Here is a 60,948-nt window from a genome sequence, read left to right as displayed (position 1 = left end):
AGTCAGTAGTTGTCATGGCGTGTACTAGGCTCACTTAGCTAGTCAGTAGTTTTCATGGCGTGTACTCGGCTCACTTAGCTAGTCAGTAGTTCACTTAGTTAGTCAGTAGTTGTCATGGCGTGTACTCGGCTCTCTTAGCTAGTCAGTAGTTCACTTAGTTAGTCAGTAGTTGTCATGGCATGTACTCGGTTCACTTAGCTAGTCAGTAGTTGTCATGGCATGTACTCGGCTCTCTTAGCTAGTCAGTAGTTCACTTAGTTAGTCAGTAGTTGTCATGGCGTGTACACGGTTCACTTAGTTAGTCAGTAGTTGTCATGGCGTGTACTCGGCTCACTTAACTAGTCAGTAGTTGTCATGGCGTGTACTCGGCTCACTTAGCCATTCAGCAAGTGTCATGGCATTTACTCGGCTCACTTAGCTTGTCAATTGTTTTCATTGTTTTCGTGTACTTGGCTAGTGACATGTACTGTATATTTGTTTTGGTACAAATTTGGCTATTAATTTTTGTGAGTAGTTGCCATGGCTTGTACTTGACTCAGGTAACTGATCAGTAAATGCCTTGTCAAGTTATTGGGTTTTGATCCAAACAACATAAATTCGAGATAAGGAATGCTTAAATTTTAATTTATAAATAATTACAAATAATGAAAGCTCACAATAACAATGATCATTTAGGTCTGTTTGATTTATAGAATGTGCCATTTGTTCGCGGAACAGTATGTAAATTAGTTAAGGAAGCATTATTGTCACTCAGAGAAGTACTATCTGAGTTTCTATTAGACCTTAAACTAGGCGTCCTTGACCCTTTGACCTTTAATCTAATGCTACTAGGACTAGAGCTATTATCACATTTGTCACGTGTTGTATGGGGCTCTGCAAAGTCCAGACAGTCACTTGGGGTGCACGGACTAGAACTCACGTCACCGAGCTCATTTCTGCTGGTTGTTGTTGTTGTTTCTTCATCAAAGTTCGGATTGAACGTGTATTTATAGCCCTTTATTTGGTCACGTGGTATACACTCGCCTTGAAAGTTTTCCACAATTGAGCATTTACTATTTTGACGCTCTCTTTGCACGGTGTATCTGCGATCCTTGTCCGTCACAATGCCACTGTCTGAACAATAACATTCCTCTTTCAGCGAGCCGCCGTATGGATTTTTATCATCTTTATAAAAGTCTCTATAGCCAGGCCCGCCTTTAAATGGAACTATTTCTTTGCTAATGAGACGTGACAACATTAAAGCCCGGTCCTCCTCAGAGCACCGTGAATCGTTATAATGCGAGGGAGCGTCCTTAAAGCTGGCTGACGTATTTCTCGGGAAATACACGGTGGAATGGTTCGATCGCCTGCCACTGTACGTTCCAATATCGTATGGCGTGTCACTGATATATTCATAATAGTGTGACATGTCCGAGCTACTTCCGGCTATGGATCTATTTCTGTCAGATTGTCGCCGGTGGACAAGGGAGTCATGAGATGGCGCGCGTCGCTCGAGGGTCTCCCGCTCCCGCCAGTGTATCCGCTCATACCCCTGGCGGCTCCGGCCGCTGCTTAGTGTGCTGTTGCGCGAAATGGCGGTCTTGCACTGCGCGCACATGTCGTCAAACTGGTATCCGGCTTGTCCCGGCGTCTGCTGAATTGCCTTAATAAGTCTGGCCTCAACTCCGTTCTCTGTAGACCTCACCTGAAAATAGAGAGGCGAAAAGTCACAGAGACCACAACAACATTAACACGAACACCGCAAGCTGAAAGCCACATTTGTAGCTTCACATACTAATAAATTATAGGCGAATTATTACTATGAACATGTGTCACACACCTTGATTGTGTCCAGAGACCCGGTTTATTTATCTTTTTACCACAAAGACGACCCAATGACTATGACAACACCATGACTATAACTAGACCATGACTACAGCAATATCAAGGCTATGACAATACCATGACTATGACTAGACCATGACTACAGCAATATCAAGACTATGACAATACCATGACTATGACTAGACCATGACTACAGCAATATAAAGGCTATGACAATACCATGACTATGACTAGACCATGACTACAGCAATATCAAGGCTATGACAACACCATGACTATGACTAGACCATGACTACAGCAATATCAAGGCTATGACAACACCATGACTATGACTAGACCATAACTACAGCAATATCAAGGCTATGACAACACCATGACTATGACTAGACCATGACTACAGCAATATCAAGACTATGACAACACCATGACTATGACTAGACCATGACTACAGGAATATCAAGACTATGACAACACCATGACTATGACTACACCATGACTACAGCAATATCAAGGCTATGACAATACCATGACTATGACTAGACCATGAATACAGCAATATCAAGACTATGACAATACCATGACTATGACTAGACCATGACTACAGCAATATCAAGGCTATGACAATACCATGACTATGACAATACCATGACTATGACAATATCATGACTATGACTAGACCATGACTACAGCAAAATCAAGGCTATGACAATATCATGACTATGACAATACCATGACTATGACTGGACCATGACTACAGCAATATCAAGACTATGACAACACCATGACTATGACTAGACCATGACTATGACAATACCATGACTATGACTAGACCATGACTACAGCAATATCAAGGCTATGACAATACCATGACTATGACAATACCATGACTACAGCAATATCAAGGCTATGACAATACCATGACTATGACTAGACCATGACTACAGCAATATCAAGACTATGACAATACCATGACTATGACTAGACCATGACTACAGCAATATCAAGACTATGACAATACCATGACTATGACGACACCAAGGTTATTACAATACCATTACTTTGACTACGCGACGAATATGAAAAAAACCATCGTTGTGACAATACCATTATTTTTTGTTTATACTAACTTACTAGATAAGACTGAAATGCGAGTACGGACACTAGTATCAATGATGTGCATATTCGTTGATCTAATGGAATCATGCAAACCGGAATCTTACGTCTTGTTTACATCAAGCACTGAGTTCCAGGAACAGTTGTTCTTTGTTTTGGTAAACGCGTAATTAACATTGATTGATGGGCGGACCCTGAAGCTGGTTTGTGTTGTGGCATTAGAGTTTATAATGAACATGTACATTGTCTGGCTTCGATATTAATTCCAAGCCTTTAAAGTTTAGTAAAATTAAAACTCCAGACAGACTGAAATGTGCCCTGAGCTAAAACTTTTAAGAGATTGTGTGGCATTTTGTCTGAAATTGGAAAATTATTCAATCAGATTTTCATTATAGACTCCCATTACGTTCTATTAAGTGCCAGCGTCTTCGAATTGCTGTAATTTCGGCTCAAGACGCCTGTATCAACGGCTATGACAACTAAACTTTCTGAAATCCTCAAATCGATACGCCGTTATTTTCTTAAAAAGAGAGCAAATGTTAAATAATGGAATCAAATTATCTTCACAGTCGCCGGGATACTGCGTATTTTGAAAAATAAAATCCCTTGCAGATGTAATACACAACTTGATTACCTTCATATCTAGAAATATATGGATACTTTCTGCAGTAACCATCCTATAAAATCCGAGATAACAGCTATTGCCAGGAATATGCGAAGTTTACGATGCAATAGGCTGACATTGTTTGGTACCATCGTAATGAAAACAATTAAAAGGCTGATCATTAACTCTCTTCACCGCATAGTTCAACATGAAAGAAGAGAAGTCATTAAACCAGAAGAGTAAAGTTAGGTATTAAAAGTAATTATAAGGGCGACAATTATTTAATTAATGTCGGCCTTACCCGTTCGCCTCGACCCAAAAGGTGGTATTAATTTCAAATTTTATCACGGACTACCCTACCTTAACCGGCCCTCACAATGTGTGTCGGGTAATGTCAATACAGCATGTTATGACGCGACATAGCAGTTGTTTTTGAATTATGTTATAATTCAGTCCTTTTTAAGTTGTAAATTTCATTCTACATGTAGTTTGGGAATAAAAGTACTCCTTTATTTGCACACCGCGGGTTTATATTTCCTAACATCGCGCTAGTCCAGTCGAATACAGTTCTTCAAAATTATACGTTAAATTTTGCTGTCTTGTCGCTTATTCCTGTGCACGAGCAGGGCCGCCATTTACCCATGCAGCGCCCGGGTGCACCTTGGAAAGGCGGATATCGATTGGCGGTCTTCGAAGAACATAAAGATAAGCCGGGATGACATGCAATGGAATCGTATCTCTTAAATAATAGGATATGTGAAAATCGCATCATATCGCTTGGAAATTCATGGCTATTCTCGCCAATTGTAATCGACTTTTCTTCTGGTCTTCACGCAGATGTAAGCTTTAGCGCGGTCTCTATTTCCGCGAGGCCGGAAACGTGGCTGCCGAGAAAACATATATCCCCAGCATCATATGTCAGACTTTCTTTATCGCGCTTTTTGCACAAGAACACGCTTTAAGTCAGATACATGGCTTCAAATTAATACACTTCTAGCTTAATATTAACAACATGTTATCTTAAAAGCAGAGAGACAGCAATGGTTACTATGTATTAGTTACTGCAACGACTGACCGAGAAATTAAAATTGCACACAACAAGCGCGAGTTATATATACGTTTATGGCAACATATTACCTGTCCTTGACCTTAACATTGTACGGATCTGTCAAGGACAACGTCCAATAGCGTGCGTATGTTGTAATATCGCTGTAATTTATCTGCACGCTGCTTATTGCTCGTTAGGAGTTCTGCTAACTGATTACGGAAACAAGGACAACCATCTCTACTGATATGGTACAAAAAGTGGTATATTATATCATAATTATGTACGCTTCAAATCTTATAACAGTATGGAACACAGACTAGTTCGTGAACATACGTCGAGATCAGGAAAATGCGAAGAATGGTATATACCGTGTGCACACGAATTTACGAATTGCGTCTTCAAGGCAGCTATTCATATGCTCGTTGACAAGTCTTCTAGTGGCATTTTATACTAGTCGACGTTTCAGACTGCAAATGTCAGTAGCTGTTTTAAAATGTTGCCACAGGCATATTATATATATAGGGATTTCGTTCTCTCTCCTGTTAATTGACAACTATAATGCCAAGCGCCCACGTACCGTGCGCGGTGTCAAGGGATTGTATCATGATAATGCACCCGCGCATCGTTCGGCACTGGTTACATCTCCAAAGTTTTGCAACAACAGTCAACAACCAAGACCTCTCATCTTGTGCCTCCTGGTGGAATCCCCACATTTAGTCATGTCTACGCGAACATTTGAGATTTGAGATGCGCAGTGCCTCATACCGGTAAATAAACAGTGTACCAAAAAACAAGAGCAGTTTTAGACTTAACGGCTCAAAATGTATCGATGCCTGATTGGAAGGTTCAAATATTTGGCCATGCTGGAAATCCTTATTTTGCTTTTGGGCTAAGTTAAAAAAATACCCGTATATAAAATTAATTACATTATTAATATATTTTATTTAACTGAACATCTACCAGGGCCGCTCGTCAAAGCCTCGTTACCGCAAGACACACTACGCTCAGGTTTGGATGAGCCCATCTTACACTCCATGGAAGATGCAAAGCCACAAGCTTTAACGTGAAGCGCCGCTGTTGGCACTACTTACAAAACGCTCCTTGAATATTCTATACATAATTGATTACTATGATTAAGCTCCATCAATTCAGTTTTCTTTGATATGTTTTGATATTTGGAAATAGTTTGATATTCTAAGTACCAGAATTATTTTGCAATATGACGTTCACATATAATCAAAATGGCATGGATCCAGAAAATTGCAACATGTTACCTCGAACGGAAGTCCCCTGCGGTCGGGCAGGTTGCCGGCCCGGTAACAGTACTGGCTCTGAATGTAGTAGCGGGACATCTGAGACTGCAGCGAAGCCTCGTCCCCGCTAACAACCTTCGTGCAAGCGCCGGAAACTGCCGGCTTGTCCGTCCGTCGCCTGAAACAGAAACAAGGAGTAGCTTGTTTAAAATGTGTCATACAACACGTGCAACCAACTATGATGGGTAGTTTTGCATTACGAATGTCTCTGCAATCGAAATTGCAATGTTTCAATCTAAGTAATAACGAAAATTCCTTCAATGTTGCGGTCCGGTTTCAGGTATCAGTATTAATTGGTGCGCTGTAAAAATGACTCACCTTGACATTTAAAGAGAGCAGATAAAAGCTCTTGTCTGGTTATTTTAATCAACCAAGGGGCACAACTTAATACACAATAACGCTTGAGTTATGAAATTTGCTATATCACAAAAAGGCTATGAAAAGCATCGATGTTTTACTCAGAAAAGCAAGAAGTAACTCCTTTAGCTTCTAAAGCGACTAGACACCAGATGATCCAATTGCTCAAAGGAAGAAAATTGACAAATCTTACATACAATTGAAATCGTTGTGTACACCGCGTTGAATCTTACTTACTGATGCATCATATCAAAACACTCACGACACATGCATCGTCTGCAGTTGTCTACCACTGAAATCCAAGTCAGTTTGAAAATAGCGTCGGCATTTTTATATGTACTCATCACATGACTTTCACATGCTAAATATTCACACTTCATAGTTTCCCGGAAGAATGGGCATTGCGACGAAGCGGGATACTGCTACGAAACAACGTAGATACAGACTCCGACAGATCAACAACGGTGATGAAATTGTTCCATGGAAACATTTAAAAGCGGTCAACTCTGCTGAAAATGACAGCGAGTTACTAAAACGCCTATTTGCGGTTTAGTGTGGAACGGTCACATGACATGCAAGGTGTTCGAAAAAAATAAATACATTTCGCGCTTTTTTAACTGGGAAACCATTATGCGCTATTCTTAAACGGGGGCACATGAGTGTTGCGTATATTCTTTAAAGTATGTAAGAGTGATCGGCCTCATACCATCTCGCACATACAATTCTAGACTTGTTTGAGGAAATACTGTTTTGCCGATATGGGAACCATCTTGCATCTAGTCCTTTTAAAGGCCAGACAGAGCAATGTTTTATGTGTGTTATGTGAATAAATAAATGGAAACAATGGTTATTTAAATTAAGATATTTATTTCTCATAAAAGGTAAAAAAAAGTTGCCAGAAAACAACCTGAAAAAATAAATATCTGAGTGTTTTTTTTCCAACAAAAAAGCTAATCAAATGGCTCAATTGTTGTTCGTTGTTATTGTTGTTTGTATTAAAGTCGTCATTATGTAATCTGTTAATCCCTCTAATTGTTACAACATCGTTTATAAAACAAGATCTACGACGCATATCACTTAGCAATGTTTGATACATTTTGTTGAGTACGTTCATGGCTCCACGCTGGCGCTCGTGCAGTCAATGCTTCTTCTTGACAAGCTGTTGTAGCTCTCATTCCGGGAGGTACCGACGCCATAATTACACGTTCCCCGTCCTCCAATCAATACCGTCTTAAAACCATTGCTCTAGTTTCAGTGAGTGAAGAAGTTGAAAGTCAACAAATTGGCTCTATTTCTATTAGCCTTAAGCCCTAATGATCCGTAATTCGCTACTAACTATGTATAAACACCGACAATTAGCCACTAAACGCGTGTCACTAGTGTTTTGGTGGCGCTTCAAGACTTTTAATGAAACGTATGCTTTGTAAGGAACGATTTGACAAACTAATCAACTTATTCCGACAGACTAAATCACTTTAGTATTCTCTTCCTCAACAGTCTCTTGTCGCCTCATTCATCTTGTAAGTAATCAGAACACGAAGACGGTGTCGCAATACAATCGTTCCAAAGTTAATTTATCAGAAATAGAACTTGTTCTTTATACGAGCGGTATAAAACATTCTCAGTCAATAATCTGACTTTGAACTTAAGTAGGGCTCTTGAATACAATTGTTATTTCCGATTTACAAATGAGCCTTGTTTTCATGCAACTGGCAAAGTTTTGTAGAGCCATTGAGAACCATGTTTAAGCATATGTTATTGTTTTTTGAGATCTTAATGGAAATCACACGTTCAAGCCTAGTACACTCCTTTTTAATAGAACATGTTTTCACCCCTACAGCTGAATTATAAACGCGAAACTGAGGTATCATGTATACATGTACATTTATGTATGATTGGTCAGTGTTTCACATATTGTTTTCTAATTGTTTGATCAGCTGAAATAAATTGTCATTGAAATAAGTTTGGGAATAATGTTTACTTTACCGCAGTTTAGGTTATGTTGTATTTCTTCTTTTTCTTGTATGACATTGTTGGTACCATTAACATATGTTGAACATTATTAACAAACAATTAAAGACACCTCCCGTAACTTAATACAAATCTTAAAACTTGCAAATACCATTTGAAGTGTTTTGTGATAAATAAGTCAAGGCCAAAATAGCTGTTGTTTTATGTTCATTGATTACCAGACGAGCGCTGCCATCTGCATGCAAAGCTCTTGTTATTATTGTTTTTATGTATGTTTGTGTTTGGTGATTCGTGCATTATATCAAAAGTCAGTTTTACAACAAATCTAAGCAGAACGGCAGTATAACAAATACCCGCGTACCTGGGAAATATATGTTCTGGGTAAATTATGGTCCTGCATCTCACTGTTAAAGAAGCATGACGCTTACGTAACAAAATAATCAGTTCAATTTTAATGCGAGCTGCCAAAATATTGGCGATTCAATCAATAGGTGCGGCACGTAAATCAACGTCAATCAAAATTGAATTTAGAAGAACATTTTGAAAAAAAAATTGCCATCCCATTCGTTCAGAAATAAGTTCAGCCAATATGCAACATTACAGCTTACAGTACACAGCCCCTCATTCATCAATCTTTACTTTTACTATCTCTCTGCCATAAAAAACGTAATTTCCGCTTTATTCTCATCGGGAAAACTATGTGCGTAGTAATTTAAATTCAGCATTAAAAATGAGGCCCAAGCCCTGATTTAGAATTGAAAAATGCCATTAAATGGAAAAACGACAGAAGGATAATAGCCAGAAGCTGTACTTAAACATTTTAAATCTGGCTTTTAATTTTCTATCAAATACCCCCTAACAACTTTTTGTCATAAACACTATCACATACAACTGTCTTATTGAAACCTCATACCCATTAGGCCTGACTACAAACACGAGCCTTGATTATAGAAATTCTCTTTCAATGAAGACATATTCTTGTCAGTGATGCGAAACGTCCAAAAACTGCTTCTTTGTTTGATGAATTCCCCTAGTTTGGCTTTAAGGCGGCTCAGGCCCCATCTACAGTCATTTACAAGCTATTAGTAAGGCGTTATAGGACTTCATTATTCAAGTTTAGTGATATTATCTCTTTGTATAGGCCATAGAACAAAGGCCGTGGTCATTAGACAATAAGGGATGTCATTTCCAATTTCATTAATTGACATTTACTATTAGGCCTAAAAAAAATAAAATTGTTTGGTTAGGGTTACATCCTTTTCAAAAATAGGTAGGGTAGGTAGGCTTTTTTTTTTTTTTTTTATTAGGCTTTATATAAGAATGTCATTTTCATCATTGTAGAATGGTGTTAAAGTTATCTTCTATATAAGCAATTAAGGTTTTAAACTACATATTGAAAAGCAAAACAAAAAAAAGCAAAACAAAAAAAAAATTTTTGTTTTTAGTTTTTCATTTTTTTTTTTCAAACTGACTATAAAAACGTTAGGGTCGGCGCCTATTCCGTAGGTAGGGTCGGGTAACCCGAACCAAATGTATTTTTTTTTAGGCCTTAGCAATAGTGGACTTTACAATGATCCCAACGACTTAAAGACCGACGGTCCACCAAACAAGCATCACAACTGACCGGGAACGCCCAGGGAATGATCGTGTCCGTGTTATTAACCATTGAAACTGTTTGTTCCATGGTGTGCAATATGGTTCACATGTCAGAAACAGATAGCAGCGAATCAAGAGACAAGAAGACAACAACAATCATGACTAACAGGAGAACAATGTCCCGGGAAGACGGGAACACGTCCCAGGGGGAGGCTGTCAAATAGGGGCTTAAAACAATACATATGGATATGACAGGGTTTTCTAAAACATTCAACCCTATTTATCTTCATTCGATCGAGACTTCGTTTACCAAAATGGAAATTTTCTCGAAAATGTGCTGCCATAAATCATGCGTACACTGGCAGAAATAATACAGAAATACGCCGCCAAATCTTCTTTAAAAGGATTGTAAAGCTATTTCAACCCAATTTTATCATTGCTTTAATTCCGACTTCTCGACTTGCTGTTACATTCTACATAAAATCGGCATGTCTGGGTTTCCCACAAGGAGGGAAGGGGATTCAGAGCTCTGTTTAATGTTTCCAGTTTAGTTTAAGGAATCGTTATTGTTGGAAATGGTTTTCACAGCCTCATAAAACATACAGACAAAAAGGGTGCAGGATGAAACAGGCTGCTAAAGGTTAATATCAATATATCATTCCGTAATTCTGTTTCGAACGAATATTTCCGTAAAACCAAAACCAGAATCGCCACCTGTTTTAGGATACAACGATACCATTAATCACAGCTTGTTAAAATGTATTTATTTTGACAGCTCTCACATTTGTGCACCGCTGCTGATGGAAGTACGAGCTGCTCTCCACGCGACTTCATCCTCCGCTGCACGAGATCTCCTAGGAGCGCGCGTGCACAATGGCGTCGACACGTGCTATCATCTATAATATGTCAGGTAAGTGTCGGGCACCGGAAATTTTGTAATAATATATGAGATAATGTTTATTACAGATTGCTAGTGTCGCTGGATGTTAAACGATCAAAGAAGGGTCTGAGTCTCTTTAATGGTCATTGATTCCAATTGTTCGTACGCTCACACAATATGAACACCCGAAAGCGTTGCAAAACGGCCACTAACTAACCTCTCGCGTTCATTCAGTATGGATGTATATACCATGAAACGTTTTGTATTTTAGTTAGTTCCGAATATTTGCTTCTTTCACAAACATGTATGAGATACTTTTATATACAAATACTGTTATATAAGTAAGTGTTCAGCTTTAATTATTTAGTAAAACTAATTCGAAAGTGATAGTTTTATTAATAGTGTATGCAAATACTTCTGTTGTAGTAACTCTTACCTCGAATTAAAGTAAGTACGCAAATACGTACACGTGCTTGCTTTGATCTATATGTATGTATCAAATATAGCCTTTTCACTTCGACACATACTTTCTGTTTGTACTGTTACTATATACAAGTTTTCATGTTTCTGAAGTATGTATCCTTGACAGGTTTGAGCTTATCTTACCTGATTCACGTAAGACTATTACAAAAGTGTATTCTATTGTGTTTGAGCTCCCTGTTATATAGTTTCGTTTTGTTTAGGTTGTCCGATATAGGGAGATATTTGCCAATATAACTCTCATCATAGAACAACAATTGTATATATGTTTGTGTATACTTTCTATTTTCACTTATCAGTGGTTATACATATAAAGATATTGACATGTTAATTTAATTAATAGATTGCATTATGAAATATTAGAAGTATTAGATTTACTGAACTTGATACATATAACAAAACTAAACAAACAAAATAGAAATAAATACTGAATAGGTAAATTCAGTATTTATTTTTATTTTTGGTTGTATGTAAGCATGGAATCACCTGAAAACAGTATACTGTATATTCATTTGTCTACATGGGCCATGACCTTCTGGACATTCTGTAAATAAAGCTTGAATCTTGACTCTACATAAGCTTTAAGTTGCTGATGCTTGCACGGTTGACGACTAAGCAATAACAGATTCATAAAACGAGGCAAAATGAAGACTTCCTTAAACTATCATTATTACAATTAATGTTCACGGTACATGATTTAAACAGTCCAGAATGAAATGAAAATCGATGAGGCAGATTTAATCAAGTTAATTACGGCGATCGATGGATGGTCGTGCATTCAGAGTGGGACAAAGAGGTCGCGATTTCACGCCGGCAAACACGCGCTTTGCAATCTTTCAATACATGGATCTGCCGTGCATCTCCTTGTAGGGGGTATGTGGGCTTTTCTGTGAGACAAACTATGGCCATTAGTGAAATTACACCATTTATTGCCATGGTATATTTTCCTTATCGTCAATATAAAACCAAAGTCCTGTAGATCTATTGAATGAATCCACGCGATGTGAAGTTGGCTCATCCATCAACAATCGACGTTCAGTTCGACATTCATAGTGCAGAAAAAAGTATGCATGACAAGCGTCATTCAGATCGACGTCCAGCCCGATATTCAAAATGATGAAGTCCGAGTGTCTCGTTAACTCATCATTCAGCTCGCGGCATTCGGACTTTATCGTTTTAGATATTATATTTATACATGGACTGATATATAACATTATTTACCATACGTTTGGAACTTAATTTCAGCCTCATATTTGGGAATGATTACCTTACATTTCACAATATCATTGCGTTTTTTACTCTTAAAACTTATCTCATACTTCGGTGTTTTCTCGTGCGAGAATGGTATAAATGGTTTATTTGATTTATAAAGCGGACATATATTGATATGTAGAGTTACTAGAATTTGTGCTCATTACTATTGAATGAGTTCATGAGCAATTTTACCATCTGATAAAAAATGTCAAGGATATTATGTTATTTCAGCTGGTTTCTCACACAAGTATAATAAAACATGCGTTCAATCGCAATTATTTTGTGTGTCGAGAAATTGACAACAGTGAAGTGAGAAGGGAATGATTGTTGACCATATACATACACACAGGAACATACAGGGTGTCCAAAAAGAAAGGTACCACTTCACATCTTGACGCAATTTCGATGTATTAAGATGAAATGTACTTCCGCAAATATACAAATTGGTTTCTCAGAAGTTTGATCTTTCAGTGATGCTTTTCGGTGGAATATCAGAGTTTAATCAGTGAAATAACAACAGTGAAAAAATAACGTTAAGAACTTCGTTTAATCTAACTTTCCGACTTTGTAATACAAACTTCCAAGAAAGCTCACACAACGAATAATGCATTATAAAAACGCTCCGCCCATCATCTGAAAAAAACAAACACTGAAGCGTGGTATTCTCTTTGCCCTGTGATATCCCAGCATGCAAACGATGACGCGTGAAATACACTATGCAGGCTGATGTTGTGACAGTGATTACAAACTTCAACGATCTTCAAAATGATTTAATCCACATTATGCTTGTCTCGTTCTGTTCCAAGACAATGCCGTTGAGAGATATGAGCGGAGTGTGGTGGGTATTGTGGCCTTGAAGTGAACACTGAGCATGTGGAGTTATGAAAGTCATAGACAGACAATTGCACAGTTATTTTAATTCAATTTGTATTGATTTTCCATTTTCCTCTGTAGTCATTTCATCAGGGTATTTAACAAACTCTCACTCGAAAAAAAAAACGATACCAATAAAGAATACTTTGTTTGTATTTAGTTTAGTGCATGAAGCATTTTGTATCATGTTTCATACAGTTAAGAAAGGGAATTTCAGTTTGTGATGGAAGGTAGCGGACACGATTTCAACGGCTCAAATATTTGACCTTGAACTGTGACCTTGGCCTTGACCTTGAGCCTGGAATGTTATTACTGCACTTCGACTCGACGTAGTGAGTATTTGGCCCGATAAACTAGTTCAAGACATACAGAGCGGACACGAAAGTAAAGGCAAAAACTATGGCTTGAACCTTGGAGGTTAAACTGTGACCTTGAACCATATATGGAGGAAATAAAAGATCTAGCTATCGACACATCTGATAGTTCACCACATTTTAATAGCTTCATTATGAGATACCGAGCGGACATGCAAATATATGGCTCAACCTTTCGACCTTGAACTTAACATTTAACCCAAGATTAAATTAATTAAAATTATTCAAGGGCTCAAGGAGATATGGAACGGACATTACATGACTCGGACCTTTCACCTTAAATTGTGACCATGACCTTGTAATGACGGTTCTGCATTTCGTATCGACGTTGAACTGTGACTTTGACCTTGTGTCGGCGTGCCTGGGGTGTAGGTTTCTGCAAGTCGTCTTAAATTGGTGAGCATTTGACCTGAGTTTCATGAAAGTCTTCAAGAGAATTAGGAGAAACGGAGCGGAAACGTAACTTTGCCAAACAGTCGGATGAATTGATAGATGCGCTTAAATATGGCTCCCTTGCATAGCATTGGAGCGACATAATGATAAGCCATAATGTCCTCCGACAATCCTTCATTAATCGTGATTATTTTTTTAAGTGATCACTCGTGCCATAAAACAGAAATCAACACATATTTGCTATATCTACTCTTTAGAATTGCTTTTACCGACTTGTTGCCCCTATAAGTCAAATGACGTAGAATTAGTTTAATTTTCTGGACTTGTTATTCATGTTTTATATCTTATGAGATTTCCCCGAGGACCTGTATTCGATCTCCGGCCCGATAACGGGGATTATAGCGGGGCGCAATATAGAAACAGTTGGCAGGTTCCAGATTCTCCCCGGCCAGAAGCCAGGAACTTATCTACATACTACATCCCCAGGTCTGTATATATTACATCGACGCAACTCCATTCTCTCACATGTATCTTATGTACATGCATTCCGTTTGTCACGTCGACAATAATTATGCTGATAAATGGTGCAGCTTTACGAAGTCACTTTAGACCTGGACTCGCACAGTCTTTAAAGAATGAGATATTTTAAGTCTTAGAAAACGTTCCTATGCGCAAACAATTCCAGGGCAGCATGCTTCAGACCCAAACATGCCTTAGTATAACATCTGTCTAGCAACGTCCCTGTTGATCACTGTTACCATACCCGGTGTGCGAGGCTTGTTATAAATGTGAAATGTATTGAAATGGCGAAGGTGAATGCTCACTTGAAAGGTTGAAATATACGATTTCTACTGCGGGTTTCAAGGCGAAAATGACGACGAACGGGTTCCATGAGCGGCAAATGTCCTATAAGTTAATATTGAAAAGACAAAGGTGAATGCTTTCTTTATAGATTGATTTATACGATTTCTAATGCAGGTTGACTTCCGTATTTATTGCAAACCACAATCGAAATCCCTTGCATTTGTTCTCGGTCAAATTTATTGTGTTGCTTCCCGTTCCCCAAAAGTGTAGAGCAGAAAACCCGCGTATGTTTTATGTTTCAGCACTGTGCAGCTTGTGACGTCTGCCTGTATATTTTCTTCTTACGGTCAAGGTGTTATTTCATGCTTCCTATATCCGGCCTATTATTTTTCTTTTAAGTGCAAATATTTGTCTTCAAAACTCTAAGAAAAAGATCTGCATGAGTTTCTGCTATATCATATTATAAAAGATACATGTAGTTTAAGTTATTTCATACTATATTTACTAAGGCTCATAATAATGGAAATGCATGTGTGGAAGATGAATATACTCACACGTATCTACAGCAGACGATGACGAGGATGAAGACGAACATCAGGCAGATGCAGGCAAGAATGATGGCTATCACACACTGGGTCCCACATATTCCGAACATTGAATAAAACTTATCACAGTATCGTAGAGAATCAGGCAAACTTAAATTAGTTAATTCCAGTTTGCATCGCTTTGCTACGCGGCGCAAGGCGAGACAGCCGTTCGTTGGTCCCAGACGGCCCGTCCAATCCAACTCGAGCAGTAGCTTTGTTTTGTCTGTGCCCGGGGGTGGGCAGGGGAAGCTGTCCCACAGCAACATGGGTTCCCGGAAGTGGTCTGGGGCCGCCCGCCACCGCTCACATTTCTGACAACGCGGGCAGCTCCCCGCATCCATGCCGCCGCCCGTCATACTCTACGTGGAGACCTGTAACGAGACAGATCGACAATTAAATTACAGGTGATTAGTAGCAGACAAGTCTCTGGCGGATTTGTCAATTTACGGAATGCGCAGACTTCCTTTTCCATTGCTGTTAATGGACAGAGAGACAATGGCGGCCCAAAGTGAACAAAGAAGACCTAAGAAGATTAAAGGCCTGTTGAAAAAAACGACCGTGTGATGGTTTACAAACTTCACAATCATAAGTGGAAATAATAATTACATTATTTACTTGCAACCATTGCACAACATTTCTGTACTTTAATTATTACATTATTCCCAGTTGTGACAGGGCTTTTTTTACAATACTTTGCGAAATGTATTTTTTGAAATGTGTTATTAAAACTGTTTTACAAATGCGGTTTCTTTTTAATCGGAGTGGGCAGTCAGACTTCCATCAAAGGCAATTTAAACGTGCCAGGTGAGACAATCCTTGTTTTAACATACACACATGGCTGTGGCCAGTATTCATATTGATAAGACACCTACACCTTGCAAGACTGGCAAGTATTCATATCTGTAAGACATCTATACCATACAATACAGGCAATTATATATCTATTGGTAAGACATAAACACATTGCAAGATTGGAAAGTGCATGTGACATCTATACATTGCAGGTCCGTCAAGAAATCTACACAATGCAATACTGACAATGATTTATATTAGTAAGACTTCTACAACTTGCATAACTGGCAAGTATTCATAATGGGAAGAACTATACACATTGCAAGACTGACAAGTATTCATAATGGTAAGTCATATACACCTTGCAAGACTGGCAAGTATTCATAATGGTAAGTCATATACACCTTGCAAAACTGGCAAGTATTCATAATGGTAAGTCATATACACCTTGCAAAACTGGCAAGTATTCATAATGGTAAGTCATATACACCTTGCAAAACTGGCAAGTATTCATAATGGTAAGTCATATACACCTTGCAAAACTGGCAAGTATTCATAATGGTAAGTCATATACACCTTGCAAAACTGGCAAGTATTCATAATGGTAAGTCATATACACCTTGCAAAACTGGCAAGTATTCATAATGGTAAGTCATATACACCTTGCAAAACTGACAAGTATTCATAATGGTAAGTCATATACACCTTGCAAAACTGACAAGTATTCATAATGGTAAGTCATACACACCTTGCAAAACTGGCAAGTATTCATAATGGTAAGTCATATACACCTTGCAAAACTGGCAAGTATTCATAATGGTAAGTCATATACACCTTGCAAAACTGGCAAGTATTCATAATGGTAAGACATACACACCTTGCAAAACTGGCAAGTATTCATAATGGTAAGTCATAAACACCTTGCAAAACTGGCAAGTATTCATAATGGTAAGTCATATACACCTTGCAAAACTGACAAGTATTCATAATGGTAAGTCATATACACCTTGCAAAACTGGCAAGTATTCATAATGGTAAGACATACACACCTTGCAAAACTGGATAGTATTTATATTGTTAAGACAAACTATTGTATCCTCTCGTACAATCATGTGCACGTAAGAATGTCTCATATTGAATTCACTTGAGCCGTAAGACCTGTATACAGCTAATGAAACTAGTTAGTTCTCTATTCATCTGGTCAAACGTGTCAGACAACCCTTATTAATTTGGACAATGTTGCTTTATGCAGAGACAATCAATCGTCCCTGGAAAGTTCCATACAATCAAAGAACAATATTTGGCAACAATGATCTTTTCTTGCCAAGAAAAATTGAGCGAGCTGCTCGATAGGTTACAAAAAAGATATGTACTTTGTATTCCTCTAGAAATGAAGGATAGGTACTCTGTATTCCTCCAGAAATGAAGGATAGGTACTCTGTATTCCCCCAGAAATGAAGGATAGGTACTCTGTATTCCTCCAGAAATGAAGTATTCCTCCAGAAATGAAGTATAGGTACTCTGTATTCCTCCAGAAATGAAGGATAGGTACTCTGTATTCCCCCAGAAATGAAGGATAGGTACTCTGTATTCCTCCAGAAATGAAGGATAGGTACTCTGTATTCCCCCAGAAATGAAGGATAGGTACTCTGTATTCCTCTAGAAATGAAGGATAGGTACTCTGTATTCCTCCAGAAATGAAGGATAGGTACTCTGTATTCCTCCAGAAATGAAGGATAGGTACTCTGTATTCCTCCAGAAATGAAGGATAGGTACTCTGTATTCCTCCAGAAATGAAGGATAGGTACTCTGTATTCCCCCAGAAATGAAGGATAGGTACTCTGTATTCCCCCAGAAATGAAGGATAGGTACTCTGTATTCCCCCAGAAATGAAGGATAGGTACTCTGTATTCCTCCAGAAATGAAGGATAGGTACTCTGTATTCCCCCAGAAATGAAGGATAGGTACTCTGTATACCCCCAGAATTGAAGGATAGGTACTCTTCATTCCTCTAGAATTGAAGAATTTGTACGATTTATTCTCCCAGAAATGAAGGATAGGTACTCAGTATTCCTCCAGAAATGAAGGATAGGTATATATACTCAGTATTCCTCCAGAAACGAAGGATGTACATGTGTATACTTTATACTCCTCCTGAAATGAAGGATATATACTTTATATTACTCCAGAATGAAGGATAGGTACTCTGTATTCCTCCAGAAATAAAGGATATGTATGTTCTTTATATCTTTTCCATGTATGTTCTTTATATCATTTCCAGAAATGAAGGAATAAAGGTAAAATAAATTTGGTTCTTAAGTGTTTTTTAATACATTAAATGTTTAGGAAGACACTGTTCATATATTAAGATTTATTTTTACTTTCTTATTGTATGGCAGAGACTTCAATTGAATAACACTTGCTGGTTACCGTGTTTGTTTTTTCCTGAAGATCGATACCGTCCACATTGCATGCTACCCGGGCAGCTGCTATCTTTATTTACCGACAAAATGTTCCGTTTGAAAATAATCATTAAGTTAATGGACAAAATCTGCTTTCATAATGGCAAAACGTGATAGATCAGAGTTACGCAACACCGCAAAATCTATAAGTTACCCATTATTTTGGCTTAGGTCAGCAAATTCCAACAACCGTGAAATGAAAAAAGTGCTAGGATATGATTAAAAAATATCTATACGATAAAACTATTAAAAATATCTAAATGGGTTTTGGTAAAACCATATTTAGTGGGTTTGTATACAAGTAGTCCATTTGTGAATTTTTGAGGCAAATATACACAGTGGCGTATCCAGGAACGCAATCAGACCAGGCCTATTGAGTGAACCCAGCATGTGGCATAGAATAATCTCGGGCATTTTATTTTAAAAGGTATGCGCATGTAGGGCACAGATGGGATATCACGTTTCAGGAAGAAATTCAATATTTTTTACACACAATATTGTTACTAACCATAATAACCCTTGTGTTGTAGACGTATTAAAGATTACAAGTATCTTCCATGGCCGAGAGTGTAAGATAGGTTTAAGACTGTCGTCTGTAGCGCATCATGGAAACCTTGTCTGGTGGCAATATTTAGAACGCGAGTTAATTATTTCTCGCCTCAAATGTCACCAGAAAACAGTTTTCACACACCCCTCAAGAAATAATGCTTCACTCTTCTTAGAACTATTTAAAGACAGATCAGACAATTTACATACTCTGAATCAATGCGCGAATATCCATGACAACCACGAATTATCGCATATCCGTACGCAATTATTTTTATATTCTTGAATGAGTTCATTGTGTAGGTAAATCCAATAGATTGATAACATATTCTTCAAACACTACACTTACTTTTTAAAGCTGAAATTTTCGTCCAACACTGTGGACATCATCAGAGTAACTGGCCTGACTATCGCTCACTCGCAGCTCTGACACTCGGGACTTCCCGCCGAATTTCCGTAATCCGGCGAAAAGTGGGTTGTAAATCCCAGAAAGGAAGGCCCCCTCGTCCCGGTTCATAACTGAAGAAGAAAGCAACGGGGCCATTCCATTCTTGGATACTCTCATCACCAGGAAGGAAGATGGTAGTATCAAACTGCTAGTATATAGAAAGAAAACCCACACGGACCAATACCTGAATTTTTCATCCCACCACCCATTACAGCACAAGCTGAGCGTGGTCAGAACTCTATTAGACAGGTGCTACAACCTCGTCACCGAAACTGAAGATAGAGATATAGAGGAAGAACATGTAAAACAAGCTTTAGGCCAGTGTGGGTACCCTGATTGGACAATAAAGAGGGTTAAGACCGAGATTTTGAAAAGAAAAAATGAAAACAAGGACAAGAAAAAAGTGAAACATACAGATAGAGACAATAAATCTAAAGGGATGGTGGTTATTCCGTATGTGAAAGGGCTATCTGAAGCAGTGAGCCGGGTGTTTAATAAACATCGAGTCGCCACGGCCATGCGCCCACATCAGACACTACGCAACATCTTAGTGCACCCCAAGGACAAACAGGAAACAACAGAGAAAGCAGAAGTAATTTACAAAATACCTTGTAAAAATTGTGATAAAGTCTACGTGGGAGAATCGGGGCGAAAATTTGGAATAAGACTGAATGAACACAAAAAAGATTGTGAAACAAACTCAAATAAGGCATTTACTAGATCAACTAGAAAACAATCAGAATCGACAATAGAAAAAAGTGCAATCACAGATCACCAGAACATAAATAATCATGAAATAAACTGGGAGGGGGCACGCGTAATAGAGAGAGAATCAGACTGGAGAGTGCGAAAAACGAAGGAGGCTATTTGCATCAAAACTGAGGGGGCAGTTATGAACCGGGACGAGGGGGCCTTCCTTTCTGGGATTTACAACCCACTTTTCGCCGGATTACGGAAATTCGGCGGGAAGTCCCGAGTGTCAGAGCTGCGAGTGAGCGATAGTCAGGCCAGTTACTCTGATGATGTCCACAGTGTTGGACGAAAATTTCAGCTTTAAAAAGTAAGTGTAGTGTTTGAAGAATATGTTATCAATTATTTTTATAAGCAAAAAAGAGTTCCGGCAAAAAATACATTTTTACTTAATTTTGTTTAACCGAGGTGGGAGAAAAAGCATCTACCATAGCCGCTCGTGTAAGATAGGTTCATCCCGACCCTCGCGCAGGGTGTTTTGCGGAAAATCGGTAAACCTCGTTTCCGCAAAACACCCTACGCTCGGGTCGGAATGAACCTATCTTACACTCACGATTTATTGCATATCCGTACGCAATTATTTTCACTAAGCACAAAAGAGTTCCGGCAAAAAAATACATTTTTTTTTCTTAATTTTGTTTAACTGAGGTGGGAGAAAAAGCATATACCATAGCCGCTCGTGTAAGATACTTAGAATCTGAGGCGGGAGAAATAACAGTTATTTGCATGACCTATAAAAGTAACTCGCTCATGGTTTTTAAAATGCTCTCTTTTTAATAACGAAATAAAGAATGGCAAATCAAAAGGAGTATTAAAACAAAATCATTATCAATGTATCGTTAAAAGGTCAACATATCGTAAAACGTATGTCCCGGTGGCCGTATGGACTAACCGGCTGTTTTCTACTTTTTTTCTTGATTTTACCAGCGTGGGCTCGAACACTACTCAAACCAAAATACTTTTTTATACTATAAAAGTATTTCTTTCTGCAATTTCGATACCATAGAGTAAAATATTGTTAAAATGAGTGTTTTCTGATGCATAACCGGGAAAACTAATTTTTGGTCCAAAAACATGAGCAAGTCACTTTAAACATGCATTTTCCAGATACGTTTAATCTCTCATTTCGTATTTCGTCTATTGGCTTTTATTAACAATCCGCAACAATCAGCTTCACAACATAAATAGCAAGCATTACTGCACTTCTGTTCACCCGTGTTTACATTTCTACCGCAAGAATTAAATTATCCTCAACTAAAACTAATTAACACTTTCAGCACCTTTAGTCTTGGCTGTGGTACAACTAAAACATATCTCGTGTGCAGCTGAAATCTCTGTAGATGTAGACAGATGACTTCCAGAATCACGTTGATTACTTCCCGAATTCCCGGTTGTAAATATCCAATCTCAGCATAGGCTATAGCACTATTCATATATAACATCTTATTGATTAAAACGAAATATTCGCAAAATAATTATAGATACCCTTATAAAAGTGAACACTAACTTATATGCACAATAACGAGCGTGTTCTTGGGGGACTGAATATTTTTGAGCGTATTTTTTCCGAAATCTTGTGGCCATTCAAACCTTCAGAGTGAAACATATCATAGTTTAGTGAGTATTTAACTCAGTCTTGTAGAGAATGTTAAGGTCAAAGGTTACTTCATTACTGACAACCGCCTGAAACCCGCCGTTGAGGAATGTAATCTATAAGAACAGTAATTTTTACTAATGCAACATTTATGAAAATAGACAACTGAAATTTGGAGATTTTAAAAGCAGAATGTATTCGAAACGTAGACATTTCGTATCATGAATGTCTCGTTCCAAGATAGTTTGGTAACAATCGTACCAATTACTTATTCGACACTTCGTTTCCATTGGGTAATTTACGCCAGTCTGTGAGATGCTTTATACCTTGAACATTTCATACTCCCTGGCCTTCAATACATTGATCGATTGACTCTCGTACATTGTATTCAATGTATATTCTTTAAGAAAAGTCATCCGTGTTATAGGTAATTTACCAATGTGTTATAAAGACACAACATTTTACATTTAGTTTAAGACAAACTTTGAACATATTAGCGATTTCCACAACGCAACATATAATCGGTGTCTTGGTAAACCATCTGTTTGACGACTTCAAACTTAAAATACACTGAAAGATATTTCATATCAAACTGGAAAATTGAAAATCGGGTCGTTCGAAACATCGGTTCCCTCGAGGTTTTGGCTCGGTCCCTGGCGACCTCGAGCGATCGTAGTTTTACTGTAGTATGAATATGGTATAACTATTGAGTATTAGTGCAATGATATTAAACTGATACTAAACAAAGCAGATATAGCAAACACATTTAAGCACTTTGTTCAATCGACGACATCCCCTCTCTGTCTGAGAGGGGAATATCAATGGTATATACCTTTTGTGACATCGACTTTCGCATTGATGCTGATGACAAGAATGATCACATATATAACAAATAACAGTGATATCTTGCCATCAGCCCCCCCCCCCCCCCTGCAGTACATTTCAGTTCTTGCTTTAGATCCTAGTGTTTCAAATGCCATTAGTAACATTAGATATAACTATATATTAGCAGAGCTGTAGAAACAGAGTGAAATAACCTAGCCATTTTCGAACAGATCCCTTTGTTCTTTAACATACTCGATGTAAAGCACCGATACACAGGACTGAGTAAAATTAAAATTTAGAGTACAAACCTCTAATGCCCAGCGCTTCTGGTTCAATTTTCTAACGTCTATGGGTATGCATATGGGAGCTTCCACACCAGAGGCTGACGTTCTACCAGTGAACTATCGGGGCGGAGCGGTATCATCATATCAACCTTAGTATGTGCAACGTTATACGGAAAGGAAGGAGTTGGGGCTCGGTTATAGTCAATAATACATGTCGTAAAAGGCATATACGTTCTGTTTGTTTGATATAACAGTTAAACAAAAAGTTTTTTTCCAACACTCGACAAACAAATATAACCATCAACTCTGATCAAGTCAATCAATCCATATGTGCACGTTATAACACATTAGATTAACACCAACATTTCAAACCTTTGAAATTGCCTATATATAAATTGCCTATACATGAAATCGCCTATGAAATTGCCTATGAAATTATCTATGCAATTGCAAATGAAATTGCCTTTGAAATTGCCTATGCAATTGCCTATGAAATTGCCAATGAAATTCCCTATGAAACTATCTATGAAATTGCAAATAAAATTGCCTTTGAAAGTGCCTTTGAAATTGCCTATGCAATTCCCTATGAAATTCTCTATGAAATTGCAAATGAAATGGCCTTTGAAAATGCCTATGAAATTGCCTATGCAATTCCCTGTGAAATTCTCTATGAAATTGCCAATGGAATTGCCTTGAAAATTGTCAGTAACAGGACCATGTTTAATCGTTCTAACTTGCAGTTTAAAAATGACTAGACACCAGAGGATACAATCGCCAGTGAGAAGGAAAATTGTCGTAAACTTACATACAATTGATATCGGTGTGTAAAGCGCGTTGAATCTTGCTTTATTAATACTGATGTATCACATCGCTTTATGTGTATTTCGTAGTTTTAGCGTACATTTCCATCTCAAAATATACTGGGTTTGTCTACTACAAAAAATCCAGTAAATTTAAAAATAGTGTCGGTATATGTATCTTGATGTATCGTGACTTTCACGTGCTAAATATACGCTATTTTCAAACAGGTAAACTTAGCCTGAACAGCGACAAAATATTCTTTCATTAATGTAAAATTATGTATTATCGGCCTCCTACTAGCTCGTATTGACAATTCTAGGCGTGTCTTGTATATGTAATATATTTGCCGATTTGGGGACCATCTGGTGTCTTGCCTCTTTAAAATTTAAAATACATGACGTCATAAGTTGATGACCCGCCTGCAGAAAATACATTACAATCAGTCAGTTAGAACATATTTTGTAAAATCTGAAAGACTAAGAAGGGGATTTCTTAGCATACATACTTGGCAAGAAAAATATCAGGGAACAAAGCAGATTACTATCTGGTTGTTTGTCATGTTAATACTTCTGACATTTACACCCGCGCGTATAAGACACAACATATGTCATACTTAACATATGTTCTGGGGCCATATTAAAGCATCTGAATGAAAATAGCTCTTAAAGTTAAATTAAAAACACACACACACAAATAATGCATGTAAGCATACTGGCTTAAAATTTCAGAGCGAAAACTCAAAGCGGTATGAACTCCCACCGAAGGTTTCGTTTTGCTTTGTATGACCTACAAGAACTATCAGTGTATGACTTATACTATAATAAATGAAAATGCACAAAATGTTACATTTGGGTGGTCTCAATTTTAAAGGACAATATATATATATATATATCCGCACATTAGCCTGGCATTAACTTGGATGCAGACAAAAAAAACCAGTCTTGTAAAGTTATGAGGACTAGGTTTAACGACAAACCACATATGTTCCCTATGAACAATATGGAAATATCTCTGCAAATGTCACATTTTTTAATTATTCGTTAAACCCTTTGATAATTAGTTTGACAAGAAAGCTATTAGCGTTCCGCCGCGAGCTGTCTACAAAATTGATACACTGTGCATCCCCGGTAAGCTCTGACAGATAACGCACAAAAACTAAACTGCGATTGCCTATAGATACAGGGAGCGTTTTATAAGTAGTGGCAACACCGCCGCATTACCGTTATAACTTCTGTCTTGGCAGACATGTCTACCTTAATACCTCAAAGTCCCCCACCCCTTGGCACCCACATACTTTTTGAGCCATGAAATCCAGTCTGCAAATGCCGTAACTAGCTCTAAGACTTGTTTTAGTATATTGTTCATACATAATAGGCACTGAAAATGGCACTGTTCGTCTCAAAACGACGTCCGCGTAGACAGGACTTGATCTGATGATTCAACCAGAGGTCACAAGGTTAGAGGTCTGGGTCGTTTACTGGATGTTGCAAAACCTGGAGATTGAACTGTTGTTAATAGTATGTCAGCAGTGCTGAGCGACGCACAGGAGCAGTGTCGGGTAACAACGTGACACAGCACATCCCCGGGAAAGTGGCCAATAACAGAAGTGAGAGTATGATCCCTATAAAATACGCCTGTGCTCTGGTACCGTATCTCATTTTGCTGACCCGGCCAACAACCACATTGCTGTCAAAAATAGAAACACTCATGCTGCGCCTAGCTATCACAGGACGCTCAATATTTTCACCCACCCACATTTCGTTACTTTCATTGCTGGCGGGGTAAAAAAAATGGAGCTATGTTTCATCACCCGTGGAAATCTCTCTTTAATGCCAATGGTCCTTGTCTTAGAATTGAGTGAGCAATGCCGACACGTGCCAGCTTCTGTCTTGGGGTTAACAAGCCCAACGTGCGTAAACCTGTGAATTTCCCCTTAAAATCAAATACACCGCTGACGAATGTATCACTGATACGTTCCCTATCTCTCTCATTGTAAGACGGACACTTTGCTCTACTATGACAGTATCAATATATTTTACAGATCATGCCGAAATCCGCAGGATTTGCCGCGGCTAACATTGTACGCTCTTTCTTCCTATCTTAATCAAGGATACCCATCTTGCAACAGAGAAAGGTACTGAAAAAACATTTCCCCACACACATAGTCAAGATCTGTTTATATTTGAAATGCGCTTTTACCCAGTAGGTCGCGAATCTTACAATAGGCTCGCCAGATTCCACCACATTTCAGTCAGTATGAAATGCTATATTGCCCTTATAATAAGCCTACTAATGCACATGGAAACGTGTATGATTTATTTTGGCTTTTAGAAAAATGAATAACCATTCATGTGGCATGCTACAAGAAACCATGACTGTGAAGCTATGATACCACTTCCGTAATAAAACGCTCTTCCTATATACGAAGTGCACCAAATGATGGTAAGGCAACGTAAAAAAAACCAAAGAAAAAATAAGTTGGTGTAGGGTTGGGTAAATATCTCATGTCCATAAGTGTGTCTGTGAAGCAACCTCACTTCATGAAACTACTATGCAATCATTCAAAATATGAACATGACAGATACAAGCGACTCTATACTCTGTACAATTACGTTACAAAACATCCTCACTAATTTGCACCTTCATTTTGCTGGCTCGTGCTCAAATACGAACGAAACGTTCTTGTTCGTGATAACGTGCTGCAAATGGGGATTCGAGATTGTCTGGTAGGCAAGATGCACACACCTTGTATGATATTGGCCAATGATAACGCGTCTCAGGTAGGACTAGAAAAGCAAAACCTATTGATATATTATAACTTGTGAATGCTAACATGTATTATAGAACAATTTAACTTGTCTGAGATCATTTTAATCAAAACCTTGAACGGTCAGGTAAAATGACACTGAAGTGGCAGTATTTTACAGGAAAGGAATTATTTATTTCCAGCCTTATTTGAATTGCATAAATATTCAAAAATATAGAATTGCTAAGTATAATAATAATGAGCGCACCATATATTGAACGTACAAGCGGGTACAGGTAATAGAAGTTCACCATTGAATGTAAGACTTAGTCTTGTATGTAATGTACTTGAAGAAGAGTTCCAATATATATATATTTCAATTCCCGATGTATGTTAAGACAATAAATAATAATATACCTAAATAATATCGTCAACGATCCTCTTTGTAAAAAGCTACAGATTTTTTTCAGTCAGAAAATAAAGTCATATGATATACCATAACCACATTTGTGTATAATGCCCTAAACCTAAGAAAATAGGAATGCTCAATTGTTTTTCAAATCATTTTTTAACCCAATACCTAACCAAATTTCAAGAAATGCCTTACGTAGTTTCAATATGTCTAATCCAAATTTGGACAATGTCTATCACAATGTCCGGCAATAATTAGCCAATTTATGACAATGGCTATCACAATGTCCGGCAATAATTAGCCAATTTATGACAATGGCTATCACAATGTCCGGCAATAATTAGCCAATTTATGACAATGGCTATCACAATGTCCGGCAATAATTAGCCAATTTATGACAATGGCTATCACAATGTCCGGCAATAATTAGCCAATTTATGACAATGTCTATCACAATGTCCGGCAATAATTAGCCAATTTATGACAATGGCTATCACTATGTCCGGCAATAATTAGCCAATTTATGACAATGGCTATCACAATGTCTGGCTACGTTGAAGTCTAATTATAGCAATGTCTGGTAATGTACATTCCAATATCTAGCAATGTCTCTCCCAATGTCTGGTAATGTATATCCCAATGTCTAGCAATGTCTCTTCCAATGTCTGGTAATGTATATCCCAATATCTAGCAATGTCTCTCCCAATGTCTGGTAATGTATATCCCAATGTCTAGCAATGTCTCTCCCAATGTCTGGTAATGTATATCCCAATATCTAGCAATGTCTCTCCCAATGTCTGGTAATGTATATCCCAATGTCTGGTAATGTATATCCCAATGTCTAGCAATGTCTCTCCCAATGTCTGGTTAGGTATATCTCAATATATAGTCTCTCCAAATGTCTGGTAATGTATATCCCAATATATATATCAATGTCTCTCCCAATGTGTGGTAATGTATATCCCAATATATAGCAATGTCTCTCCCAACGTCTGGTGATGTATATTTCAATATCTAGCAATGTCTCTCCCAACGTCTGGTGATGTATATATGGAATATATTGATAGGACGCTTCTCTGGTGACCTGTATCAGATCGAGTTCGGTGTGTAAACACGTATCCGGCGAGACCGCAGGTATGCTTACGCCTCGGGTGACATTCTGCCCTCGGGTTGACAATATATATGTCACACATGCTACTATATGATATTAATATCTAGCAATGTCTCTTCCAATATCTAGCAATGTATATTTCAATATCTAGCAATGTCTCTCCCAATGTCTGGTTAGGTATATCCCAATGTCTAGAAATGTCTCTCCCAATGTCTGGTAATGTATATCCCAATATCTGGCAATGTCTCTCCCAATGTCTGGTAATGTATATTCCAATATCTGGCAATGTCTCTCCCAATGTCTGGTAATGTATATTCCAATATCTGGCAATGTCTCTCCCAATGTCTAGAAATGTCTCTTCCAATATCTGGCAATGTCTCTCCCAATGTCTGGTTAGGTATATCCCATTGGCTTACTATCTTTATCTTAATGTTTGGTTATGTCTCTCCCAATGTCTGGTTAGGTATATCCCAATGTCAAGCAATGTTTCTCCCAATGTTTGGTTATGTATATCCCATTGGCTTACTATCTTTATCTTAATGTTTGGTTATGTCTCTCCCAATGTCTGGTTAGGTATATCCCATTTGCTTACTACTCTATCCCCATGTCTGGTAATGTTTATCCCATTGGCTTGCTACCTTTATCCCCATGTCTGGTAATGTATATCAGACCGGCTTGCTACCTTTATCCCCATGTTTGGTAATGTATATCAGACCGGCTTGCTACCTTTATCCCCATGTTTGGTAATGTATATCAGACCGGCTTGCTACCTTTATCCCCATGTCTGGTAATGTATATCAGACCGGCTTGCTATCTGTATCCCCATGTTTGGTAATGTATATCAGACCGGTTTGCTACCTTTATCCCCATGTCTGGTAATGTGTATCAGACCGGCTTACTATCTGTATCCCCATGTCTGGTAATGTATATCAGACCGGCTTGCTACCTTTATCCCCATGTGTGGTAATGTATATCAGAACGGCTTACTATCTGTATCCCATTGTTTGGTAATGTATATCAGACCGACTTGCTACCTTTATCCCCGTGTCTGGTAATGTATATCAGACCGGCTTGCTACCTTTATCCCCGTGTTTGGTAATGTATATCAGACCTGCTTGCTATCTTTATCCCCATGTTTGGTAATGTATATCAGACCGGCTTGCTACCTTTATCCTCATGTCTGGTAATGTATATCAGACCGGCTTGCTACCTTTATCCCCATGTTTGGTAATGTATACCAGACCGGCTTGCTACCTTTATCCCCATGTTTGGTAATGTATATCAGACCGGCTTGCTACCTTTATCCCCATGTTTGGTAATGTATATCAGACCGGCTTGCTACTTTTATCCCCATGTTTGGTAATGTATATCAGACCGGCTTGCTACCTTTATCCCCATGTCTGGAAATGTATATCAGACCGGCTTGCTACCTTTATCCTCATGTCTGGTAATGAATATCAGACCGGCTTGCTACCTTTATCCCCATGTCTGGTAATGTATATCAGACCGGCTTGCTACCTTTATCCCCATGTTTGGTAATGTATATCAGACCGGCTTGCTACCTTTATACACATGTTTGGTAATGTATATCAGACCGGCTTGCTACCTTTATCCCCATGTATGGTAATGTATATCAGACCGGCTTGCTACCTGTATCCCCATGTTTGGTAATTTATATCAGACCGGTTTGCTACCTTTATCCCCATGTCTGGTAATGTGTATCAGACCGGCTTACTATCTGTATCCCCATGTCTGGTAATGTATATCAGACCGGCTTGCTACCTTTATCCCCATGTGTGGTAATGTATATCAGACCGGCTTACTATCTGTATCCCATTGTTTGGTAATGTATATCAGACCGGCTTGCTACCTTTATCCCCGTGTTTGGTAATGTATATCAGACCGGCTTGCTACCTTTATCCCCATGTTTGGTAATGTATATCAGACCGGCTTGCTACCTTTATCCCCATGTCTGGTAATATATATCAGACCGGCTTGCTACCTTTATCCCCATGTTTGGTAATGTATATCAGACCGGCTTACTATCTGTATCCTATTGTTTGGTAATGTATATCAGACCGGCTTGCTACCTTTATCCCCATGTTTGGTAATGTATATCAGACCGGCTTGCTACCTTTATCCCCATGTTTGGTAATGTATATCAGACCGGCTTGCTACCTTTATCCTCATGTCTGGTAATATATATCAGACCGGCTTGCTACCTTTATCCCCATGTTTGGTAATGTATATCAGACCGGCTTGCTACCTTTATCCCCATGTCTGGTAATGTATATCAGACCGGCTTGCTACCTTTATCCCCATGTCTGGTAATATATATCAGACCGGCTTGCTACCTTTATCCCCATGTCTGGTAATATATATCAGACCGGCTTGCTACCTTTATCCCCATGTTTGGTAATGTATATCAGACCGGCTTGCTACCTTTATCCCCATGTTTGGTAATGTATATCAGACCGGCTTGCTACCTTTATCCCCATGTCTGGTAATGTATATCAGACCGGCTTGCTACCTTTATCCCCATGTCTGGTAATTTATATCAGACCGGCTTGCTACCTTTATCCCCATTACTGGTAATGTATATCATATCGGCTTGCATTCTTTATCCCAATGGCTGCTTATGTATTTCCCAATGTCTTCCTAAGTAATTCATTGAAAAAACTTTTGCATATTTCGTCTTCGTCTATAAAATTAGGGTGTATATTAACAGCTTATATCAGAGCATAGAATTCATTCTAGAACAAAATGATATTCGTATCCTTACATTTGGTATAATGATCTCAGCTGTTCGCTTCTCTTTCTAACAAGAACTTGTTTGTCAAGGGAAGTTTATCAAGGGAAGCTCATTCTCTACTAAGAACTTGTTTGTCGGAGGAAGCTCATTCTCTACTAAGAACTTGTTTGTCGGAGGAAGCTCATTCTCTACTAAGAACTTGTTTGTCGGGGGAAGCTCATTCTCTACTAAGAACTTGTTTGTCGGGGGAAGCTCATTCTCTACTAAGAACTTGTTTGTCGGGGGAAGCTCATTCTCTACTAAGAACTTGTTTGTCGGGGGAAGCTCATTCTCTACTAAGAACTTGTTTGTCAAGGGAAGCTCATTCTCTACTAAGAACTTGTTTGTCGGAGGAAGCTCATTCTCTACTAAGAACTTGTTTGTCGGGGGAAGCTCATTCTCTACTAAGAACTTGTTTGTCGGGGGAAGCTCATTCTCTACTAAGAACTTGTTTGTCGGGGGAAGCTCATTCTCTACTAAGAACTTGTTTGTCGGGGGAAGCTCATTCTCTACTAAGAACATGTTTGTCGGGGGAAGCTCTCTTTCTACAAAGAACTAATTTTGTCAAGGGAAGTTTTGACGGAATAAACTATCGGCAAGTGTTTCGTGGAAATCAAAGCATTTAGTATTTACCTACTTTAACTCTCTAATGGCTTGCAAATCAATAGTATCATTTCAAAGCAATTTATCTGCATTTTCCTTACGCATCTGGCCTCATAACCAATATGCATTTCCTTTGAATATGAAAGCTTGCGATAAAAAGCCATTAAGCTGTTTAAAAGATCAGAAGAACATCAAGGAAACATACTACCGTAGCATAGTACAATACTTCAAAGTGAAAGAGTGATTCAAATAAATATATAAATATTTGCTATTACGATAAAATTGCGACTCTTTCGTTCTAGCAAAATATTAATTTGACGGTTGTAAAATTTTAACATTATACGATGCGTACAGACACTTGTATTAAAATACACAAAAACACATTAAAGGTTGAAGGCACAAGAATATAGTTAAACTGCGATTGTTCGAGGACGCCGGGGCCCGAGCTAAAACCTCGAGTGATCCGATGTTTTTAACGACCTAAGTTTCCATTTTAGTCTGTTAGGAAATCTTTTACAGTGTATTTTCAAATTTGAAGTTGTCAAACCGATTGTTTACTTCGGCACAGATTACGTTCTTCGCTATGGAAATCGTTTATATGGTTAAAGGTTAGCGTATACTTAATGTTAAAATATTTATAAAAATACCAACAAAAAACAGTGAATACATTATGGTGAAGTTTATTCTTATAAAAAATACATTTTTAGACAAGCACAATTGAAATATGTCAGTGCATATAATACGCCAGGTTTAAGTTTCGCAAAATCATGAATGGATAATTGGTGCATCTTGTCTGTCTCGCGGAACTGTTGAATAATAATATTAATATATTTCAGAGTTTCCGATGTTGGACCGTTATGGAAGGGGTTTATTCATGTTTCCGATGTTGGACCGTTACGGAAGGGGTTTATTCATGTTTCCGATGTTGGACCGTTATGGAAGGGGTTTATTCATGTTTCCGATGTTGGACCGTTATGGAAGGGGTTTATTCATGTTTCCGTTGGACCGTTATGGAAGGGGTTTATTCATGTTTCCGATGTTGGACCGTTATGGAAGGGGTTTATTCATGTTTCCGATGTTGAACCGTTACGGAAGGGGTTTATTCATGTTTCCGATGTTGGACCGTTATGGAAGGGGTTTATTCATGTTTCCGATGTTGAACCGTTATGGAAGGGGTTTATTCATGTTTCCGATGTTGGACCCTTATGGAAGGGGTTTATTCATGTTTCCGATGTTGGACCGTTATGGAAGGGTTTATTCATGTTTCCGATGTTGGACCGTAATGGAAGGGGTTTATTCATGTTTCCGATGTTGGACCGTTATGGAAGGGGTTTATTCATGTTTCCGATGTTGGACCGTTATGGAAGGGGTTTATTCATATGTTTGCTATTCATTTACATTTCTCACAATTAAATTCTCATCATTAACTTCTCACAATTATTATCATATATAGCGTAAACAGTGATAATCGTTGTTTCACTGTGACACCCTATTGTGACGCGAAATTTTTTAACACATGGTAATTGTTTGTTATTAATGTGCTTTCGATCAAATTCGGGATAGAGTCGAACTCCGTTGGCTCGAATTCACAGGGACCGGCGAAAATACCTCGAGCCTCGCAAAAATCGAGCCAAGCGGGAATGCTTTCATTCAGAATAAAGAAGTATTTGTATTAAAAGACAAAAACGCACTAAAGAAACCAGATTACATTTAGGTTTATTTTTAATAGCCAGTGTTTTTTTCCAAAACGTGTTATTATTCAAATATTTGTATTATATATCACAACAACTTTTAAAAGCTATTGATTTTGATTAAAAAAAAAGTAAAAGTTCTTCGGACGTTCCTATGTCATTGTCGTTGAATAGTTGTCAGCAAGTCTTTTCGGATAACGTTGATAGTATCGTACCTTAACGTTTACGTCAACGACGTTAGAGATCATGATGGTAATTGTTGTGCCTACCACAATTAGTTCTTATCACAAAAGGGTTTTATGAACAGTGATATATTGGAGACGTTCACTGTGGCGTGTGATGTGGTATCAGCACTTGGGTCACACTTGAAACAGCATTCGACTTTCATGGCGTGCTGACGGTATCTGTGAGAGTACACAATTATGGCCAATAAGAGATAATTGATAAACAACTTTTACTGCCATGTGTACTCGCCCGATGTTTTCAACGGCTTTGAAGAAGCGGCGGAAATATTAATTGTGGGTAATTAAATATACACGGGGTAGGTGGTGTGGCCAGCCTCCTTAAAACGTAGCGGAGTTTATAGGTTTTTCATGTCAAATGCAGAGAAAACACATGTGTTACACATTCAATTGATAGAAAGTTCTTTGCCAATTTAAGTACTCTTTGTATGTATGCGCAATATCGAAAGACGTAGAAAATTGGGAATGAAAAAAGTGAATGGAAAGTACAGCAATACTTAAACATGTGTACAGGAAAGATCAAAATCATAACAATAAACAAACTTTTCAATATGAACGAACTGAACAATATCATGTAAATTACTGCACAGTATCTTTGAAATGAAATCACCTAAAGAACAATATGTGTTGTATTGTATCATGGGAATGACCTACAGTACATGGACTGAGTATTGTATCATGGAAATGACCTACAGTGCATGGACTGAGTATTGTATCGTGGGAATGACCTACAGTGCATGGACTGAGTATTGTATCATGGGAATGACCTAAGTACATGGACTGAGTATTGTATCATGGGAATGACCTAAGTACATGGACTGAGTATTGTATCATGGGAATGACCTAAGTACATGGAGTGAGTATTGTATCGTGGGAATGACATAAGTACATGGACTGAGTATTGTATCGTGGGAATGACATAAGTACATGGACTGAGTATTGTATCGTGGGAATGACATAAGTACATGGACTGAGTATTGTATCATGGGAATGACCTACAGTGCATGGACTGAGTATTGTATCATGGGAAAGACATAAGTACATGGACTGAGTATTGTATCATGGAAATGACCTACAGTGCATGGACTGAGTATTGTATCATGGGAATGACATACAGTGCATGGACTGAGTATTGTATCATGGAAATGACCTACAGTGCATGGACTGAGTATTGTATCATGGAAATGACCTACAGTACATGGACTGAGTATTGTATCATGGGAATGACCTACAGTGCATGGACTGAGTATTGTATCATGGGAATGACTTAAGTACATGGACTGAGAATTGTATCAAGGGAATGACATAAGTACATGGACTGAGTATTGTATCATGGGAATGACCTACAGTTTATGGACTGAGTATTGTATCATGGGAATGACCTACAGTGCATGGACGCATGAACTGAGTATTGTATCGTGGGAATGACCTACAGTTCATGGACTGAGTATTGTATCGTGGGAATGACCTACAGTTCATGGACTGAGTCTTGTATCATGGGAATGACCTACAGTTCATGGACTGAGTATTGTATCATGGGAATGACCAACAGTTCATGGACTGAGTATTGTATCGTGGGAATGACCTACAGTTCATGGACTGAGTATTGTATCGTGGGAATGACCTACAGTTCATGGACTGAGTCTTGTATCATGGGAATGACCTACAGTTCATGGACTGAGTATTGTATCATGGGAATGATCTACAGTTCATGGACTGAGTATTGTATCATGGGAATGATAACCGCAGCAGGGCAGGGCATGTAAACAATCACAATGGCACCAGTAAACACCAGCCAAGTAACATCGCCAACTAACATTGCCGCACTTTCTGTTTGTTTATAAGAATATCAGACAGATGTTCCAAACAGAAGAGAGGTGTAGCCTCCTGTATGTCCAGATTGAACATGTTGTTTATTACCATGAAAGGCCATACATATTACATAATTAAATGTTAACTTATAACATCACTATTTAGCGCGTTTGAACGTGTATTATGAAAATAGCGCTATAATAATAATATTGTAATTAATAACAGATAACAATAATAAAAATAAAAAGTTCATATTCTTAGTACTTGGTTTAGGTATACCTTGTTTTTGACCACTTAAACTCAATAAACGTTTATAAAGTTTTCTGCAATCAAAACACTGCAATGCATTTTGATTTTGACTTTGAATCTTATACGTTATACGTACTATCAACATTTGCCTTTAAAGAGTGATATTTACCACCACTAACGACATTTACCATTGCCATTATAGCGTCGAATGTACCATCACCAACGACAGTTGACATTGTGGCGTCAAATGTACCATCACTAACGACAGTTGCCACTGTGGCGTCAAATGTACCATCACCAACGACAGTTGTCACTGTGGCGTCAAATGTACCATCACTATAAACAGTTGCCACTGTGGCGTCAAATGTACCGGCACCAACGACAGTTGCCACTGTGGCGTCAAATGTATCATAACTAATAACAGTTGCCACTGCGGCGTCAAATGTACCATCACCAAAGACAGTTGCAACTGTGGCGTCAAATGCACCATCACCAGTTGCCACTGTGGCGTCAAATGTACCATCACCAACGACAGTTGCCACTGCGGCATCAAATGTACCATCACCAACGACAGTTGCCACTGCGGCGTCAAATGTACCATCACCAACGACAGTTGCCACTGCGGCGTCAAATGTACCATCACCAACGACAGTTGCCACTGTGACGTCAAATGTACCATCACCAATGACAGCTGCCACTGCGGCGTCAAATGTACCATCACCAAAGACAGTTGCCACTGTGGCGTCAAATGCACCATCACCAGTTGCCAGTGTGGCGTAAAATGTACCATCACCAACGACAGTTGCCAGTGTGGCGTCAGATGTACCATCACCAACGACAGTTGTCACTGTGGCGTCAAATGTACCATCACTAACGACAGTTGCCACTGCGGTGTCGAATGTACCATCACCAACGGCAGTTGCCACTGTCGCGTCAAATGTACCATAACCAACGACAGTTGCTCTGTGGTGTCAAATGTACCAGCCAAAACGACAGTTGCCTGTGTGGCGTCAGATGTACCATCAGCAACGACAGTTGTCACTGTGGCGTCAAATGTACCATCACTAACGACAGTTGCCACTGTGGTGTCGAATGTGCCATCACCAACGGCAGGTGCCATTATGGCGTCAAATGTACCATCACCAACGAAAGTTGCCACTGTGGTGTCAAATGTACCATCACTAACGACAGTTGCCAGTGTGGCGTAAAATGTACCACCACCAACGACAGTTGCCAGTGTGGCGTCAAATGTGCCATTACCAACGACAGTTGCCAGTGTGGCGACAAATGTGCCATCACCAACGACAGTTGCCAGTGTGGCGTCAAATGTGCCATTACTTACGACAGTTGCCAGTGTCGCGTCAAATGTACCATCACCAACGACAGTTGCCAGTGCGGCGTGAAATGTACCATCACCAACGGCAGTTGCCAGTGTGGCGTAAAATGTACCAACACTAACGGCAGTTGCCAGTGTGGTGTCAAATGTACCATCACTAACGGCAGTTGCCAGTGTGGTGTCAAATGTACCAACACTAACGGCAGTTGCCAGTGTGGCGTCAAATGTACCATCACTAACGGCAGTTGCCACTGTGGTGTCAAATGTACTACCACCAACGGCAGTTGGTTGTCAGTGTGGCGTCAAATGTACCATCACCATCGACAGTTGCCAGTGTGGCGTGAAATGTACCATCACCATCGACAGTTGCCAGTTTCGCGTGAAATGTACCATCACTAACGACAGTTGCCAGTGTCGCGTCAAATGTACCATCACCAACGACAGTTGCCAGTGTGGCGTCAGATGTACCATCACCAACGACAGTTGCCAGTGTGGCGTGAAATGTACCATCACCATCGACAGTTGCCAGTTTCGCGTGAAATGTACCATCACTAACGACAGTTGCCAGTGTGGCGTCAGATGTACCATCACCAACGACAGTTGCCAGTGTCGCGTCAAATGTACCATCACCAACGACAGTTGCCAATGTGGCGTGAAATGTACCATCACCAACGGCAGTTGCCAGTTTCGCCACCAACGACAGTTGTGGCGTCAAATGTAATAAGTGTACAAAACACGTATACGAGTTCTGCTATGTGTTATTCCATTTATTTGCCAAACATGGTTTTCTGTGACATAGAACACATGGCGAAATATTAGCACATATTTGCATATTGATTACTTTATAACAAATAATGTAATTAAACAGGGAGAAAACTGCAATAATTTATTTCCTTCATGACATTTCTATATCTCTCATGGGAAAAGTTCCTAGAAATTTTCTCTGAAAACACGCATAAAAATGATTATCATGATAAAAAAGAAAATAAACTATTATAATTTCGAGATATTTCTCGGAATGTATGAACGAATCCTTACATCGAGCAAGAATGTGTTGTACGCTCAAAATGTCATTCGAAGTACTGGTCAATTGATGAAAAGATACAATGCCGTTCACTGGAATCCATGTATAAGTTCAGAGAAAAAGAAGAAAAAGTTTAACGTCCGTTATGCATGTAGGTTCTGGAGTACCATTGGGGTAAAATGTCTAACAGTACTAGTAGTCAACCAAAACATAGAGATGCTCACGAGTGTCCTCTATTTTATTCGGATACATCGGCAACTTCTGTAATGGCCTATCAATAACTACTCCACCTACTAGAGCTACTACTGCTACTGCTACTGCTACTGCTGCTGCTGCTATTCCTGTTGCTGCTACTGCTGCTTCTTCTTCTACTACTACTACTACTACTACTACTACTACTACTACTACTACTACTACTACTACTACTACTACTACTACTACTGCTACTAATAATAATGATAATGATAATAATAATAATAATTATTATTATTATTATCATTATTATTATTATTATTATTATTATTATTATTATTATTATTATTATTATGATAATAATACTAATTATAATTATAATAATACTAATAATAATAATAATAATAATAATAATAATAATAATAATAATAATATAATAGTAAAAATAATAATAATAATAATAATAATAATAATAATAATAATAATAATAATAATAATATAATAGTAAAAATAATAATAATAATAATAATAATAATAATAATAATAATAATAATAATAATAATAATAATATAATAGTAAAAATAATAATAATAATAATAATAATAATAATTAATAATAATAATAATAATAATAATAATAATAATAATAATATAAAAAAATGCCTTAGAAAAAGTAGAAACAATTATTTGCAACGAATTTAATTATAACATTTATATACCAATGCCGATTATTTCACCAGTAGGCATCATATCTGATATCTCACAGCACTACATGTTTTATAATCTAAGGTCGTGAACACAGATGTTTTCAAGTGGAAGGTAAATCATAAAACTGGCTTATCTATGTTGTTTTCTGATTCTATGAAAACATTTACGTAGTATTTTTCCAGCATAATATATACATATGTTGACACACACTATATAAAAAATGTCTGTAATTGTAGACAAGTCTTAATAAAATGTCTATTCTGCTCTGTGCACAACTTTTGTTAATTGCAAATACAATCTTGGACCGATGAATAATAAATGGTTCTAGCGCCAAATAGGAGGATTTCATTACCAGAAGTTGCTTTATAATATAATATTGAAAAAAAGTTTTATTAAATATACTTTTAAAGAAATAGCGATGTACACGTTAGTTTATATTCAAGGGTTGGAATTAAGAAACGCAACAATTTATAGTATTTATAATTATCTTAATAAACGTGTGTATATCATTGATGCATGAGCCTAAGGCCTTTATGCTTTGAAATAAACTTAGCCTTTACCGTGTATCGATATTTTATGGCACTTATTCCTTGCGAGTATATATGGTAATACTGAAGTAGTTAGAGATGTATGTGGGTTGTTGACAGCAGCCAGAGAGGGCAGTGACACCCGCGTAAATCCCGAGTGGACGCAACTACCGAGGGAGACTTAAGTAAATGAAACAGCCGTAATCAATACCATTACCATTGCGCGGTCTGTAAACAACACACGCCCAGTGACCAATATTCAAAATAAGGTAATGAACATATACAATTCATTAGCTAGTAGTGCAAAGGAGCGACCTCTGTCACATCAAGATGTAATTATATCCATCCGAACACGCCAAACAGGTGTGGATGCGCTCACTGTCAGTGTTTTACCGGCATTTATAAACAGAATTTGACCGTGTGTGCATTGATTAGCAACGATTTAATCTAAAATGTCAAAGAAAGAGTGTCACTGACGTTGCATGAATAGAGTACATCAGTTCAAAATCCCCATCAGTATAATTTATACCAATACTGTTAACGTGCATATTTCAATACAAAGTCAAGGTACAATATAACTTAAATGTATTTGTTACAAAATATTAGTCCTTATATCCGAAATATATATATTCTTTAAAAAATGTGTTTTAACAAGAATTCACAAAAGATAGCAAAACTCACAGATGTTTGTAATAAAATGCATAACAATATACATATCGACTTGTGAAAACTGTGATTTACTGTTTGATTAAACTTGTCGTCTACGAACTTACCTGATGTCCGCTGTCATCCTCCCTCTCGACTCATCCTGACAATATCAGCGAGAAGACAACAATGGGGCATTCAGTAGAGGAACTCAAATCTCTAAATAAGTCTCTGAAACGAGAGAAAAATGTCCATTTCATAATCCATCTTATTTCAGTCTCCTTGTCAGATATTCAATCAATAAACAGTATATACGATATATGAAAATCGCAGTGAACAACTAACTATATACGCCGCATTTCTCCTCATTTCTCTCTCCCTCGCTTTAAGTGCGTGCGTGCGTGCGATCGCTCCGGTTCGTGCGTGTATGCGTGCATGTTTGTGTTCGGTATTGCAGTGATGGGGGATTTCTTAGAAATTCGTGAAAGGCTCACATCTGCCACACAAATATCTTTCTAAACTGTTTCCTTAACCCAATTAATGAACGTTTTGCTAATCGGATTGACTATGACTCTTATTTCACAAATAGTAATGTACAATGCATGGTTTTCTGTTATGGAATTTGTTAAAAAAATACTGTCGCTAACGGTTACTATGAGCATACTTTTGCATTTACATGGACTGTGTGACAATGGTATCCAAACAAATCGTCCGTTCTTATTAGAATTAAACCTGTGGTATCAGGGAAGAGCAATTTGTCTTTCTTCCGTGAATGCCACATTAGCTGCACAATTAGTTAAATGTGGATGGAGTTCACGGTACATTAAACATCAGTTCCTTCCATGAGTGAAAACCAGATTTCGTTTCAAATTAATATATCTGTAACGACAAGCTACGCTCTAGGGTTTCTCTGTCGGTGGACGTCTAATTAAGGAGAATCACGGCATGTTGAGCTATTTCCGTGCAGAGATGGTCGACCGAGATCCGCCGTAGCTTCGTTACCCAGCGGTACCAACCTGCTGGAATCGTCCCCTTCAACTTGAACAATTAATGCAGGTACGACCACTTATCACAAAATAATCCCACTATATATAAAATTTGCTGTGAGTTTACTCTTAATGTTTCGAAACAGATTGAAATAAGCAACGAACCATCTAGAAAATGAGGAAGAATTAAGACATAGAAACCATAAAACCATAGTGGTTGTCCGGTATGCAAAATGTCTAGCGCACTCGCTGCCAACTAGGCGACCCGGGCTCGATTCCCGGCCTGGAGTTCGGTGAGTTAGGTTTGTGGTCACAAAGCCGTAGAATTGGGTTTTTTTCCGGGTACTCCGGTTTCCCTCACAACACAAGACCACACTCTCGCGTAACACCGTGTCTACAAGAGTGATTAAAATAATGTTGTAATAACCTGTTTCACAATCGTTGTAAAATAAATAAGTTTAAACTAAATGTAAACCATTTCCCACTTTCGTCTCCCACGAGTCAAACAGACGCATTAGGTTGGCCCAAACGTTTCTCATTAAATTAAGTTGAAAGTGGTAATTGCAAAATTGAATAACATGAGCCTCGCTTGTTCGTTATTCTAGCGATATAAACTTCGATAAATAATACATAAAAGCACGTACCTAATAGTTTCAGAACAGCAATCCTAGCATGTAACTAATTTTTAAATTGTTGAGCAACCACCGGTGATGCGACGGCTTTCTTGTTTAGGAAATATACGTCATGGAAAGGTAGTTAACGTTGAAAACCCACTACATAAATCAATAGGTCTATGACACTTCGTTGCATGTTTCACTATTGCTTTAAATTAAAGGAAACAATGCAGATATGCTTCTTGTATGCTGACTTAACAATTTGTTACGTAAAGGTTCTGGAATATAATCGTTTGTTAACTTAATTGAACTGTAAAAAATGAAATATAAACCAACAGATTAACATGAAAGATGGACGAAACTTTGCAGAAACCGGCAAAAATAACAGAAACACCATGATACCGTTACCTTGAAGTAGTTTCATTTTATCAGTACTGACCCATGTAGCGGGTCTGTAGATACGCTCAATTAGACCAGCACATGGGAGCATGTCAAAGATACCACTGATGTTGGAGAATGTCAAGGACACCCCTGATGCAGGAACGCCAATGATACACCAGGATGTAGACACCAAGTTCTCAAAGACAATTTGATAGGATACTCTTGTGTTCGCAATCTTTACTTCACTCCTCTGTCATTTCCATTAATTAATGGCATAATGGGCAGCACTTATGAATGATTAATTGGAAACTAATGGTTTTATATCTCATGCAAATTCGTACTCCAGCTCTGTTGACAAGTAACACATGCATCCCGTTCTCCACAGCTATGTAACTCCCAGTGGAGGCATCATTTCAAACATCGTAATTAATGAACTATTCTGATCAATAGACTTCCACTGGTTTGGCCTACGAGACTCCAGAGACGGCTTACAATAGCGTGAATTGCCGCACTGTTTCAGGAAAGTTTACAGACATACTGCTAATGAGAGAAAAACAAACCAAATGTGCACGTGAACTCTGAGCCAGCTGTAATAATGCCGATGCAACAGAACTCGGAATAAATAGAGACTCACAGACTCTCGGACGAGGAGCTGTTTAACTCATTAGTGTTATCTTCAAACAATTCAAGAGCGCAGTGCAATGTCTCCGAGCAACGCTGAATTGCGTCTTGTATCGAAGAGTGGCAATGAATATGTGATTATAATCATACAATAGAACGAGAAAAACGAAAGGTATTAGAGATAAGGAAGATTAAATGAGAAGAGGTAGCTATTGATCGCTGATATGACAATATCTCCGGCCCTGTCCATCTTTCCCGTATCTGTCTCCAAAGTCTCGCACTTAGCCTCAATCAATAGTCCTTTCACCAAACTCGCTCGTCTTATGTGATACGTACTGTAATTAACAACATGTAATGCTTGCCCAAAATGTCAACGCCTCACATGTAACGCGAATGTAAATTGCAAATATGTAAGTTCAGTTTGAACTCTGTAGGTGTTTTTTTGCTTATAATGGCAAGAAACACTTAGGTATAAATGTTGTTTTTTAGCTGAACGGAAGATATTACGTAGTTACATGTTGCTGTAAGTAGAAAGTGCGAAACATAATTTGTTCCGTTTGTTTATCGCTGAATATAGGATTGGACTGTTCTTCAAAGGGAATCTTAATTAGAGAATAATAAAATGGTATTATAGCCTCAGCACATTAACTATCCAGATATATGTGGTCTTCGCACATTAAATTGAAGACTATTGACTTTCGCCCTCGGAACTGGCAGGGGTTATTCCGAGCGACGGCTATAGCTCATAAGTGATAATTGATAACGAAATTATATTGCCTACTGAGTTTGCTGGAAATAAAGTTACTTTTATAGATAAAAAGTATAAAAGCGCTGTACTGAGTTTGCTGGAAATAAAGTTACTTTTATAGATAAAAAGTATAATAGCGTTGTACTGAGTTAGCTGGAGAGAAAGTTACTTTTATAGATAAAAAGTACAATAACGCTGTACTGAGTTTGTCAGGCCAAAGTGAGTCGACCGGGCCATACTTAGTCGGTGAGGCCTAAATTAGTCGGTCAGGCCATACTGAGTCGACCATGCCAGGGTAAGTGAGATGGCAACAATAAGTCAGTCGCTCATCAGTGAGTCGGTTGGTTCACATTTAATCGGTAAGGCCTGAGTGAGTCAGTCAAGCATCAGTGAGTCGGTCGGGTTATAGTGAGTCGGTCAGGCCATAATGAATTACGGCCACAATTTTTCTGTCGGGCAATACTGAGTCGGTCATGCCTAAATAATTCGGAGTTAGGCCATAATGAGTCGACCAGTCCACAGTTTGTATGTAAAGCCACAATGAGTCAGTCGGGCCACAGTGAATCGGTTGGATCACATTAAATCGGTCAGTCCACAATGAGTCAGCCAGGCAAGAGTGAGTCGGTCAAGTGATAGTGAGTCGGTCAGGTCACAATGGGTGTGTCGGGCCACAATGAGTTTGTCAGGTCACAATGAGTCCGTCGACCCACATTGAATCGGCCGACCCACAGTGAGTTGGTCAGGCCATGATGGGTTGGTCGAGTCACATTGAATCGGCCGGGCCACGGTGAGTTGGTCGGGCCATAATGGGTTGGTCGGGCCACAGAGAGTCAGTCGGGCCACAGTGAGTCGGTCAGGCCACGGTGAGTCAGTTGGGCCACAATGAGTCGGTCGAGCCACATTGAATCGGCCGGGCCACAGTAAGTCGGTCAGGTCATACGGAGTCGGTCAGTCAGTCGGCACACAATAAATTGGTCAGGTTACAGTGAGTTGGTCAGGCCATGATGGGTTGGTCGGGTCACAGTGAGTCGGTCGGCCATGATGGGTTGGTCGGGTCACAGTGAGTCGGTCAGGCCATGATGGGTTGGTCAGGTGACAGTGAGTCGGTCAGGCCATGATGGGTTGGTCGGGTCACAGTGAGTCGGTCGGCCATGATGGGTTGGTCGGATCACAGTGAGTCGGTCAGGCCATGATGGGTTGGTCAGGTGACAGGAGTCGGTCAGGCCATGATGGGTTGGTCAGGTTACAGTGAGTCGGTCAGGCCATGATGGGTTGGTCGGGTCACAGTGAGTCGGTCGGCCATGATGGGTTGGTCGGGTCACAGTGAGTCGGTCAGGCCATGATGGGTTGGTCGGGTCACAGTGAGTCGGTCAGGCCATGATGGGTTGGTCGGGTCACAGTGAGTCGGTCAGGCCATGATGGGTTGGTCGGGTTACAGTGAGTCGGTCAGGCCATGATGGGTTGGTCGGGTCACAGTGAGTCGGTCAGGCCATGATGGGTTGGTCGGGTCACAGTGAGTCGGTCGGCCATCATGGGTTGGTCGGGTCACAGTGAGTCGGCCAGGCCATGATTGGTTGGTCGGGCCACAGTGTGTCGGTCGGCCATTGTCGTGATCATCATGACTATAATAGCTTTTTTAATGATGACTGGTCGCATTTGACGTCATCAGTCATAGAAACGTACACATAAGAATGGGTTGCAGTTTGCTGAAATATCAGTAAAACAAGTGTTTAATTCGCTTTGATGAAAATATATTGTACTACATGCCATGATTTAACACGCACCACACCAGTTAATGTGTTTTAGGTGAAGAATAGCCTTTATTAAAACTACCAGCACGACAATAATTGGGCCACGAATTTGAGTATCAAAGTGCACCAGTCTTGTACTAGAATGGATCCTGATGAGCGGAGAAAAGGTCTTAGAAATAGAAGCTTGGACGAGTGAGGCCTCTGTAAAAGAATCAATTTAAAAGGATATTTTTATTTCCATAGTTCCATAATTGATATTTCCATCTCACGCATTTCTATCCGATATTCGTCTCATTTTGGCCACTTAATAATGCGAACGAATAAAACGGGTTTCCAAGCCTAAGCTCATTACTGTATTAAAATCCCCTACTGTGAGAATCTGAGAGCGCACTTTGCAACCACTGTAGATATCATAAAAAAGTTTTTTTTTATCTGATTGAGAGACAATCAGAACAAGAGTTTAAACATAGTATGATAATATTTTCCCCGCTAAATGTCCTTTCAGCTCTTGCAGGTATTTGAGTTACACACGTATAATTCTGAAATGTCATGTCAGCGGTTATATGCCATCTATTTCTTTAAAACACTTATTTCGGACATCAACAGCTAAAGGTGTGTTCACGCACAACTGATTTAATTGACAGAAATATCTTCCAGTGTAAAAGAAGAAGATACAACGTTTAAACCCTCTATAATCGGATTAAATGCTCCAAATCGTTTATTTGAAATATGCAGTTTGTCATAAATGGATCATTTTTTAAATAAATACGAAAGTTTGACTTTTAAATAATGATACACTAGTTTCTACTTATATTGATATCGTGTTCGGTACTTACCTAATTTTGTATTCCATTGGCCAGAAAACACACACAAACAAACACAAATCCAAAACATAAAAAATAAAGGAAAAGCGAATATGTCCCGATGAATCTCAATAAACAAGAACTTGTATGAAGTACTATCGTACAAGTATTATGCACTGGAAGCAAACAAACGAATGCGGTGTAAGCGCAGTTAACAGGCCTCTAGTACTATCTCGCCGAGGCTCCATCACGGAAATCCAATAGCGCTAGCAAAGATGCTACGAGAGAGGCTGGGAAGAAACAGATGCCCGTGTCCCGACAAGAAACATGTCGTCTGTAATTGAATCAGATCATCCGGAAATGTCCCAGTTTATGTTTCCTACATGGTGACCGGAACATGGACCACGAAGAAGACCTCCACAAAGAGAATGTTTTAACACACTCGAGTCATGTAAAAATTTATTTCGGATATGGTTTTTGATTTAAAAGAGTCGACATAAATTCGCTGTAAACATTAAGCGCGGATAAATAGGAACTATTTTATGACACTGCCACCATTTCAAAACATCAAACATGCATGTACTCCATACCAAAGCTGAAGAAAATGCACGAAATAATTTATACAACTGAAACCTCGCCTTTCATCTGCTTCCTCATCAAAGTGGTCACAATTTACTTGCCATGCAATGTCGTAAAATGACCATAAAGGTCGTCTTAACTACACCAACGCCCGGGAGTCATTTATACTACACCTCTGACCTGTGCACGTCGTGGGAGAGGAACATTAATAATATTTACAACAAAACGAGTGAGCTCGAAACAGTACTCTTCAATGTTCTAACAGATTCGCGTCTCTTTGATGTATTTTACTATGACCATAGCAAAATATGAGGTTAAAAAACGTCCATTTAGCAACATCGCAAGCAAAGAGTAATTCGCTATTGGTAATAATAAGCTTTGTCGGTTTAGCATCAGTTTCGAAAACTGACATTAAACTATTAATCAGTATCCCTTCAGTCAGATTTTTGTATCAAAGCCGTTTATAGCACGAAGAAAGCGTGTTCAAAGCGAATTAAAAATAAATATTCAAGATGACCATTAATATGCGCAAACTGTCCCAGACAACTGAAAAACCGGTGTTTTGAACTATTGATTGACTAAATCTACAACCAGCAAACAACAGCAGCAACGGTAGGACTTTCTTCCAAGGAAAACGCGTTGCTCTGGAAGTAATTGGAAAATTGACGAGTAAATAGCATCTCCGAGAACCAATAACCAAGCAAACACGAAATTTATTGTAATCCGGAGACCATATGCTATTTGTTTAAACATCAATGATTTTGATGAACGGACGAAGTAAACGCGATAATTCATTCCGTAACAGGCAAACATGATTGCTATTCACAAAAATCATGACATTTTAGCTTAGCGATGAAAAAAACTATGAAGGGAAATCAACGTTTCACTTTAATTACTTTTCATGCATCCAGTGGAACTCTCTTTAATTACTTTCCATGAAACAAGTAAAAATCCATTTCGATTTTCAATTCGATAAAAGGAGAAGGCTTTAAAACAAGTATTAAACGAATCTTTAATTTCCTGTAAAGAAACACTTAAACACCAGTGGACTAATTGAACATTACTGAAAATCTATGTTTAATTAAATACGCTATTAATTACAGACTGCCTTTTACGACCATCCATCAATCATTTTTACAAACACTACTACTGGTAAAGTTTAATTTCTAAGTTACAAAATGGTAAGTTCGACTATTTTTGAATTGTTCACTGAGATTGTTTCTTTATAGGTTTTATATGATTTAAGAAACAAATTAATCAAATTGCTACATGATCATTGTAAAATTTTGTTTCCATTTAATAAAAAATATCATAATAATGCTATCCATGCAAAAATAAAATAATGGTTAATAGATAACCACATCTTTGCATCCTAATAATGGATGGCTTACCTTAATGCACTAACATTTCTATGCATCCTAATGATCGATGGCTTATGTTTAACAATTTCAATTCTTAAACACTGTATGATATAGACTCACATTAATAATGGTAGATGTTGCACTTGGCACATGACAGCTGGTTAGATGAACACGAGGATCGGACAGGCCGCCCATTAAATACTGGCTCGCCTCCGCTCCATTTGGTTTATTTGACAACATTTTATAAATAAAACAAGATCCACTTCACAAGTCATATTTCACACTGGTCATTTTCATTTAAGTGTTTACCTTCCATTACTTAACCATATTACTGTTTACAAATGTCCAGATTCTACATACTTCAAACTTTTAAATGGCTATTTTTGTAAAATGGAAAATCATTAAAGCTTATTGATGGTTAGTGTAAAGATAACAGCTTATGAAAACATATGTACATAACTAATACTCCGCTCAAAATTGTACATGGATTAAATTCAATATTCTTCATGCGAATTGCCCTTGTGGCGAAAAGGTGGCTAGCACAAATGGCCTATAAAATCACGGCCCGTTTCTCCATTTAATGCCCTCGTTCAACAATGGGCTCCCTGTGTGCTTATTTAACAGTCTCCTTAACAATATTCCGCATCAGCAATCGTAAAATACGTACTGACTAATTGGCAAGTGACAGTTAAAAAACCTCTTGGTCTGTACGTTTGAAGAAGTCTGTAATTGGCAGATTGTGTCAAGACTGATAAGTCGCCCACGAGACTTACGCTCTCACTGTTTACTTAGCTTAACAAAAGATCGTAAAGGAAATTTACGTTAAGTACTTTCAAAAACACCTACTTCAGAACAAACAAAAACGTCTTTTATAATTGCAGATACTTAAGACACCCAGAGGAAATGCGACAAACGATATGCGCCATATTTCCATGCAGTTCAGTGGAAACATGGGTTTAACGCTACTCTAATGAATAGAAAACATCAAATGACGAACCAATGTTTATTCCAGTAGAATGATTAATGTTCCTTATGTTGCCGATTAGGAAAACTAGGAACTTAAAGCGTGTGTCTACATTGAGCGACTGTACTTGCCAAGAAGGAACGGCTGCGATGCATTCATTTCAATATGTTGCTTGGTGACAGATGGCCATATAAATCAGTAATAGCCGTTATTAATACGCAGAAAGAAAAGCAGCTACAGAACTGTAACATGCGTAATGTATCAATTATATTGTTACAGTCTGCTCAGATCATGATGTCACGCTAAGTGTAAAATGTCTGTCAGCGGGATTAGTGGCGGATCCGCAGTTAAGTCAAGTTGTAAGACACTTGACAAACCAGAGGTAGCCGAATAAAACCACAATGAAATTCAGCATAACTGTTTGTACCTGGGTTAATACATTCGAAACATAAGTTGTGTAAATGTTCCATAATTATAAAAAGACACTCTACATGCAGGATTGTTTAAATGACGTCCATAAATTATCGACTGGTTATTTGTTGATAGTCAGAATCATACATGGCAATACTTTCATAAGGTATATATGACAAACAACACGTTTTAATTAAATATGGCCAACATGTAAAACGCCCATATATCTACGTTAATATGTAATAAACTGGTTTCGTTTGCCAAAATATTTATTGATTGGTCAATGTTTATCCAGTATTGACTGTTCACCAATCCAAATGATTGTATGTGCAAACTAGCCAAAAGATACCTTGTAAATATCTTATCCCGTAAAATGCGTTTTATTCAATCGGCTGAAGATTACCACTCATGTGCGTTTAATCGTTCTGTTAACCTATCGTGTATTAATCATTCACCCGTTTAATTAATGTTCCCTAATTTCCGGTGTATCGTTCAGCTTCTGTTTACCCATCTTCTGTGAGCCTATTCGTGAATAATTATAGGAACGGTTTTGTATCTGGGCGGTTTCCAACAGTGCAGTTCTTCTGTTTATTAACTAGAAAAGAAATATCTCATAAAGTTCTTAATGAACCAGTCTCCTGTTTACCCCATTTCCCGTTCCATCATCCTGTTTACCCCCATTCCTGTTGTATACTTCTTTAATGTCTTCTCCCGTTGAATCGCGGTGTTCATTTCTTCCGTTTAATCGTTTTGCTATTAATCGTCTACCCCGCTCTCGTTATATCGTCATGTTTACACTACTTCAACTATTTCGTCATGGGTACCCCACTACCATTGTATCGTCATGTTTACACTACTTCAACTGTATCGTCATGATACCCCACTCCCATTGTATCGTCATGTTTACCATACTTCCACTGTATCGTCATGGTACCCCACTACCATTGTATCGTCATGTTTACCCTACTTCCACTGTATCGTCATGGGTACCCCACTACCATTAAATCGTCATGTTTACCCCACTACCATTGTATCGTCATGGGTACCCCACTCCCGTTGTATCGTCATGTTTACCCTACTTCCACTGTATCGTCATGGGTACCCCACTACCATTAAATCGTCATGTTTACCCCACTACCATTGTATCGTCATGGGTACCCCACTACCATTGTATCGTCATGTTTACCCTACTTCCACTGTATCGTCATGGGTACCCCACTGCCATTAAATCGTCATGTTTACCCCACTACCATTGTATCGTCATGGTACCCCACTCCCATTGTATCGTCATGTTTACCATACTTCCACTGTATCGTCATGGTATCCCACTACCATTGTATCGTCATGTTTACCCTACTTCCACTGTATCGTCATGGGTACCCCACTACCATTAAATCGTCATGTTTACCCCACTACCATTGTATCGTCATGGGTACCCCACTCCGTTGTATCGTCATGTTTACCCTACTTCCACTGTAACGTCATGGGTGCCCCACTCCCATTGTATCGTCATGTTTACCCTACTTCCACTGTATCGTCATGGGTACCCCACTACCATTAAATCGTCATGTTTACCCCACTACCATTGTATCGTCATGGGTACCCCACTCCCGTTGTATCGTCATGTTTACCCTACTTCCACTGTATCGTCATGGGTACCCCACTACCATTAAATCGTCATGTTTACCCCACTACCATTGTATCGTCATGGGTACCCCACTACCATTGTATCGTCATGTTTACCCTACTTCCACTGTATCGTCATGGGTACCCCACTGCCATTAAATCGTCATGTTTACCCCACTACCATTGTATCGTCATGGTACCCCACTCCCATTGTATCGTCATGTTTACCATACTTCCACTGTATCGTCATGGTACCCCACTACCATTGTATCGTCATGTTTACCCTACTTCCACTGTATCGTCATGGGTACCCCACTACCATTAAATCGTCATGTTTACCCCACTACCATTGTATCGTCATGGGTACCCCACTCCCGTTGTATCGTCATGTTTACCCTACTTCCACTGTAACGTCATGGGTGCCCCACTCCCATTGTATCGCCATGATTACCCTGCTTCCACTGTATCGTCATGTTTACCTTATTTCCACTGTATCGTCATCGGTACCCCACTCCCATTGTATCGCCATGTTTACCCTGCTTCCGCTGTATCGTCATGGGTACCCAATTACCATTGAATCGTCATGTTTACCCTACTCCCATTGTATCGACATGTTTACCCAACTCCCACTGTATCACCATGGGTACCTTACTCCCATTGCATCGTCATGTTTACCCCACTCCGTATGTATCGTTATGTGTACCCCACTTCCGATGTATCGTCTTGTTTACCCCACTCCCACAGTTTCGTAATATTTACCACACTCCCATTGTATTTAAATGTTTACCCAACTCCCTTTGTCTCGTAATAATAACCACACTCCCATTGTATCGTCATGTTTACCCCACTAACGTAGTGTCGTCATGTTTAAACCCAATTCCTTTTTATCGTCATGTTTACCCTACTCCCGTTTTATCGTTATGTTTACCCCACTGTCGCTGTATCATTATGTTTCCCCAACTCCCGTTGTATCGTCATGTTAAACCTACTCCCGTTCTATCGTTATGTTTACCCCACTTCCATTGTATCGTTATGTTTACCCCACTCCCATTGTATCGTTATGTTTACTCTACTTCCCTTGTATCTTCATGTTAACCCCACTCCCATTGTATCGTTATGTTTACCCCATGCCGTTGTATCGTCATGTTTACCCCAATCCCGTTGTATCGTCATGTTTACCTCACTTCTTTTGTATCGTCATGTTTACCCTACTCTCATTGTATCGTAATGTTTACCCCGCTCCCATTGTATCGACATGTTTACCCGCTCCCGTTGTATCGTCATGATTACCCAATTCCCGTTGTAAAGTCATGTGTACCCCACTCCCATTGTATCGCCATGGTTACCCTACTCCCATTGTATCGTCATATGTACCCCACTCCCATTGTATCATCATGTTTACACTACTCCACTTGTATCGTCATGTGTACGGCACTCCCACTGTATTTTTATGTGTACCCCACTCCGATTGTAACTTTATGTGTACCCGACACCCTTCTATCACTCTGATGACCCCACTTCTGTTCAATCGTCATGTTTACCCAATTCTCGTTTTATCTTTATGTTAACCCCAATCCCATTAAACCCTTATGTCTGCCCCACTCCCGTTGTATAGTTATGTTTACCCCACTTCCATTATATCGTTATGTGTACCCCACTCTCATTTTATCGTCATGTTTACCCCTACTGGTTGTATCTTAATGTGTACCCAACCCCCCCCCCCCCTTCTACCTATATGTGTACCCCAATCACGTTGTATCTTCATGTGTACCCCAATCACGTTGTATCTTCATGTGTACCCCACTCCCGTTGTACCTTTATGTGTACCCCACTCCCGTTGTACCTTTATGTGTACCCCACTCTCGTTGTATCTTTATGTGTACCCCACTCCCGCTGTATCCCTATGTGTACCCCACTCCCGTTGTATCTTTATGTGTACCCCACTCCCGCTGTATCTTTATGTGTACCCCAATCACGTTGTTTCTTTATGTGTACCCCACTCCCGTTGTATCTTTATGTGTACCCCACTCACGCTGTATCTTTTTGTGTACCCCAATCGCGTTGTTTCTTTATGTGTATCCCACTCCCGTTGTATCTTTATGGGTACCCCAATCACGTTGTTTATTGATGTGTTCCCCACTCCCGTTGTTTCTTTATGTGTACACCACTCTTATTGTACCTTTATGTGTACCCCACTCCCGTTGTATCTTTATGTGTAATCCACTCCCGTTGTATCATTATGTTTACCCAACTTCCGTTGTATCGTCATGTTAAACCTACTCCCGTGGTATCGTAATGTTTATACAACTCTATTGTATCGCTATGTTAACCCCACTCCCGTTGTGTCGTTATGTTTACCCTACTTCCATCGTATCGCTATGTTCACCCCACTCCAGTTGTATCGTTATGTTCACCCCAATCTCGTTGTATCGTCATGTTTGCCTCACTTCTATTGTATCGTTATGTTCACCACACTCCCATTGTATCGTTATGTTTACTCTACTTCCGTTGTATCTTCATGTTTACCCCACTCCCATTGTATCGTTATGTTTACTCTACTTCCGTTGTATCTTCATGTTAACCCCACTCCCATTGTATCGTTATGTTTACTCTACTTTCGTTGTATCGTCATGTTTGCCTCACTTCTATTGTATCTTCATGTTAACCCCACTCCCATTGTATCGTTATGTTTACTCTACTTCCGTTGTATGGTCATGTTTACCTCACTTCTATTGTATTGTTATGTTCACCACACTCCCATTGTATCGTTATGTTTACTCTACTTCCCTTGTATCTTCATGTTAACCCCACTCCCATTGTATCGTTATGTTTACTCTACTTCCCTTGTATCTTCATGTTTACCCCACTCCCATTGTATCGTTATGTTTACTTTACTTCCCTTGTATCTTCATGTTAACCCCACTCCCATTGTATCGTTATGTTTACTCTACTTCCGTTGTATCTTCATGTTAACCCCACTCCCATTGTATCGTTATGTTTACTCTACTTCCGTTGTATGGTCATGTTTACCTCACTTCTATTGTATTGTTATGTTCACCACACTCCCATTGTATCGTTATGTTTACTCTACTTCCATTGTATCTTCATGTTAACCCCACTCCCATTGTATCGTTATGTTTACTTTACTTCCCTTGTATCTTCATGTTTACCCCACTCCCATTGTATCGTTATGTTTACTCTACTTCCCTTGTATCTTCATGTTAAACCCACTCCCATTGTATCGTTATGTTTACTCTACTTCCATTGTATCTTCATGTTAATCCCACTCCCATTGTATCGTTATGTTTACCCCAATCCCCTTGTATCTTCATGTTAACCCCACTCCCATTGTATCGTTATGTTTACTCTACTTCCATTGTATCTTCATGTTAACCCAACTCTCATTGTATCGTCATGTTTACCCCGCTCCCATTGTATCGACATGTTTACCCCAATCCCGTTGTATCGTCATGTTTACCTCACTTCTTTTGTATCGTCATGTTTACCTCACTTCTTTTGTATCGTCATGTTTACCCCGCTCCCATTGTATCGACATGTTTACCCCACTCCCGTTGTATCGACATGTTTAGGCCACTCCTGTTGTAAAGTCATGTGTATCCCACTCCCATTGTATCGTCATGTGTACCCCACTCCCATTGTATCGTCATGTTTACCCCGCTCCCATTGTATCGACATGTTTACCCCACTCCCGTTGTATCGTCATGTTTAGGCCACTCCTGTTGTAAAGTCACTTGTATCCCACTCCCATTGTATCGCCATGTGTACCCTAGTCCCATTGTATCGTCATGTTTACACTACTCCAGTTGTATCGTCATGTGTACCACATCTACTGTATCTTTATGTGTACCCCATCCCGTTGTTACTTTATGTGTACCCGACACCCTTCTATCACTATGATGACCCCTCTTCTGTTGAATCGTCATGTTTACCCCAATTCCATTGTATCGTTATGTTTACCCCACTCCCATTGTATCGCCATGTTTACTCCACTCCCTTTGTATCGATGTGTGTAGCCGACCCCCCCCCCCCCCCTTCTACCATTATGATTACCCTACTCCTGTTGAGTCGTCATGTTTACCCAATTCCCATTTTATCGTTATGTTAACCCCTACCTCATTATACCCTTATATGTACCCCACTCCCGTTTTATAGTTATGTTGACCCCACTTCCATTATTTGGTTATGTGTACCCCACTCTCATTTTATCGTCATGTTTAACCCCACCGGTTGTATCTTTATGTGTACCCCACTCCCGTTGTATCCCTATGTGTACCCCACTCCCGTTGTATCTTTATGTGTACCCCACTCTCGTTGTATCTTTATGTGTACCCAACTCCCGTTGTATCCCTATGTGTACCCCACTCCCGTTGTAACTTTTTGAGTACCCCACTCCCGTTGTATCTTTATGTGTACCCCATTCTCGTTGTATCTCTATGTGTAGCCCACTCCCGTTGTATCTTTATGTGTACCCAACTCCCGTTGTATCTTTATGTGTACCCAACTCCCGTTGTATCTCTATGTGTACCCAACTCCCGTTGTATCTTTATGTGTACCCAACTCCCGTTTTATCTTTATGTGTACCCCACTCCCGTTGTATCTTTATGTATACCCCACTCCCGTTGTATCTTTATGTGTACCCCACTCCCGTTGTATCTTTATGTGTACCCCACTCCCGTTGTATCTTTATGTGTACCCCACTCCCGTTGTATCTCTATGTGTACCCCACTCCCGTTGTATCTTTATGTGTACCCCACTCCCGTTGTATCTTTATGTGTTCCCAACTCCCGTTGTATCTCTATGTGTACCCCACTCCCGTTGTATCTTTATGTGTACCCAACTCCCGTTGTATCTTTATGTGTACCCAACTCCCGTTGTATCTTTATGTGTACCCCACTCCCGTTGTATCTCTATGTGTACCCCATTCTCGTTGTATCCCTATGTGTACCCCACTCCCGTTGTATCTTTATGTGTACTCCACTCCCGTTGTATCTTTATGTGTACCCCACTCCCGTTGTATCCCTATGTGTACCCCACTCCCGTTGTATCTTTATGTGTACCCAACTCCCGTTGTATTTTTATGTGTACCCAACTCCCGTTGTATCTTTATGTGTTCCCCACTCTCGTTGTATCTCTATGTGTACCCCACTCTCGTTGTATCTTTATGTGTACCCCACTCCCGTTGTACCTTTATGTGTACCCCACTCTCGTTGTATCTTTATGTGTCTCCCACTCCCGTTGTATCTTTGTGTGTACCCCACTTCCGTTGTATCTCTATGTGTACCCCACTCTCGTTGTATCTTTATGTGTACCCCACTCCCGTTGTATCTTTATGTGTAGCCCACTTCCGTTGTATCTTTATGTGTATTCAAATATCGTTGTATCTTTAAGTGTACCCACTCACGTTGTATTTCTATGTGTACCCCACTCACGTTGTATTTTTATGTGTACGCCACTCACGTTGTATCTTTATGTGTACCCCACTCACGTTGTTTCTTTATGTGTACCCCACACCGGTTTTATCTTTATGTGTACCCAACTCCAATTGCATTTCTATGTGTACCCCACTCACGTTGTATCTCTATGTGTACCCCAGTCCCGTTCTATCTTTATGTGTACCACACTCCCGTTGTATCTTTATGTGTACCACACTCCCGTTGTGTTTCAATGTGTACCCCACTCCAGTTGTATCTTAATGTGTACCCCACTCCCGTTGTATCTTTATGTGTACCCCACTCCCGTTGTTTCTTTATGTGTTCCCCACTCCCGTTGTATCTTTATGGGTACACCAATCACGTTGTTTATTTATGTGTTCCCCACTCCCGTTGTTTCTTTATGTGTACCCCACTCCCATTGTATCTTTATGTGTACCCCACCCACGTTGTTTATTTATGTGTTCCCCACTCCCGTTGTATCTTTATGGGTACACCAATCACTTTGTTTATTTATGTGTACCCCACTCCCGTTGTTTCTTTATGTGTTCCCCACTCCCATTGTACCTTTATGTGTTCCCCACTCCCGTTGTATAGTTATGTGTACCCCACTCCCGTTGTATCTTTATGTGTACCCCACTCCCGTTGTATCTTTATGTGTACCCCATTCCCGTTGTTTCTTTATGTGTCCCCCACTCCCGTTGTATCTTTATGTGTACCCCACTCTCGTTGTATCTCTATGTGTACCCCACTCCCGTTGTATCTTTATGTGTACCCCACTCCCGTTGTATCTTTATGTGTACCCCACTCCCATTGTATCTCTATGTGTACCCCACTCTCGTTGTATCTTTATGTGTACCCCACTCCCGTTGTATCTCTATGTGTACCCCACTCTCGTTGTATCTTTGTGTGTACCCCACTTCCGTTGTATCTCTATGTGTACCCCACTCCCGTTGTATCTTTATGTGTACCCCACTCCCGTTGTATCTTTATGTGTACCCCACTCCCGTTGTATCTTTATGTGTACCCCACTCCCGTTGTATCTTTATGTGTACAAAACTCCCATTGTACCTCATTCTCGTTGTATCTGTACGTGTACCACCACCCCCATTGTATCGTCTAGTGTATCACTTCTTCCAAATTATCGTTATTTTCATCCGTTCTTCCGTGTTTTCGTTCTCTTCAATTCCACCCACATTTCACTACTCTCTATGTCCCCGGCCTCCCTCAAAATCCTAGTCTGTTTTATGTTGTATTTGTCTATGGCTCACAGGTGAAAACTTCAAGAATTAAGAATAGCCAAAGATGGTCAGATTGATTCTAAACTGAGCCAAGACGCGCACATGCAATGGTAAATTAATGATGGCATATTAGCATTATAATGTCATTTCTGTTCATTAGTGAGCCAACATTAATTGCATGATGGAGAATTCCTTCCAGAAAATTACTGATTGTTACAGATTCCGAGATGTCAAGCAATTATAACGACACAGCCTTCCCATCATCTTGCACGTAAACGTCGATGTCAGCGTGTTTATGTGGCTTGTATTATTTTGCTGCAAGGATTTTGTACGCGGTCATGTACAATATTATGTTCAGTGTTAAAGTTTATGCCCCCGAAAATGAAAATACCAGACAGTTTCACATTTCATCACAAAGAAGAGCTCCGAATGAATAAAAATACATTATTCAAAACCGTCAAACTTCCATTTAATAACAAAAACAACCCGCAAAATTTCACTTTGGTCTTTAAACGGTTTCATTCAAGTGTTATTTAGAAGTTCACACATGCGCACTGGCTAAAATAAAGGCATTGCGACACTTCGCACTGAAGAAGACAAGAGACATTAAACACCAGGATAAACTAGAGACATTAAACACCATGATCGACTAGAGACATTAAACACCATGATAGACTAGAGACATTAAACACCAGGATAAACTAGAGACATTAAACACCATGATCGACTAGAGACATTAACCACCAGGATAGACTAGATACATTAAACACCAGGAAAGACTAGAGACATTAAACACCATGATAGACTAGATACATTAAACACCAGAATAGACTAGAGACATTAAACACCAGGATAGACTAGAGACATTAAACACCAGGATAGACTAGAGACATTAAACACCAGGATAGACTAGAGACATTAAACACCATGATAGACTAGAGACATTAAACACCAGGATAGACTAGAGACATTAGACACCAGGATAGACTAGAGACATTAAACACCAGGATAGACTAGAGACATTAAACACCAGGATAAACTAGAGACATTAGAACACCAGGATAGACTAAATACATTAAACACCAGGATAGACCAGAGACATTAGAACACCAGGATAGACTAGAAACATTAAACACCAGGATAGACTAGAGACATTAAACACCAGGATAGACTAGAGACATTAGAACACCAGGATAGACTAGAGACATTAGAACACCAGGATAGACTAGATACATTAGAACACCAGGATAGACTAGAGACATTAGAACACCAGGATAAACTAGATACATTAAACACCAGGATAGACCAGAGACATTAGAACACCAGGATAGACTAGATACATTAGAACAACAGGATAGACTAGAGACATTAGAACACTAAGATAGACTAGAGACTTTTGAACAACATGATAGACTAGAGACATTAGAACACCAGGATAGACTAGAGACATTAAACACCAGGATAGACTAGAGACATTAGAACACCAGGATAGACTAGAGACATTAGAACACCAGGATTGACTAGAGACAATAGAACACCAGGATAGACTAGAGACATTAGAACACCAGGATAAACGAGAGACATTAGAACACCAGGATAGACTAGAGACATTAAACACCAGGATAAACTAGAGTCAATAGAACACCAGGATAGACTAGAGACATTAGAACACCAGTTTAGACTAGAGACATTAAACACCAGGATAGACTAAAGATATTAATTTCCAGGCTAGACTAGAGACATTAAAACACCAGGATACACAAGAAACATTAAAACATCAAGATAAACTAGAGACATTAAAACACCAGGATAGACCATATGCATTAAAACACCAGGATAGACTAGAGATATAAGAACACAAGGATAAACTAGAGACATAAAACACCAGTATAGATTAGAGACATTTAAACACAAGGATATACTAGAAACATAAAAACACCAGGATAAACTAGAGACATTAAAACACCAGGATAAACTAGAAACATTAAAACACCAGGATAGACTAGATACATTAAAACACCAGGATAGACTAGATACATTAAAACACCAGGATAGACTAGAAACATTAAAACACCAGGATGGACTAAAGACATTAATTTCCAGGCTGGACTAGATACATTAAAACATCAAGATAAACTAGAAACATTAAAACACCAGGATAAACTAGAAACATTAAAACACCAGGATAGACTAGATACATTAAAACACCAGGATAGACTAGATACATTAAAACACCAGGATGGACTAAAGACATTAATTTCCAGGCTGGACTAGATACATTAAAACATCAAGATAAACTAGAGACATTAAAACACCAGGATAAACTAGAAACATTAAAACACCAGGATAGACTAGATACATTAAAACACCAGGATAGACTAGATACATTAAAACACCAGGATAGACTAGAGACATTAAAACACGAGTAAAGACTAGAGATATTAAACCACCACGCTAAACTAGAGACATTAACACACCGGGATAGACTAAAGACATTACAAAATAAGGTAAGACGAGAGACATTAAAACACAAGGATAGACTAGAAACATTAAAACACCAGGATGGACTAAAGACATTAATTTCCAGGCTAGACTAGATACATTAAAACACCAGGATAGACTAGAGACATTAAAACACCAGGATAGACTAGAGACATTTAAACATAAGATTAGACTAGAGACATTAAAAACATTAGGTTAGATTAGAGACATTAAAACACGAGAATAGACTAGAAACATTAAAACACCAGTTTAGACTAGAAACATTAAAACACCAGGACAGACTAAAGATATTAATTTCCAGGCTAGACTAGAGGCATTCAAACACCAGGATAGACTAAAGACAGTAAAACATAAGATTAGACTAGAGACATTAAAACACGAGTATAGACTAGAAACATTAAAACACAAGGATAGACTAGAAACATTAAAACACCAGGATAGACTAGAGACATAAATTTCCAGGCTAGACTAGAGACATTAAAACACCAGGATAGACTAAAGACAGTAAAACATAACATTAGACTAAAGACATTAAAACACCAGGACAGACTAGAGACAGTAAAACATAAGATTAGACTAGAGGCATTAAAACACCAGGATATACTAGAGGCATTCAAACACCAGGATAGACTAAAGACAGTAAGACATAAGATTAGACTAGAGACATTAAAACACCAGGATAGACTAAAGACAGTAAAACATAAGATTAGACGAGAGACATTAAAGCACGAGTATAGACTAGAAACATTAAAACACCAGGCTAGACTAGAGACATAAATTTCCAGGCTAGACTAGAGGCATTAAAACACCAGGATAGACTAAAGACAGTAAAACATAAGATTAGACTAG

At 38.9% G+C, this 60,948-nt stretch overlaps 1 protein-coding gene across 2 annotated transcripts; it reads right to left on the bottom strand.

The window, feature by feature from the left end:
- Positions 1–603: 603 nt before the first annotated feature.
- Positions 604–46,231, bottom strand: LOC128209291 (uncharacterized). 2 transcript variants are annotated; one of them, XM_052913267.1, is made up of 6 exons: positions 45,999–46,231; positions 40,190–40,292; positions 19,621–19,790; positions 15,439–15,842; positions 5,864–6,020; positions 604–1,684 (listed from the first exon to the last, which is right to left on the bottom strand). In XM_052913267.1, exons 4-6 carry the CDS (start codon positions 15,825–15,827, stop codon positions 668–670), a joined length of 1,563 nt encoding a protein of 520 aa, XP_052769227.1. In that variant the 5' UTR covers positions 15,828–15,842; positions 19,621–19,790; positions 40,190–40,292; positions 45,999–46,231; the 3' UTR covers positions 604–667. The 2 variants fall into 2 exon arrangements, with proteins under 2 accessions (XP_052769227.1, XP_052769226.1); XM_052913266.1 differs by lacking the exon at positions 19,621–19,790 and having other exon boundaries at positions 45,999–46,229.
- Positions 46,232–60,948: the final 14,717 nt, after the last annotated feature.

The sequence above is a fragment of the Mya arenaria genome, chromosome 11 (genome assembly GCF_026914265.1).
Source record: "Mya arenaria isolate MELC-2E11 chromosome 11, ASM2691426v1".
Classification (NCBI taxonomy): Eukaryota; Metazoa; Mollusca; class Bivalvia; order Myida; family Myidae; genus Mya; species Mya arenaria.
This window is presented reverse-complemented; position numbering and strand designations above follow the sequence as displayed.

What these genes read in the sequence shown, in the direction of transcription:
- LOC128209291 (XM_052913267.1), bottom strand. Translation starts at nt 15,827, where the DNA reads ATGACGGGCGGCGGCATGGATGCGGGGAGCTGCCCGCGTTGTCAGAAA. An exon ending in ATCGTCTGCTGTAGATACGT is followed by an intron (nt 6,021 to 15,438) that starts GTGAGTATATTC and finishes TTTCTGTTTCAG; the next exon opens with GCGACGGACGGACAAGCCGG. An exon ending in GCAGGGGACTTCCGTTCGAG is followed by an intron (nt 1,685 to 5,863) that starts GTAACATGTTGC and finishes CTCTATTTTCAG; the next exon opens with GTGAGGTCTACAGAGAACGG.